General features: G+C 38.0%; 4 protein-coding genes across 4 annotated transcripts; all 4 read left to right on the forward strand.

The window, feature by feature from the left end:
- Positions 1 to 29,295: 29,295 nt before the first annotated feature.
- Positions 29,296 to 32,953, forward strand: LOC104248454 (small ribosomal subunit protein bS21c-like). The gene is made up of 2 exons (XM_009804708.2): positions 29,296 to 29,820; positions 32,447 to 32,953. The coding sequence occupies exons 1-2, from the start codon at positions 29,378 to 29,380 to the stop codon at positions 32,559 to 32,561; spliced, it is 558 nt and encodes a 185-aa protein (XP_009803010.1). The 5' UTR covers positions 29,296 to 29,377; the 3' UTR covers positions 32,562 to 32,953.
- A 5,982-nt stretch (positions 32,954 to 38,935) lies between these two features.
- Positions 38,936 to 39,792, forward strand: LOC138888320 (uncharacterized). The gene is made up of 2 exons (XM_070170171.1): positions 38,936 to 39,269; positions 39,398 to 39,792. The coding sequence occupies exons 1-2, from the start codon at positions 38,936 to 38,938 to the stop codon at positions 39,790 to 39,792; spliced, it is 729 nt and encodes a 242-aa protein (XP_070026272.1).
- Positions 39,793 to 42,342: 2,550 nt separating this feature from the next.
- On the forward strand, positions 42,343 to 57,974 carry LOC104248455 (uncharacterized). The gene is made up of 11 exons (XM_070171155.1): positions 42,343 to 42,728; positions 42,837 to 42,965; positions 43,495 to 43,689; positions 43,975 to 44,022; positions 44,084 to 44,212; positions 45,319 to 45,443; positions 46,860 to 46,970; positions 47,193 to 47,301; positions 47,411 to 47,529; positions 56,973 to 57,117; positions 57,682 to 57,974. The coding sequence occupies exons 1-10, from the start codon at positions 42,612 to 42,614 to the stop codon at positions 57,019 to 57,021; spliced, it is 1,131 nt and encodes a 376-aa protein (XP_070027256.1). The 5' UTR covers positions 42,343 to 42,611; the 3' UTR covers positions 57,022 to 57,117; positions 57,682 to 57,974.
- A 5,027-nt stretch (positions 57,975 to 63,001) lies between these two features.
- LOC104220275 (GRAS family protein RAD1-like) lies at positions 63,002 to 64,594 on the forward strand. Its single transcript, XM_009771109.1, has one exon. It carries the CDS (start codon positions 63,002 to 63,004, stop codon positions 64,592 to 64,594), a length of 1,593 nt encoding a protein of 530 aa, XP_009769411.1.
- The last annotated feature ends 7,495 nt before the right edge of the window (positions 64,595 to 72,089 follow it).

Here is a 72,089-nt window from a genome sequence, read left to right on the forward strand (position 1 = left end):
AACCTTACCAAAATCATTCAGGAATGACTTCAAATTTTGCACACAAGTCACATTCGACATTACGGACTTGCCCCAACTTTCGGAATCGCATTCCGACCCCGATATCAAAATTTCCACTTCCGGTCGAATTTTCTCAAAAACCTTCAAATTTCTATATTTAGCCAAACGGCTCCAAAATGACCTACGGACCTCCGAATTCACTTTCGATCGCGCTTCGAAATCCAGAATCACCATACGGAGCTACTCCCGGTCTCGAAATTCCAAACGGACATCAATAACACTGAAATGCATTTTAAGCCAAACTGATGCAATTTCTTCTAAAATGTTATCTTCCACAATAGGCGCCAAAACGCTCCCGGGTTATCCAAAATCCGATCCGGGCATACGCCCAAGTCCAAAATCATCATACGAACTTGCTGGAACCTTCAGATCCCAATTCTGAGGTCGTTTACTCAAAATTGCAATCCTAGTTCATTTCTTCAATTTTAAGCTTTCAAAATGAGAATTTCCATTTAGATTTGACTCCAAACTTCCTGAATTTTAATTCTGACCATACACACAAGTCAATATACCTGAGATGAAGCTGCTCATGGCCTCAAACTACTGAATGATGCGCCGGAGCTCAAAACGACCGATCGGGTCGTTACAATCTCCCCCACTTAAACATACGTTCGTCCTCGAACGTGCTGAGAACTACACTGAAATAGTCTGAAATCACTTGTTTAACACCTCATGCACCTTCCCGTGCTACCACCACTCAGTTGAGCACATTATCTTGATAACTCTGTAGATATACTCCCTTATTCAAGCAAATAAGCCATTAGGTCCAATTCCAACATCCTGAATTTCCTACCAAACATATTTCCATCATACGACCACCATATCAATCTCCACACGTTGTACCCAAACATGGCTGCATAACTTTGCTGAATTCACACTTTGCATCACTTTACTCATAGGACCACAATAACATTCTTTAAATATAATAGTCAAAATTCCACAAATCTGATGCTCCCATTGCATCTCATGACCTACATAGGTCTTGCTCTAGTTTTTACAACACCGATACGACTGAAGAGATGTGCCGAAATTCATAATCAACTGTTGAATCAACAATTCATTGGATCTATACTCCTGACAAGTTCCATTACCTTGTCTCAAACCAAAGAATGATCTTTGCTCTATAATATACTTCATATAATCAGTTTGCACTGACCCCAAATCTAGTAACCTCGTCTCACCCAGTACGAACTGCTCAGGCAATAAGTCACCTCGGACATAATCAAAAATCCCACAAGACGCCACAATGTGCCTGTGGGCTACCAATTCGAACGCGATACAAAAGGAAGGTGAACTCTGGGAGGAACTACTCAACTTGCACACTAACATGGACTTCCTTAGAAAACAGGGAAACAAAACACATAAAAGCACATATGGGCACTGAACTGAACATCACACTGTTGCGGCGCGCAACCCGATCCAAACAACATACCCATGGCGGCGTGCCACCCGATCCACATATAGAACTCACATAAGGAGATACACGTCGAGCTGAATAGCTCACCACATCCAAATACCGAATATCGGTCATAAACACACTAAGGTGCATAATACCATTCCCAAGGAAACATATAGCATTATAGGCTACAACTCAAGCACAACTGAGGTGTGATACATGATCTAAGTCTCAAGAGCCATCCTGCTCATATAACATCACCGCTGAGCGGAACCTCAACACATAAGGAATTTACCAAGCCGTCTCACAACTCATACATCGCAATATATCTTTACATGAATTATCTAACCACGAAATAAGACCGCGACTATCCTTCCATAAAGAGCGCATTGCTGAATAAAACACAATTGGCCTGACGTAAGACTCACTTCCACATTTAAATCTATCCCCCGACCTCAAGTCGATCCTGATCGTGCCAAGCTAGGCCAATAATATTTCACAGGTCTATAACCCAATAAGCAGAGTGCCCTCCAGGCATAAATTCTCAAATGGATGATATTACCAAAATCCTCATACTTGGTTTAAATTTCTAATTAATCAAGTGACTACATGTCACACTTATACAATCTTCCTGTGGGACAAGCTCTCACCATCTTCCGAAATAATTAACAGGTTCGCACATTCAAACCACCGGCTGCACTAACGCTGAAAAGTGACCAAGAATCCCTAACCAGGATGCAAAGCCTTTCTCACAGAACACCGGTCTCAGTTGATACTGACATCAATACCCATCTTACTCAAAACACTGGAACTCCTTTCCTGCTCATCCGAGCTTGTGACATCACAATCATTGACCAAACTGCGACCTTGGTCCTTACTTCAAATTCCATACCACTCACTGCACCTCACATGCCGATATACGATAGACATGATTTCCATCACAACTCTGGAACCGCCGATAGGCTAATATTTCATCACATAAAACTTTCCATTTAACTTACTTCAGGAGAACTATAGCAACATACAGGCGAATTCTCATAACCGTCGAATATGCCAATATCTAAGTAGTGGTCCAAGCCACCATAACCCTTCCGGGATTTGCCTCCACATAACAAGTCATAACAGAAGAATGCTTCTGAACAAAATCAATTACGGTGGCCGATAAGCCTCACACGTACCGCCACAAATCACTTGCATAACTTGCTCACGCTGAAGGAACTGATCATTGACACCAATATGCCAATTCAACTATGGCTAATCAACCTACCTCCTTCCAATTTCCCCTTAATTGCCTTGGAAATAATACTTCTCCATTCAACACATAACATACTCCATCTGCACACCTCCGGAGTGACCTTGAATCACGAGACCATGTTGTCTCAAATCCCACGAACCATTTCATATCTCCCAAATGCTACACCGCAAGTCAAAATATTATAGAACATTTTGGGCACCTTCTCATAAGCTGCTACAAAGCTTGATTCTTATCTGTATCTATAATGTCGACATCATTAGGCACCACACTTTGCCCTTTGAATTCATGAGGACCGTTACTGAGAGCCACCCGCTCCGACTTGGCCCCGAATGCAACCACTCCACTGAATTTTATAACATATGAATACCCTCTCTATGAAGCACCCAGCGGGATCACTTCCCTCGAAGCCTGCACCTATACGAGGCATAAATCATGAATCTTCCCTCAAGTCTGAACATGAGCCAATAAGCTAACCATAACATGCATTCAACAATTCATTTACTTAAATTACCACTCATGGTCCTTTTCCGTAGCCGCAATAACCCATCAATACGCTAATAACCAGAATTCACGCAGGGAATTAACCATGCAACCCAATCGTAAGCGGTGGGACTCTCCCACTTAGCTCAAAGCCACTATTACACGACTTTCGAACACATTAGAACCATTCTCTCAAGTCATTTACTCTTATCCAAAATGCAATTCACCTGATCCAAGGAATATAACCACACGTGCCTCATTAGCACTCTGACACCGCAGGGTATGACCTCATTCCAGTACAACCAAACATCTTTCTACTCCATGCACCGAGCATTCTTTACCAACGACAGCTTAAGACATACTGTGATTCTCACACATCTATAAAGCACCATGTAGCCTTTGTCCAAGTTTTCCCTCACTCGTGCCATCTTCGGACCAATTTCCGTAACCAGAGCTGATTCGCTAGCATGCCTCGAACCAGAACCAACATAGCACATGACCGCACAATTATCTAATCAATAGCAAACTCCCCAACTTGGCTCGAAGCCATAGATCACAACACATATACATTATTTCTGTCGTAATACCATGGTGAGATTAAACTCACTCCTTCATTCACTCACACAACAGTTAATCCCACTATTAGGCGACAATTTTTTATTTATTTTTTACTAAGTCCCAAATTTTTCAAAAATTTCGGCAGAGTTTCCTTTGTAATTGGGCCTATCCACTTGTCAAAGTAACACCAAAACAACTCCTAAAAGCATGTCCACAACCCAACAAGTACCACAAGTATATCAATAACACTAATCTCCGCATTACAAGCTCGACATTATCACAATGATATCTTGACATGAAACGCATCATTTGTATGATCATAACCACATTTCTGGTCTTAATAGTTGTTCATAAATAACTCCATCATTATCAATAAATCTCATATTAACCACCACCTCATTTCAAATTTTTACAATACTGACAACAGAATGTGAGGCATGAAGACCTCATTATTACTTACTCGGATTAATGAGTCACATTTAACGCCACCTGGGAACTCATCTCATAAGCTAAAACTCAATGTTTACAGTACGAAAATGGCTGAATATGAACATAAAATATACAAGAATTATCAATTCAACCTAACTGGCATGACTCCCTTTTAATATTATCGTACGAATTAAACTTTACAAAGGAAAACTTTAAACTCATAATTATTTACCACAAGGACCTCATCCTTACATAACCTCCATCGCGGCTTGTAGCCCGGTTTAAATATTTCACATTGTGCCAACTGCAGTTTTCAATTTCCTTTCTTTCTTCTTCTCAATAAATTTCGTAAACATTTTTTTTTCATAGCACATAACGAACCCTCATACCGATAGGGCATATAATTCATAAAAAAGTTGGAACCAATTATTCTAAAACACATTAAATCCATTGTAGTGAATAATAAACATTACTTTAACCTTACCCCAAATCCTTGGAGCCCAATTTCTAGCATCCAGAATCCTTTTCAAGACCCGAATCTCACATACACACAATGTATAAGTTCGAACAAACTGTGTCAAGCCATAACAATAACCCTAGATATAATCGCATAACATACTACACAACTCGTATACTCGCAACACCATTCTCGATCACCATAACCACTTAAACCAACCAAGTACCAGTAGGAAACCCTACATTAAACAGAACCTCGCTCCAAAACCTTCGTACCCCATCAATAATGAAGAAATATACAGGAACTCACAATACACAACACGTTCCCCATACCTGTAGAAAGTATCTATTTTAAACCATGGTAGAAACCATCAAGAACACTTGGAAATCCATTTTCTCCTAATCAAGCTATCAGAACTAAATTCCTCTAATTCAACCAGGCCACGCAGGTCATCAAACTCAGAAATATTGCCATATTACTACAGCTAGTTCAACAAAAATTCTTCACAAGCTTAGGTAACACAGACCGTAAAATACCTCAATTCCACTACTAAGATCACCTTCATTCTCGTGACAATCAACTCAAATTTCTCAATTAGAGTCAAATTCAAATCTCAACACATACACCCTATTAGTAGAAAAGAAACTCTCTACTCAACAGTATAAGGAACACACCTACTTTGCTTCCAATTAACATTTTTGTATACCTTCCACCGTCATACACATTACACAATCACTTAGTCTTCCTAGGTCTAAACTCATACTGTAACATGAAATTTACTTCACTCCAAACAGGAGACTTGAAAAGATTCTTCACGCCCATAACTCGGAGCTACACCTCTAATCACAATGGAAATCATACACTTAATAGTTCACCTATCATCCAGCATATCTTCCTCGACACTTCCAAGTCATATAGAAACATCTCGCAGTACTAACATACCCATCACATTGCTACCCAGCCGTCATTCCCACTAATAGGGGCAATACCGGACATATAAGTTCAAAACACTTGCTCACCCAATCAGCACCTCGGTGCTCAAGCCGTAGGAAAAGATCCGGCCTCAAGTCCTTCAGACTGGACCAACATCAACTCATAGAGATCACGTCTCGCCCCTCAATCAGGGAATCACAAACCATCAAGGCACATATGATACTGAGCGCTCATGCGCGCTTACGAATGCGTGGAAGGAATTTCAAAGGTTTCCTTTCAAGATGAATCAAGGACGCACGATAAGAATTCAAGAATCTGAAGTTTTCCTAAAGGTTCTGCAGCCTCTCGAGGATAAATACAGATGTCTCCGTACCGATCCGCGAGACTCTACTAAACCAGCTCATGACTCGCGAGACCTAGTAACCTAGGCTCTGATACCAACTTGTCACGACCCAAAATCCCAACCCGGTCGGGATGATGCCTCTCGTGAGGATAAGGCCAGCCAATCAACAAAACAGTACATCTCTTTATAATTACTTAGCAGGAATAAGTCTAAATCATGGGCAATATAATCTTAAATGCGAAATAAACATGATAGAACAAGGAAAACCCTCTCAACTCAGCCCGAAATTTGGGTGTCACAAGTCATGAGCTACTACAGAGTTTACTAATATTTTACAAAGTCTGGAATTATCATAAATAACAAAGATAAGGGAGAAAACGGGGTTGCGTACGTCAACAGCTACCTCGTTACTCCTAGTCACCGCCTGGTCTGGAAAGAATCAGCGCTCATGAGCGAACTCAGCTCTGCCTATATCTGCACACATAGTGCAGAGAGTAATGTGAGTACTCCGACCTAGTGAGTAATAAAAATAAATAACGACTGGAAACATGAAATCTCATAACGGCACAATATAGCGCTATCCCAAGTAGTAAAATCAGTTATACAGTAAAACAGTGAGTATCAGATAATTCTTCTTTTAAAATAGTAAAGACAAATAATTTCCACAGTAAGAATAAATCAAAAGCTTGCCCCTCGGGCTCAATATGTAAATCTCAGTATAGTATCAGCCCCTCGGGCTCACTCCCAACTCACCAGCACACAACATCAGCCCCTCGGGCTCACTCCTAACTCACCACACACAAGCAACGGCCTCTCGAGCCCACTCCCAACTCACCTGGGTACCCTGCGCTCACTGGGGGGTGTACAGACTCCGGAGGGGCTCTACATCCCAAGCGCAATATCAATAGGCCTGAAAGCCTTCACACATCACACACGAGGCCTGAAAGTCTCCTCATATAACACTCGAGGCCTGAAAGCCTCCTCACATCACTCAACATATCCTCACGTATGGCCCTCGGCCTCAATCAGTCCAGAAAATAATCATAAGCCTCTTGGGCATCAGTAAAACAATAGTGCTCAGCTCAACAGCATTATAAATATCATTAAATCTCGAGTTGAGTATAAATGTAGCTGAGTTCACAAAATAATATAATTCAATTGGACTGAGTTCAAATAATATTTCAATTCGTGAGGAAAATAGTGATGTAAATTCACAAAAGATTTCAGATAATTGGCACGAAGCCCAAATATGGCAATAAGCCCAATCATAGTGAAAAACAATAAATCTTTATCAATTACGCGGTAAAAATATCAACTGGGATGGACCAAGTCACAATCCCCAATAGTAAATGACCCCGCGCTCATCATACAACGCGTGTCTCATCTCAACATAGCAGTATGTTGTGCAATCCGGGGTTTCAAACCCTCAGTGCATCATTTAAATCATTACTCACCTCGAACCGGTGAAATCTATAGCTTGCGACGCCTTTGCCCATCAAATCAGCCTCCACGCGCGTCGAATCTAATCAAAATCAGAGCGAATACATCACAATATGCTAAGGGAATAATACCCAATCGAAAATACTCGAAAAACGCTAAAAATCACGAAGTTGGCAAAACCTGAGCCCCGGGCTCACTTCTCGAAAAATTACAAAAGTTACATCACCGAATTTCTCGTCTCGCCACGAGTCCGTACATATAAAATTTACCAAAATCGGAGTTCAAATGACCCCTCAAATCTTCAAATCTTATTTTCAAATCCCTAGGTCCAAAATCCCCAATTTACACCTCAAAAACATGTAATCTAGTCGGATTATTCGATGATAATTCAATATTATGGAGTAGAAATAATCACAAGTGACTTACCTCAAGATTTCCCAAAATTTCTTGCTAAAAATCGCCCAAAATCCGAGCTTGGAAGTCAAAAAAAATGACCAAACTCGGACTGCTGGACATTAAATCTGTCCAAAAAATTTCGGTACTGTTCACGCGCGGGTACTGTTCACTACTGCAGAAAATACAGCAGCTTTTAAGAAATTTGCAGCACAACCATTTTTTACTAAAATGGCTCTAACTCCATCATACGAACTCAGAATTAGACGATTCTTATTCCTATGAGTCACAAATAATAATACAAACACAACCCTTCAATCGAAACTCAATTCGGAGCTCGTTTGCCTAGTTCAATACCCATTTCGCTCGTTAAATAATTAACTCACATTTCACGTCAAAAACTCAATCGCCACTTGATGAAATTAAACCAAAATTTCCAGATCAGTCCTATAATTCATGATTTAAATTCTAGAAGTCTCGAAATCAAATTTGGATCTCTAGAACTAAAAATGAACCTTTAGATCATTACATGTTTATGCTCAAAACGGTAAAAATCTTTCAAAAACTCTTCCAAAACTTATCCAAGCCTCATGGGATCCCAACAAAGTATATAAAAAGTCCCATAATATGACACAAATTTAGTTGTTCCTTCGAATCACCAAAAACAACGCAAAAATACTAAATTCACCTCGGATTCAAGCCTATGAACTTTGAAACTTCTAACTTTCACATCCGATGTCGAAACACGTCAAAACTAGTCCGAATGATCTCAAATTTTGCAGACAAGTCCAAAATGACATAACAAAGCTATAGCAACTCTCGGAATTCCATTCCGAACCTCGGATCAAAATCTTACTTATCAACCGGAATTCGCCAAAATACTAACTTTGCCTATTCAAGCTTAATTCTACACCGGTCATCACAAAAATATTCCGGACACACTCCTAAGTCCCAAATCACCTAACAAAGCTAATCCAAACCATAAAATTCACATTTCGAGCGCTCTAACACATAAGTCAATATCCGGTTGACTTTTCCAACTTAAGCTTCCTTAAAAGAGACTAAGTGTCTCAAACCTTACCAAAATCATTCGGGAGTGGCTTTAAATTTTGCACACAAGTCACATTCGACATTACGGACTTGCCCCAACTTTCGGAATCGCATTCCGACCCTGATATCAAAATTTCCACTTCCGGTCGAATTTTCTCGGAAACCTTCAAATTTCTATATTTAGCCAAACGGCTCCAAAATGACCTACGAACCTCCGAATTCACTTCCGATCGCGCTTCTAAATCCAGAATTACCATACGGAGCTACTCCCAGTCTCGGAATTCCAAACGGACATCAATAACACTGAAATGCATCTTAAGCCAAACTGATGCAATTTCTTCTAAAATGATATCTTCCACAATAGGCGCCAAAACGCTCCCGGGTTATCCAAAACCTGATCCGGGCATACGCCCAAGTCCGAAATCATCATACGAACTTGCTGGAACCTTCGGATCCCAATTCCGAGGTCGTTTACTCAAAATTCCAATCCTAGTTCATTTCTTCAATTTTAAGCTTTCAAAATGAGAATTTCCATTTAGATTTGACTCCAAACTTCCTGAATTTTAATTCTGACCATATATACAAGTCAATATACCTGAGATGAAGCTGCTCATGGCCTCAAACTACTGAATGACACGCCGGAGCTCAAAACGACTGATCGGGTCGTTACACTACCACGCTACCATGAAAGACTACAAAAACCAGCCGACGAGGCATACCAAACTGTACATGAGTCGACACTTGTCTATGAGACTCTAAATGAACATAAGTGCTGCAACATAGCCGGAACAGGGCCCCGACATACCCATAATGTCTATAACAAAAATGGATACCAAGACCACGGCAAGTCCGGAGAAGGGATCTCGCTAATCACTGCTGAACTGGACAACCTACTGTGGTGGGGGAGCTGCTGCACCTGCCTGTCTATTAGGGCCTGCAGCATGACATGCAGCGTCCACAAACAAAAGGACATCAGTACGAATAAAGTACCGTGTATGTAAGGCAGGGAACCATAAATATGAACAGTAATGTAAGCAGGGATAGAGAATATACAACCTGGAACATCTTAGTACCTCTGAGGGCTACTGACATGAAATGCATGATACATATGTATGTATACATAAACTTTTAAAACATACGCCTCTGTAGGCATCATCATCATCATATCGTACCCAGCCATAATAGACTTGGTAAAAACGTACCCGACCGTCATAAGGCTCGGTAGAATCGTAACCGGCCACGTGGAGCTCGGTAAAACCCAACTGATCAGTGGTTGCACAATATGTGCCGTACTCGGACAACTATAGCGCGGCTCGGTAGAGTAAAATAGATACATATATATAATGCATGTTCGACTCATGGAATCACATTTTAAACCTTTCGGAGTGACGTAAGGTCGGTATCCTCTGTACACGTTATTAGGACCAACTCTTCATTACGAACCTTATAAGAATCAGGAAGTACTAACAACATTGATAACATAAGAATAAGAGAAGCAACATTAACATCAATCGTTCCATAAGAGGGAAAGCAATGTAAGTACTGTTAGCTTCTAAGAGTAGAGTATCTTTGGAAGCTCGTTCATTACATTATGTAAAATCGGAGTCGTCAAAAGAAGAAAAGGGATAGCCTCACATACCTCGTATATACTGCCCCAATCACAAGCTATGCCATTGTCACAACTCCTTAGTCTACAATAAGAGAAACGATACTATCATTAGCATTTAAGCGTCATAACTATTATGTATCGACCACAACCTATTTTGCGTTGAAACGGACAACACCTCCCCTATATATATGACTTCACACCATACCAAACAATCACCAAAAATCCCAAACAACATCAATAATAAACATATTGAGACTCCCAAAACAGTCCACGAACAACCTAATTACATCATACATACGACGACCACCGTAGTCGTGTCAAACGACCTAGAAACATTACGAATCACTATCAGCCCACAACCCTACATATATATGGTGTTCCTCCACACCCTTCCACCTCCAAAACTCCACAAAATAGTAGTAAAACACGCAGCCCAATAGCAACACAAAACAGTCTGCTACAAGTGAATAACTCGAACTCACAGCTTCCGATCACCGTCCCGTGAGTTCTTACATGTATAGAACGAATTACCATGAATTCAAAGCAGAGAAAAATGTATCAAAGATGGAAGTAACTTAAATTACTTGTTGGATAACTCATTCCTTCCCTTAGTTCTTCAAACTCTAGGTTTTACCTTCAAATAGAACTTGAAAGAGAGGGAAAATCGATTAGGGTTTGTGTGGGATTTTTGGGGAGGTGTTGCAGGGGTTAACTTTGGTTTTGAGGTCTGAAATATGGATGAAATAACTGAGTTAATAACCCCTTAAAATTCCTCTCTTGTCCGACTTAGGTCTTTTAATTTTGTCCTATCATTTTGGCAAGTAGGTGATGCATCTACTTGTCATCTACCAATCTGCGCAGGCTTGCAAAAATATGAATATCTCTATACTTCGAGATCGTATTGACAAATGGTTTAATGAGTTGGAAACTAGACTCGTAGATCTTTAATTTGTTGGGTAGATCACCCCGTAATTCCTTGTAAATTAGGAGAAAAGCTTAGAAACATTTAACCTAATGTTTAAGTAAAATTATGAACCTAAGTTGCGACAACGTTTGTCGACTTTTGTTTCATAACTCGTTTGACTTCAAGACTTATGATACGGATATTATATGATTCAAACACTTTAATACATGACCTTGAGTGTATTAAGAACCTCTAGGTTTACCTGAAAATATGAGTTACAACATCCTTGATTCGTTTAACTTCTAATACTTGTTAATCACCCTTATACACCCTTGTATCACTTAAGACCAATATGATTTACTTCTTATCATCTCAAAGGTAATTCCTTCTTGAATTTATGTTAACTAATATATGGCATGAACTAACGCGTGTGGATATGGGTTGTAACAATAGGTCTCTCAAATGGTGTCTGATATGGTAATATGAGCAATTGGCAAATCATCCCACTGTCATAATTTACTTTGATTTTGTTTTTTCATAAGAATCGTCTTATTCATTCAATTGCTCAACTGCTCTTTGAATCATCTATAAAGAAAGCGAGAATATCAATAGTAGTTGTTAAGCTTTTTTATGAATTTTTCAGCACACTTGTAGGGAAGAAACTTTGTGTTATAGTTTTATTGTACAAATATAAACTATTAGAATAAAAATGTTTATCTTACATTGATATTCACATGCTCATAAATAGTCCTAATAAAATTTGAATTTTTAGAAAAGTTATGCATTGTTCTTTTAAATTGCAAAAATTTCCTAAAATCAACTTATCTCCTCTTTAAAAACTGAAGCAATCGGAGTATCGATATCTCTACCAAAAACAGAAATATCATAAAGTGAAACAAAAATAGAACCAAGAAAATGCTTCTCTAAGGGTTGCCCTACGATCACAAGCAAAAATCTGGATAATAATAGAAAAATTATAATGTTCATATGTTGTTAACATTGTTTAGACAAATACATCACACATACACCACTTGCAAAAAATTTTAACCATTATTAAAACATATCATTATGTTATTTCCTATGAGTACTCTAGCTAATAGTTCATACCATTTTCTGCAGAAAGTTAGCATAAATTATGCAGTGTTGCAGTAATTTAGCATATTTCAAGTGCCTGAGAAATGAGAAGTAATGATATAAAGGTGTGACAAATAGCAAAGCTTCTTCAGGAACAATTCAACTGCATAAGAAATAAGAAGTAATATCAATGTAATTTGCACTCGCACAAATTGATGTACAACTATAACTATTGAGGAATAGGAGAAGATTGTACCATAAAAGTAGAAGCGAGCTTTGCCAAATGATGGAGGAGATAAAGTCTGTCTTCTGCCACCATATGTAATGGTTAAAATAGCACGGAGATATTATTGACTGTTTCCATAGATCGGCACAAGTAAACAGAAATAAATGTTCAAACACAATCAAATTGTAGCTACAAAGTAATAGTATTTTAATTTATTAGTTATCTATAATAGAACATATATATCACATGCTATTAAGTCTTTGAAAACGTACATTGATATGGAAATCTTAACTTCATTAACATATTTCTTTAATTTGTTAGCAGTCTATGAATCTATGTCACATTGTTATTATATTATTTCTTAAGTCGATTCCCCCATCAACTAACAATTCCATCAATCAAGCAAGTAAAGCTACAAAGGTCAGCACCAATCATTAAGTATTGCAATAATATTTTCAAAACTTACTAAAAATAATTTTATTAAAAAACTAAATTTTCACATTATTGCAGTAATCTTTTTATGTCAAGATAAAAAAAATTACTTTATAAGATCTGAAAATATGTTATAATCTTAGTACAAAATCAACAGTACCAAAATAGTTAATTTGAAGTTAATAAAAATTACTCAACGGATATGAATCTCATCGCGGTTTTATCGTGATTTCTTTCATCCATGAAACCTCTAAAAATGAAAAATGTTGGTATTCATAAATTAATTGCCTTCATGGGATTGATCTTCACTTTGGGGCTAGCAGACGTAACTATCTCATCATGAGTAGACGATTTGTACGCAAGAACCTTCATGTTAGTAGCCTTACTAAAGAAAATTTCGAGAACATTGAATGCCTCCTTTATTGATGTCACGATTCCGGTTCGCCCTCCGTGAACCATTGTGACGTCACCTAGTCTCTACGACTAGGTAAGCCTAAATTTGCGGAAGATAACCAAAATTTGCGGAAGTTAAACAATTTAGAAATAGAAATAAGCAATAACAGTGTTTAAATGTGCCACTCGGCATACACCATATATAAATCTCAAAACCAATATCTAAATTCAAGACCCGGAAACCCACGAATCACAAGCTAAGAAGTACTACATAGCTCTAATTTCGGAATGTCTAAATAGAACAAAAAGAACAATACAGAAGGGCTAAACACTAATAGCAGGAATGGAAAGGGACTCCTCGGTCTGCAGACACGGCAGATATACCTTGAAATCTCTATAGAAGCGCCTCGCCTCAAGGATGATAAGACTGAGCAAAAGTACCCGGATCTGCATATGAAAAAAACATGCGCAGAAGGGGCATGAGTACACCACAGCGGTACTCAGTAAGTGTCAAGCCTAACCTCGGTCGGGTAGTGACGAGGAAGGTCAGGGCCCTACTGAGGTTAAATAAAATATAAGGGTTAACAGTGTGAGATAAAACAGTATAAATAAGTGCAACAGTAATAATATAACATAGAATTGAAAGAACAACCACAATTAGGACAGAGACAAACAAACCACGGAAAGAAACGCAGCCCAACACAGAGATAACAACCGGGATACCTTCCAGGATACCGTCTTGTAGTCCCAATTGCAACTGTCCAGAGGATCTCCCGGGATACCGTCCCATAGTCCATCATATATATGTCTGAATGATATCCCGGGATCCCATCCCGTAGTCCAACTATCAATGCGCGGGGGATCTACCGGAAATCTCGATCCATAGTCCCCAAATATAAATACCCAGTACTGAGAGAATCTATCGGGTGCATTCCCGTAGTTCCATATAACTATGCAAGGGATCTATCGAGAATTAACCTGCAGTCCCAAAGTAAATGTGCAGGGGGATCTATTAGGAATCTAACCCGCAGTCCCAAAGTAAACAGACAAGGGGGAGCTACCGGAATCCCACATCCGTAGTCCCAATGTAAATACACAGCAGGAGCAAGAAACTATTCAGAGAAGGGAAATTTCATATTAAGGCAACAAAGAATTCTAGCCTAGCATGTTGCACAAAGTTCAGGTAAACAGATTGAACAATTAAAGCAATTAAATCACTTAGACATGCTTTCCTAAGCTAACAACAGGATTAACAGTGCAAGTAATAAAGGCAGGAAAAGAAACATGCTAATAATACTTTAAGAAAAAAATCGAATTTCCAACAATCTGCACAAGTACGCGCTCGTCACCTCATGCACAAGGTAATTTAGTTACCAAATATACCAATCCTAAGGGGAAGGTCCCCCACACAAGGTTAGACAAGCCACTTACCTTGAACAAGCTCAAATCAACCCGAAACCACGCTTTTGCCACGAGTATCCGACTTCAAATGGCCCAAATCTATTCAATTCAATTGCATATTGTAATTAACACCTCAAGTAATTGATTTCACAACTAAATTCTAAGCTAATACGTGAAATTAGGTAAAATGACCAAAATGCCCCTCCGACCCACATCTCGAAATCGGGTAAAATTGATATTTTCGGAATCCTCACACTCTCACGAGTTTATGCATAACAAGAACACTAAAATCGGAGTTCAATTGACCCCTCAAATTCTCATTTAAAATCTCTTAAATCCCAAGCCCTAATTCTTCAATTGTTGGTCTAGATTCCATGATTTACTAGGTAGATTTCACATTAGAAACGAGTTCTAAGACCAAGAATCCTACCTCCAAGCGGTTCCCCTCGAATCCTTCTTCTATCCCCTTCAAAGAGCTCCAAAAACAATTAGAAATGGTGGAAATAAACCTCCAAGTCGCGGAACCTCTTTTAAAATAATGCCCACCAGTTTCCGCATTTGCAGTCCCGCTTCTGCGGAACAAATGTCGCATCTGTGGTCCCGCTTCTGTGAAAAATATACTGTATCTACGGTCACACTTCTGCAAAAAATATACCGCATCTGCGGTTTCTGAAGAGATGGCCAAAATTCCGCTTCTGCGGCGCCACACCTGCGGAACTCAAACCGCAGGTGCGGTTATGACAGCACCAGCAGCTGAAACTGCAACTTAAACTCCAAAATTTCCTCCGTCAACCATCTGAATTCACCCCGAGGCCCCCGGGACCTCAACCAAAGGCACTAAAAAGTCACAAACCACTACCCAAACTTGTACCAATCCTTAAAACACCTAAAACAACATCGAAACCTCGAATTAACCATGGATTTAAGCCTAAGAACTCCAAAATCCTCAAAAATACGCTTTCGATCAAAAACCTAACCAAACCACCTCTGAATGACCTGAAATTTTGCACACACATCCCGAATGACATAACGGAACTATTGCAACTCTCGAAATTCCATTTTGACCCTCAGATCAGAATCTCACTATCAAACCGAAAACTTCAGAATTCAACCTTTCGGCATTTCAAGCCTAAATTGGCTACGGACCGCCAAAACACAATCCGACCACGCTCCTAAACCCGAAATCACCCAATGGAGCTAACGGAACCATCGAATTTTCATTCCGAGGCCGTCTTCACACTGTTCTGACTATAGTCAACTTTGTAACACTTAAGCTCTCATTTAGGGACTAAGTGTCCCAAAACTCTCCGAAACTTAAAACCGAACATCCCGGCAAACCAAAATAGCAGAAATAAACTCGGGGGAAGCAGTTAATAGGGGATCAGGGCGTTAATTCTTAAGACGACCGGCCGGGTCATCACAGTTGATCATTCTTAAAGGTGAAGCAAAGACTCAAGGGATTACCTCATTATAGGGAAACTACCAATCACTGAAAAATTAACTTTCAGTTGAATACTTTGGCATTGGATACTTTTTATCATCTGCAATTCCATGTTATGGATATGGAACTTGATATTTCAAGTAAACTCAAGCTGTAACTCTATAGAAGTGCGAGCGAAAGAAAACGGAAGCATTAAAATAAAAAATAATACGATATCAAAAAAAGACGATGCACCAGCAATATAATTTTTACTGTCAGAAAGCGAAAAGCTGTTAAAAGTACAATGATAGAAAATCAAAATTGAGTTAAAAAAATCTGTATGAATTTACAGAGAATCTTAACCATTTTGTATGTAATGTAGTTGAAGAAGTCCTCTCTCCAGCGGCATAAGTGGATCATGGTTTTGACGTGCCTGCAGCGAGATGTATTATTTTTTAGTCAAGATGCACAAAGCTTAATTTATAATGACAAAATTTCAAACTGAGATCAAAATATTATTTGTATAAATATTCAAAGATTGTGAACCTATTTTTTATATATATCATAGCTCCAGAAGTTCTAACTCCAACGGCACAAGCAAATCATAGTTTTGACGTGTATATAGAAAGATATGATTTTATTAGTGAGGACATGTAAAGATGTGAAAATCAGAATACCAATATTTCAAAAGTAAATTCAAAAGTATATCTTTATAAATATACAAAGAATGTAGATCTATTTTTTTGTATATGTTTTAGTTCTAGAAGTGTTCTTTTCAACGGCACAAGTGAATCATGGTTTTGAGGCGTCTACAGAGAAATATAACTTTTTTAGTCAAGACACACTGTTTCCAGAAAATTTCATCATTCATGAGTAGAATTTTTGATGCAGTTAAGTTGTTACCTTTTTTAAAAATGTGGTCAGAAAGTAACCACCGGGAAGCTAAAGGGGGGAGTTATAGACTGTAAAGCAATAGATTCAAAAACAAAGGCTTATCTTGCATGTCTGCATAAGGTTTCACTCTCCAACACAGCCCTCTCCTCCTGGATAGGCATCATCCAAAAAGAAACATGAGCAGAACATGAGAAAAGCTCATTCTTACTTCTAATCTTTTTTTTCGCTAGAATAAAAAATATAAATATTTCAACTTTCTGATGTGGTTTACCTGCCTCCTTGAGTTCTCTAGTTGTTGTATCAACAATTATTCCTAGAATGTAGAATATTATAGCTCAGATTTCAAGATTCAACAAAATAGATATATTCTGGAAAAAATTGACTTCATCTTGTGGCACTAATAACTGAATAATCAAAGCAATCGTCACACCTTCATATCCTTTATGGCTAATAGTCCTTCACTTAGTTGATGTTCAAGTAGTCGTAGTTCATTCAAACTCAAACCATTAAGGTCCTTGCCGAAAAATCGCCTGAAATAACAGTCAATCACATATGTAAATTTAAACCATGTTCGAGTACTAAATATCTTTAATTAATGATTTGCATAATTAACAGAGGCATACAGCTGTTTTATGTTGAGCCTTGAGAGTTCGTCTTTAAGACTGTCCACCTCTTTCTGTTCCTGCTTCTGCACGTGAGTCTGCAGTTGCGCCTGTGATTATGGCTGCTAGTTGTCCTTGTTCAAGAAAAAAACAAAATAGAACAAATTCAAAAACCTCTACTAATAGGACCATATCAATAGATAAAGGACAGTTTAAACACGATTAAGTATTCACACTATTACCACACCCAACCCTCCACCATAGTACAAAAAATAGAATTATCTATATATGAGCCAAGTTTCAGTATGGCCATTATAACAAATTGTGATGATCGAAAAGGTTATCACTTGTTTTTAAATTGAATTCTGTATTTTTTAGGCCTTGAAAACCTAATTTAGCATCACCTCGATTTGCGCGTGCAGTCCGGACGCGTAGCCGGAAAGCCTAAATATAAAAATCTATGAAATATGATAAATTTTGACTATAAAATGAGTTAATTTGATTTCAGTCAACGTTTTGGGCAAATGGACCCGGACCCGTGATTTGACGGTCCTGGAGGGTCTGTAGGAAAATATGGGACTTAGGCGTATGCCCAGAATCGAATTCCGAAGTCCCAAACCTGAGAAATAAATTTTTAAAGAAAATTATTTTCTGAAATTGTTTAAAGGATTTGGAAATGAATTTCTATTAGAACATGTTGGTATCGGGCCCGTATTTTGGTTCTGGCACCCGGTACAGGTCTTATATATAATTTAAGATAATTCTGTGAAGTTTGGTAAGAAGCGGAGTCTGTTTGACGTGAATCGGACCTTAAATGCAAAATTTGATGTTTAAAGAAGTTTTGAGAAATTTCATTGATTTTGAAGTTTAATTCGATGTTCGTGATATTATTTTGGTAATTTGATTACACGAATAAGTCCGTATAATGTTTTCGAGTTAGTATGCATGTTTGGTTTCGAGTCCCGAGGGCTCGGGTGAGTTTCAGATAGGTCTCGGGAGGTTTTGAACTTGGAAAAAAGTTGCAGGTTTTCAGTTTTCTAGTGTCTGATGTGTAGTACTATGCGATCGCATAGGTTCATTCGCGATCGCATAGCACAGCGTAGGGGACGGGTCAGTGGCACTATGCGATCGCATAGGTATAGTTGCGACCGCATAGAAGAATAAGAAAGCTGGAGGGGGCTGGGTAGCTTAGCCTGTGTGATCGCATTTGCTCCTTCACGATCGCGGAGCGTGAAGTTCAGTGAACTATGCGATCGCATTTCCTCTCTCACGATCGCATAGGTATAATTTACCCAGTTATTTTTAAAGTCCAAAAACAGAACCCATACGAGATTTTCACCAAAATTTCATAATTTCTTCTTCTCCACACCTCTTGGGGCGATTTTTGAAGAACTTCTTCACCATAACTTCATAGGTATGTAATCCTAAGCTTGTTTTCTTCCATTTTTATCATCGCCCATTAGATTTCTAGGGATAAAACAAGAGATTAAGGGTAGAAAATTAGGGATTTGGGTAGAGTTATGGTTTTTTGATTATTTGGAAATTTGACTTCGTCTTGGGGTCGGATTTCAAAACAAATTAAATATTCAGGCTCGTGGGTGAATGGGTGATCGGGTTTTGGTCCAAACCTCGTGTTTTGACCAAGCGGGCCCGGGATCAATTTTTGACTTTTTGGGAAGAATGATGGGAAAGCTATAATTAAGCATTGGAATTAAATTGTTTAGCATTTATCGATGTTATTAAGTCAATTATGTCTTGATACAATTGATTTGGGCCAAATTCAAAAGGGAAAGCGGTGTTTGAGGCTTGAGTTGACCGTGGAAATTCGAGGTAAGTGTTTGGTCTAACCTTAGCTTGAGGGATTAGGAGTTGTGTTCTATTTGCTATTTGTTTCTTGTTGAGTACGATGTATAGGCATGGTGACGAGTATCTATACGTTGGTGTCGAGCATGACCGTGAGTCTTATATTGTGATTTTCATAACTTCGTTGTATTATTCATGCCTTGGTGAGGATTTCTATTTGTTGTGTGAAGTTGTGGAAATAATTGTGACCTATGAACATTGAGGAGCGTTGACTCCAGTTGTAGGACGAATTGTGAAAGTATAAGGGATAATTGAACCTCTAGAGCATTGGCTCGAGTTGTGAAGTGACAGTGAGAAAGAGAAGAGATCATTATGTTGCCCCCTTGTCGGGCTATTGTTGAGTTGTGGTTTCCTTGCATTTTGTTCTTAATTGATATTTCGGGTGCTTAGGTTGATGATTATTTGTGTTTGGTAAGGATTTTGGTTATTCTCGGGGAACTAGTTTGGTTATAGCTGAGGTAGTTAGATGTTGGAACAAGTTTGGTTATAGCTGAGGTAGTTAGATGTTGTAACAAGTTTGGTTATAGCTGAGATAGCTAGATGTTGTAACAAGTTTGGTTATAGTTGTTTCTCCCTTGCCGGGACGTATTTACTTATGATGTCGAATCCCTTGCCGGGATAGTGTAGACCTTATTGATCCCTTGTCGGGACTCTTGTTATGATTATTGTTGATATTATATGTGGATCAGGTTGCACGCCGCAACAATATTATATGTGGATCGGGTTGCACGCCGCAACAATGATATATGTGGATCGGGTTGCACGCCGCAATAATATTATATGTGGATTGGGTTGCACGCCGCAACAATGATATATGTGGATCGGGTTGCACTCCGCAACAATATTATATGTGTATCGGGTTGCACGCCGCAACAATGATATATGTGGATCGAGTTGCACGTCGCAACAATAATAAATGATATGGATCGGGTTGCACGCCGCAACAGTGTTGTTATATATTGGGATCGTGTTGCGCGCCGCAACAATTATTGATACACGTGTGTTTATTTTGGATATTAGTTTCTTTTGTTTGCTGTGAATTCTAAGCTGCCCTTAGACTGTTACTCTAGATTTACTGTTATTACTGGCATACCCCCGCAACATGCTTCCCCCTCCCATCTTTACTTGCTTATTCCTGCTTTACTTTCCGCTATATATTATATAACTGCACATGTTTATTTGATAGTCTGGTCCTAGCCTCGTCACTACTTCGCTGAGGTTAGGCTTGGCACTTACCAGCACATGGGGTCAGTTGTGCTGATACTACACTCTGAACTCTTTTGTGCAGACCCTAGTGTTGTAGACTTTGGATCGCAGTGAGATTGCTGACTCTTGTACATCAGGCAACCCGAGGTAGCCCTGCAAGTGTCCTAGGACTTGGTGTCTCTTTTCTATCTACTTCCCTGTTTCTTACATGTATTTCCAAAGACATTGTTGTATTAAATTCTTTCAGACCTTTATTTGTAGTATTCTTAAACCGTCTGTAAAACTGTGACACTAGTTCTGGGTAGTCGAGACTCAAATAGTTGTAATAGATATTCTTGTTCAGATGGCTTATTGTTTTCTTCCTCTTATGTTAAATTCTGTTGTTTAAATGTTATTTCTTCGTAATTGTTAAAGAGAATAAAATTGGTAAAAAGGTAGGTGGTTTACTAATTGACTTGCCTAGCTCACATTAGTAGGTGCCATCACGACTCCCGAGGGTGGGAAATCCGAGTCGTGACAAGTCGGTATCAGAGCTCTAGGTTACATGGGTCTCACAGTTCACGGACAAGCTTAGTAGAGTCTGAGGGATCGGTACGGAGAAGTCTGTACTTATCCCCGAGAGGCTACAGAGTTAGGAAAAACTTCACATTTATTCTTTCTTGTCGTGCGGTTTGGTTTCTAAATGATAATTGAACCTCTACTCTTGTCCTTTCGCATATGGCGAGGTCACATACCGCTTCTTCAACCGAACAGCAGCACAGACCGGTGATAGATCAGCTACGTCTTCGGAGGCTTTGTGGAGGTTGGATAAGTTTCACCAAGCTCTTCACTACTACTTTCAGCGGCGCATCTTCTGAGGATCCCTAGGATCATCTTGAACACTGTCATGAGGTTCTCAGGAACATGGGGATAGTTGAGACCAATGAGGTCGATTTTGCTACTTTTCGCTTGTCTGGATCCGCCAAGACTTGGTGGAAAGATTATTGTTTGGCTAGACCAGCCGAATCGTTAGCATTGACTTGGGAGCAGTTCACATAGCTATTTCTAGAGAAGTTTCTCCCCATCACTTAGAGAGAGGCCTATCAGAGGTAGTTTGAGCGTCTCCAGCAGGGTTCTATAATTGTTACCCAGTAGGAGACCAGATTCATCGACTTGGCTCGTCATGCTCTTGTCATACTTCCCACCGAGAGAGAGGGTGAGGAGGTTCATTGAGGGACTCGTCCAGCCCGCTCAGTTAGCTAGAGATGAAGGTAGAGGTATTAGAGGTGGAGGTAGAAATGCTAGAGGTGGAGGTGCAAGTACTATTCTGGTTTATTGTAGAGAAGTTTCGGTTTTATTTTATGTCGTATCTGGTCATGCCTAGTGATTCTTTGAGTGCCCCTATTTATGTGTCTATGCCGTTGGGTGATTCTATTATGGTGGATCGCGTCCATTGTTCATGTATAGTAGTGATTGGAGGTCTGGAGACTCGTGTAGATTTGCTTGTTCTGGACATGGATGATTTTGATGTTATATTGGGGATGGACTGGTTATCACCTTACCACGCTATCTTGGACTGTCATTCCAAGACTGTGACCTTAGCTTTTCCGGGCTTACCTCCTTTAGAGTGGAGAAGGACTCCTGGTCATTCTACCCATAGTGTTATCTCTTATATGAAGGCTCGGAACATGGTCGAGAAGGGGTGTTTGGCCTATTTGGCCTATGTTCGTGATTCTAGTGCTGAGGTTCCTTCCATTGATTTTGTGCCCGTTGTTCGTGAGTTTCCTGAGGTATTCCCTTCAGACCTACCGGGTATGCCCCCCGACAGGGATATTGACTTTTGCATTGATTTGGCTTCGGTCACTCAGCCCATTTCTATCTCGCCGTATCGAATGGCCCCGCCTGAGTTGAAAGAGTTGAAGGAGCAATTTCAAGACTTGCTTGAGAAGGGTTTCATTAGACCAGTGTTTCGCCTTGGGGTGCGCCGGTGTTATTTGTTAAGAAGAAGGATGGGTCGATGAGAATATGTATTGATTATCGTCGGTTGAACAAGGTTACAATCAAGAATAAGTATCCATTGCCGAGGATTGATGATTTGTTTGATCAGCTTTAGGGTGCCAAGGTATTTTTGAAGATTGACTTGAGATCTGGCTACCATCAGTTGAGGGTTAGAGCATACAATGTCCCTAAGACAGCTTTCCGCACTCGGTACGGGCATTATGAGTCCTTGGTGATGTCATTCGGGTTGACAAATGCCCCAGCAGCTTTTATGGATTTGATAAACCGAGTGTTCAGGCCTTATTTGGATTCGTTCGTGATAGTCTTCATTGATGATATTTTGATCTATTCCCATAGCCGGGAAGAGCACGAGCAGTATCTTGGAGTGGTTCTTCAGACTTTGAGGGATAGTCAGTTGTATGCTAAATTTTAGAAGTGTGAGTTCTAGTTGAGTTTTATTGCATTTCTGAGTCATGTTGTATTAGCAGAGGGTATTCAGGTTGATCTGAAGGAGATTGAGGCAGTCAAGAACTGGCCTAGACTAGCATCAGCTACAGAGATTTGGAGTTTCTTAGGGTTGGCAGGCTACTATCGTCGGTTCGTGTAGGGGCTTTCATCTATCGCAACCCCGATGACCAGGTTGACCCAGAAGGGTGCCCATCACAGATGGTCGGACGAGTGTAAGGCGAGCTTTCAGAAGCTCAAGACAGCTTTGACTACGGTACCAGTGTTGGTTTTGCCCACAGGTTCAGGGCCTTATACAGTTTATTGTGATGCATCTTATATCGGGCTTGGTGCAGGGTTGATACAGGATGGCAAGGTCATTGCTTATGCTTCGCGGCAGTTGAAGATTCATGAGAAGAATTACCCGGTTCATAATTTGGAGTTGGCAGCCATTGTCCACGCGTTGAAGATTTGGAGGCACTATTTGTATGGCGTGGCATGTGAGGTATTCACGGATCACAAGAGTCTTCAGTATTTGTCAAGCAAAAGGAGTTAAATTTGGGGTAGAGGAGGTGGTTGGAGTTGTTGAAAGGTTATGATATCACCATTTTATATCATCCGAGAAAGGCTAATATGGTGGCCGATGCTTTGAGTAGGAAGTCAGCTAGTATGAGCAGTCTTGCTTGTATTCCGGACGATGAGAGACCGCTTGCTTTGGATGTTCAGGCTTTGGCCAATCAGTTCATGAGGTTGGATATTTCTGAGCCCAGCCGTGTGTTAGCTTGCACAGTCGCTCGTTCTTCGTTGTTAGATCGTATCCGAGATCGACAGTATGATGATCCTCATTTGTGTGTCCTTAGAGACACGGTGCAGCACGGAGGTGCCAAGCAGATTACCTTGGTTGATGATGGAGTTTTGAGATTGCAGGGTCGAGTTTGCGTGCCTAATGTGGATCAAATCCGAGAGTTGATTTTATAAGGATTTGCGGCAGCATTATTGATGGAGGAGAATGAAGAAGGATATCATTGCATATGTGGCTCGGTGTTTGAATTGTCAGCAGGTTAAGTACAAGCATCAGAGGCCCGGTGGTTCATTTCAGAGGATTGAGCTTCCCGAGTGGAAGTGGGAGCGAATCACTATAGATTTAGTTGTTGGACTCCCGCAGACTCGGAGGAAGTTCGATGTAGTATGGGTCATTGTTGATAGGCTGACCAAGTCAGCGCATTTCATTCCTGTGGCAGTCTCTGATTCTTCTGAGAGGTTAGCTGAGATCTATATTCGGGAGATTGTTCGCCTTTATGGTGTGCCCGTGTCTATCATTTCGGACCGAGGTACGCAGTTTACCTCACGTTTCTGGAGAGCAGTTCAGTGAGAGTTGGGCACACGGGTTAAGTTGAGCACAACGTTTCATCCCCAGAAGGACAGGCAGTCTGAGCGGACTATTCAAATTTTAGAGGATATGCTTCGAGCTTGTGTTATTGACTTTGGAGGCTCGTGGGATCAGTTTTTGCCTTTAGCAGAGTTTGCCTACAACAACAACTACCAGTCGAGTATCCAGATGGCTCCTTATGAGGCTTTATATGGTAGGCGGTGTCGATCTTTGGTTGGATGGTTTGAGCCGGGAGAGGCTCGGTTGTTGGGTACGGATCTGGTTTAGGATGCATTGGACAAGGTCAGGATCATTTAGGATAGGCTTCGTACAGCTCAGTCCAGGCAAAAGAGTTATGTCGACCGCAAGGTTCGAGATTTGGCTTTCATGGTCAGTGAGTGGGTATTGCTTCGAGTGTCGCCTATGAAGGGCGTGATGAGATTTGGGAAGAGGGGCAAGCTTAGACCTAGGTTCATTGGTCCGTTTGAGATTCTTGATCGAGTGGGAGAGGTGGCTTATAGACTTGCATTGTCGCCGAGCTTATCAATAATACCCGCTTGCCCCTCAGGTACTTATCACTGAGACTTGCACGCAAATCGACTCAGGTACTTCCTTCGAGTTAGTATGCATGTTTGGTTTGGATCCCCGCGGGCTCGGGTGAGTTTCAGATAGGTCTCGGGAGGTTTTGAACTTGGAAAAAAGTGGCAGGTTTTCAGTTTTCTGGTGTCTGATGTGTAGTACTATGCGATCGCATAGGTTCATTCGCGATCGCATAGCACAACGTAGGGGAAGGGTCTGTGGCACTATGTGATCGCATAGGTATAGTTGCGACCGCATAGAAGAATAGGAAAGCAGGAGAGAGCTGGGTAGCTTAGACTGTGCGATCGCATTTGCTCCTTCCCGATCGTGGAGCGTGAAGTTCAGTGAACTATGCAATCATATTCCTCTCTCGTGATCGCATAGGTATAATTTGCCCAGTTATTTTTAAAGTCCAAAAACAGAACCCATACGGGATTTTCACCAAAATTTCATAATTTCTTCTTCTCCACACCTCTTAGGGCGATTTTTGAAGAACTTCTTCACCATAACTTCATAGGTATGTAATCCTAAGCTTGTTTTCTTCCATTTTTATCATCGCCCATTAGATTTCTAAGCTTAAAACATGAGATTAAGGGTAGAAAATTAGGGATTTGGGTAGAGTTAGGTCTTTTTGATTATTTGGGAATTTGATCTCGTTTTGGGGTTGGATTTCAAAACAGATTATATATTCGGGCTCGCGGGTGAATGGGTGATCGGGTTTTGGTCCGAACCTCATGTTTTGACCAAGCGGGCCCGGAGTCGATTTTCGACTTTTTAGGAAGAATGATGGGAAAGCTATAATTAAGCATTGGAATTGAATTGTTTAGCATTTATTGATGTTATTAAGTCAATTATGTCTAGATACAATTGATTTGGAGCCAAATTCAAAAGGGAAAGCGGTGTTTGAGGCTTGAGTTGACCGTGGAAGTTCGAGGTAAGTGTTTGGTCTAACCTTAGCTTGAGGGATTAGGAGTTGTGTTCTATTTGCTATTTGTTTCTTGTTGAGTACGATGTATAGGCATGATGATGAGTATCTATACGTTGGTGTCGAGCATGGCCGTGAGTCTTATATTGTGATTTTCATGACTTCGTTGTATTATTCATGCCTTGGTGAGGATTTGTATTTGTTGTGTGAAGTTGTGGAAATAATTGTGACCTATGAACATTGAGGAGCGTTGGCTCTAGTTGTAGGATGAATTGTGAAAGTATAACGGATAATTGAACCTCTAGAGCAATGGCTCGAGTTGTGAAGTGAAAGTGAGAAAGAGAAGAGGTCATTATGTTGCCCCCTTGTCGGGCTATTGTTGAGTTGTAGTTTCCTTGCATTTTGTTCTTAATTGATATTTCAGATGCTTAGGTTGATGATTCTTTGTGTTGGGTAAGGATTTTGGTTATTCTCGGGGAACTAGTTTGGTTATAGCTGAGGTAGTTAGATGTTGGAACAAGTTTGATTATAGCTGAGATAGTTAGATGTTGTAACAAGTTTGGTTATAGCTGAGATAGCTAGATGTTGTAACAAGTTTGGTTATAGCTATTTCTCCCTTGCCGGGACGTATTTACTTATGATGTCGAATCCCTTGTACGGGATAGTGTAGACCTTATTGATCCCTTGTCGGGACTCTTGTTATGATTGTTGTTGATATTATATGTGGACCGGTTTGCACGCCGCAACAATATTATATGTGGATCGGGTTGCATGCCGCAACAATGATATATGTGGATCAGGTTGCACGCCGCAACAATGTTATATGTGGATCGGGTTGCACGCCGCAACAATGATATATGTGGATCGGGTTGCATGCCGCAATAATATTATATGTGGATCGGGTTGCACGCCGCAACAATGATATAGGTGGATCGGGTTGCACGCCGCAACAATATTATATATGGATCGGGTTGCACGCCGCAACAATGATATATGTGGATCGAGTTGCACACCGTAACAATGATAAATGATACGGATCGGGTTGCACGCCGCAACAGTGTTGTTATATATTGGGATCGGGTTGCGCACCGCAACTATTATTGATACAAGTGTGTTTATTTTGGATATTAGTTTCTTTTATTTGTTGTGAATTCTAAGCTACCCTTAGACTGTTACTCTGGATTTACTATTATTACTGGCATAACCCCGCAGCATGTTTCCCCCTCCCATCTTTACTTGCTTATTCATGCTTTACTTTCCGTTGTATATTATATAACTGCACAGGTTTATTTGATAGTCTGGTCCTAGCCTCGTCACTACTTCGTCGAGGTTAGGCTAGGTACTTACCAGCACATGTGATCGTTTGTGCTGATACTACACTCTGCACTCTTTTGTGAAGACCCCAGTATTGTAGACTTCGGACTGTAGTGAGATTGCTGACTCTTGTATATCAGGCGACCCGAGGTAGCCCTGCAAGCGTCCGTAGGCCTTGGCGTCTCCTTTCTATCTACTTCCCTGTTTCTTACATGTATTTCCAAAGACAGTGTTGTATTAAATTCTTTCAGACCTTTATTTGTAGTATTCTTAGACCGTCTGTGAAACTGTGACACCAGTTCTGGGTAGTCGAGACTCAAACAGTTGTAATAGATATTCTTGTTCAGATGGCTTATTATTTTCTTCCGCTTATGTTAAATTTTGTTGTTTAAATGTTATTTCTTCGTAATTGTTAAAGAGAATAAAATTGGTAAAAAGGTAGGTGGTTCACTAATTGGCTTGCCTAGCTCACATTAGTAGGCGCCATCACGACTCCCGAGGGTGGAAAATCTGGGTCGTGACACAAACTTAATAACAAACTTGCCGATAATAGTTTAACCGAGGCGAGCATAGCTGATATCCGACAGAGATTTATTTTGAACACAATAGAAGTTAAACCGTACAAAGATTCAGTATAGATGAAGTATAATAAAATTTACAGTGAGCTCCATATCAATTAAAGAATATTTTATACATAATTTAAATTACTAGCGTTTTTCTTATACAATTGAGAAACACAATTGTGAATACAACTTTAATAAACAGATAGAGAAATAATCATACTACACATAATCGTTTCATATATAAGCAAAATTTCTGTATGTTCGTCCTAAAGAAAGTAATAACAAATTTTTCGATGATAAACTTTCAGAAACAGAAACAGAATACTGGTATTACACATAATCGTTTAATTAGTACAGTTTATTGTGAAAAATTTATCATAAAAGTAGAAAAGAAACCAATTTGGAACTATGTAAAGTTGACTATGTTACCTTTGCATCTTGTAAAATCAACTCAATGGCATATGGTATTTCAGGCTTCAAACAATCTGGGATTCCCACATTCGAACGACTCTAACTTTGAGATTCAATTTCATCAAGTTGCTTGAAATTTGACTGATTTCATGAAGTGTTGTAGCCATATTTGCAAAGTTCTGTTTTTTAGCAGAGAAAAAAAGGAATGTAAAAGAAAAGAAAAGAAGTAGCAGACCGTTTGAGACATTATTATCGTAGAAGACAGTTTCTAAGTTATGGAGTTAGGTTTTGATGCTCACGTTTGGGAAGAGCATCGTGGAGTGTTTTTCTTTTTCCTTTCTTCCTATTTCTATGTAAAATTATTTGTAAATAATTTTTGTAGTCGAATATTTAGGTTTGTAGTCGAATATTTAGGTTTATAATAAAATAAATATAAATTAATGAAAAAATATGGGAGTCCATCTTTTTAATTAACGATCGTGGTGTATTTTTATGTAAAATTCTCTTTAAAAAAATGTCGTGAGTAATTATATTTTTTTAGTTTTCAGGTTAAAAAAGATATGCCCAAAAAACCGGGGCATGGTGTGAATAGATCTTCCCAAACGTGGGATGTGAATAACTGGCCAAATTAATGGCTTAAAATTTTGTAAGTTTTTTTCTATTTTCAATTTTTTTGAATCTCCAAATTTATTGGAGTTTTGTCTTAAAATATGACTTGTGTTAGATATTTCGTCTTGACACTTGGCATAAAATCATGGACTTGCCTCTCCTTTTCTATATTAAATAGATAGATTAGTTAATTTTCACTTTTATTGCCCCTAACAAAAATTCATTTGAGAAGACAATTATTGAAACTTAATAGGTCGTTTCATCATTTGTTTGAATTTTGAAAATACAGGCATACTGTCATTTAATCGGGAGGGTTTGATCAATGGCAATGTAAAACCCCAAAGCTTAAGTCTTAAACACACAAATCAATGGCCCTTTTTCCGTCACCGTCTTCCTTAAACCCTTCGCTTTCTTCTCCCAGCAACCAACATCGTACTACATACTCCCTTCCCAAACCTGCGCAACTCATTACTGGTCCTGTTGTCCCTTCCTATCTTCCATCTCTCTCGACTATATCGTCACCTACAACCCCTATAACCCCAATACTAAAACTAGACAAAGATCGTCAGTCTTCTTCCGACCATCTGTTCCCTTCACTTTCTTTTTCCAATATTCTCTTCTTTAAATCAGCGTATAATGTTCAGGTTATAGCTGGGGAAAACGAGCCCGAAGAGAAGCTCATCGGTCGCTTTCGTAGAGAAGTTCTCAGGGCTGGGGTTATCCAAGAGAGTAAGCGCCGAAGATTCTTTGAATCTACTCAGGAAAAGAAGAAAAGGAAATCTCGTGAAGCTGCTAAACGAAACCGCAAAAGGTTTGCCTCGATTGTTGCATTTTTATTATCGTTGTTCTTTAAATCTTCGTTGGATGTTAATCTTTTATCTATTCAATTTTATGCTGTTCAGAAAGAATGGTATGAAATTTGTTATGTGTTGCAGTAAATAAATAGATAAATATACGTATTCCACCACAAACATTTGATTATCTATATATCCACTCTTCATTTTTCGATGGTTCTGTTCTGTTTGGTCTCTTTGTTGAAGTTCTAAAGTTGCCTGAGTTAGTCAATTTCTTCGTGGTGGAGTCCCATGTATCACAGCAAAAGTATAAAGCACTTTAATGGGAGCTAAATGCATTTTGAGGTTAGAACAGAGAAGTATCAGATAGTGTAGTTGAGCCCCTTAAAATTTGGTCAGGTGAGGCTTTGCCCCTTCAAACTAATTTTGTGGCAATGTTGAGATTATGCTTTTACATGATATCGTAAGGCCCTTAACTGTAGAAAGGTAGGTAGGCTACCACTATTCTCCCTGACATTTTCATAATCCTTTGAGAATTAGAAAAAATAAAATTAACATTTGTTTCTGCCCCAAATCAGTTTATGCACATCCTTTTTTTGACTGCCCCAAAAATAATGTTCATGTCCTGGAAACTGAAAATTTTAAACTTTGGTTGCACTTTTACTATTCTAAAAATAGCTTTCTCTGTAGTCCATTTTAGAAATAAAAAACTAATCAATCAGATTTGCATCAATCACGAACTAGTTGCGATCCGTTATATGAATCATGTGCATCCATTTTACTCTATCAGATCCTTCAGTATTAAGAGAGTTCACTCATCATAGTTAGACTATTCTATACCGACCATGAACTTATAGTAACCCTTCTGCCATTTTTATTATAGCCATCAACATACCACAATCTATCCGACCATTGTTCTTATCCGTGTTTCGGGATCGATTAAACTTTGCGAAACTCACCTATGTTGGGTTCCCATTTTAAAAAATGGAAAGGAAATGGGGAAAATACTTGCCTTGGTCCAAAAGTTTGAGGGATTTGATTGCCTAACCAAGATATTATGGAGGTCTATAACAAAAGTGAAATAAATTTCTTCAAAATATAATGTATCCGGCTTGCATAAGCAGCGTTTCTTCTCTTATTGCTTGTTGTAGAGTAGGTCATTCACATTATGAGCACATGCCTCTGACTTTAGTTCTGCGCAACTAATTTGGTGCTAGAAATTTGTATTTATCAGTTAAAACCATCTCGATTTCAGCATTTTCTTTAGTGAAATCTGCTAATATTAATTCAATGTTTGTTTCCATACCTCTAAAAGATATGGGGCCAATTACCAATATCTCCTACATTTTTCTTCCATTCCTAGTGAATATGTGTTGTTTCTGTCTCATAGCTTCTTTTAATCCTTTGGTGAAAACATATTGGACATGTCTTTCTCTGAAAGCTCATACAGTTCAGTTATGGTCATGCCTAGTTTCTGCTAAATGCAGCATGCTGAAAAGGTACTGACTCCAACTAGCTGAGCCCAAGTGTAAGTAATTGCTGGTATTGTCATACTGTATGACAAATCAACTGGTGGATGCTCGCTTTTCCTGTTCGCTCTCTGTTGCTCTTCTGAAAGTTTTGGTCGGGTGTTAGCAGTTAAAAACCATCATAGGTCCTTCAAATAGAAAATAAGATGCCTTTCCATTGTTGATTTTTTCCAGATAGATAAGGTGAAGCTGGAATCTTTTAAAGAAGAAGCATTTGGTTATTATCTTTTCCAGGGATTTACAATTGAATCCATCAATTTGTTAATATAAATGCATTGAGATGATAACTCTTTGCAATGCCTGACCTCTTCTAGTCCCTAGCCATTTCTCAACAATGGGTGATTTGAATTCTTCAGTTTTTTGGGATGCTTATGGCAAACCAGCATTTACTGATTTCTGAAACTTCTTTGAAATCCTTGAGGTGTCATTTGACTCGGTAATTTCCATCTCTGGAGAGTGTCTTTTGGATCTCTTCTATTGGATTGGCATTGCCATTGACATCAGGAAAGAAATGAGATATGACGAACGGAGTCCTGTGAAAACTCCCGAAATGATGATGCACACTTTAATCTGATGGTGCTTACTTGAGGATATAATTGAATTGCATTTGCAGTTGTTCACTGACTTTGGTGCTGAATTCTATCTGGTCTTATTTGATTCTCTTTTCTTTACTTTGAGCTGTTGGATCACAAGACTCTATGGTTCTCGGGTAAGTTTAGGCTTGTTGTGACTGTGTTGACTCCCTTTACATAACTACTGGTATATTTTGCTCTAGTCCCTGAAATGATGGATAATTTTGCTGAATTTGAGGTCAGCAAAAGATAGATTACCTTTTATCATATTAATCTTGAGATTTAAAAGATGGAGCGTAAATAGACCGATTGGAGTGAGGTGATGAGCAAGATATCAAATGGAATCTCTCGGGAATGGAAACCTACATTTTAATTCATTGTCATATTTGTCAGATCTTGACGACTTGAGTTCTCGTGCTTGTCCTTGCTAAGTTTTGCCTTCAAATTTGATAGCTTAGTTTAAGCATTGTTAACTCTTATCGCATGGACTGGATTAACAATTGCTAATGATGGCTAACCAAGCTTTTCCTCCATATTTACAGAAGGCCTCAACCGAAAGCTCTCCCATGGGATACACAGGAAACTTTGAAGGATGAGGGGTATAAGTCCGATGAAGACAGCTGGGACCTCATTGATGTGGAAGTACCCTATACTTGACCTTAATGAGCACGGTGAAAAGGAGGTGGTTTGGGAACAAAGGTATCATATAGTAACAAATTTGATTGAAGCGCAAAGAGCTTCTACATAGCTCTCACTGGTTTTGCTATAGAACCTGGCTATGTCTGCAGTTTGATATTTTGTAAGCCAATAGGAATATATAGTCACTAGTTTCAGCATTATGGTTGCCCTGACGGCTGATGCTTTTACGAGTTTATATTGGAGATTAATGAAAGGTTGTATATCTTGATATTTGGATTTTAGTGCAGATTTTGCAAAATGTGGTGATTTTCCTGTGGTGATTCAATAGTTAGTATGCAATCAAAGCAAAGAGAATTATGTTCTAAACTGATGCTATTTAATCCAAGCAGTATTACTTTTTGGAGTTGCAATTTTGCAAATAGATACAACCCTATAGCTCTCCCTGCCTTTAATAATCAATAGAGTAAGGCCTTGCAGTGAATTGGACTGGATAACGAGTTGGTTAATATTGTAAGGTTTAAAGATATCTAGCTTCAATTTCCGCCATTCATTTCTTGTTGCATAGTAGCCTAATAGCATGTTTGGCTAAACTTTAAAAATTAGCGGTTTTTTTCAAAAGTGTTTTTCTCAAAAGTACTTTTGGTGAGAAGCAGTTTGTGTTTGGTTAATTAATTTGAATTTTTTTTGCTTCTCCAAAACTGTTTCTGCTTTTACTCAAAAGTACTTTTTTTCTTCTAAAAGTTTGGCCAAATATTTTAACTGCGGAGAAACTTGTAGGTGCTTGAGACTAGAGAAGTGGGTCTGCAGGAAGGGAAAAACACATGTTTTTCATGTGGGTGTTGGACCCCTCTTCAGAAATGAGGGAGAATCAGTCAACTGAAACGAGAACATAATCTCCTATGACCAATTGCAATTTGATTACAAAAATGATCTTACAAAGATCTAATCTGTTTTATATTGCTGATTATTGTGAAAAAGGACCTTATTAAATGAAACAGAAGTAAGAGGATGGGTTAAATGTAATGTTGGGAAGCAAACACTGATAAATTCCTATTTACCACTCAAAACGTAACAAGAGGCTCAGCAGACAAAGGGAGATAGTCTTGTTTTTTTCACTTAAAAATTAAAGTCTTGGCAAGCAAAAATGATGGGACTTTGATAGGCCAATACGGTTGTTTTAATCCTTGGGAAAGCTATCACCCGATATAATAGCCTGTTTGGCGAAACTTTTTTTTGGCCAAAATTTTTTTTTTTTTTTGTCAAAAGTACTATTGACAAAAAATTGAGGTGTTTGGCCAAGCTTTTGGAAGGAAAAAAAGTGTTTTTGAGGAGAAACAAAAACAGTTTTGGAAAAGCAGAAAAAAGTAGTTTCTTTCCAAAATCACTTTTTTGAGAAGCACTTTTGAGAAAAATACACTTAGAAGTAGTTTTTTAAAGCTTGGCCAAACACTAATTGCTGCTCAGAAATACTTTTCAAACTAATTAGCCAAACACAAACTGCTTCTCACCAAAAGTATTCTTGAGAAAAGCACTTTAAAAAAAAATACTTCTCAAAATAAGCTGATTTTTGTAGCTTGGCCAAACGAGCTATAAGGCATAGAGGTTGCGTAATTTAGTTTTGTGAAAACGACTAGTTAATTAAACCAATAAACTCAGTCACTTCTCAAGATTGTGCAACCCTATTAGATAGTACATTGCAGCAATTTGTTACAAACTCAGAGTGTCGTTTAGATTGGGGTCTTTGTGCACCTGAGATCTATTGCTAGGAATTTCATATACACGTTGAGTTTTTTTTTCCCTAGATTCTCAACATATTCTTCCATTTTTTTGTAGCAACCCCTTTGGGAGGGTACTACTTAGGAAACAAATCTAATTTCCTACTTACAAAATATTAAAAGAGATATTAATAAAAATATTCAAAATAATTTTAGTAGCGGAAGTAGGCCCATGCGAAAAGGTTCAAAGTGCAATATTTTTTTTTTAAAATACACCATAATTTTATTTTAAATGAAATACAATGTCCAAAATGTTAACATATGGTGATATAACCCTTCTTGATTAATCAACAGATTAAAGAAACTTCCTAACAGATTTATACAATCTTTCAAAATCACTACAAGTTTGTATTGTACATAAATTTTAAACTATCGGGTAAAAAAAGAAACTAGTTTTCTCCTTTTCTACATATTTACAAGACAAAGTGTAAATTCAGTATATTACAAGACTTGAGTTATTAAAACACCCTAATACAATAAAATAGGCTACAAATTCAAGTTACAAGATTTTGGTCTTTAAAATCCAACAAACCTCCAAATAACATAAGTGTGACATATATATATATATATATATATATATATATATGTATTATATCTTGTATATCATGTACACAAAATACAATAAATTAAATTAAACAAGTATGCAAAACTTTATAAACTCCAAGTCTTTTTCAAGAAAGGAAATAACAACAAATACTAGGTACTATCACAACAAAACAAATCCTAGAATCACAAATCGTGGCTCTGATACCAAAAAGATATGTAGAAAATTCTAGTAGGTGTCTAGTATAAAAACGAGTTTAGAAACTTACCAATAGGAGCAACTTGATCTTCACTAAAAACGAAATTTGTTTGTTAATTTAGTAGAAATCCATGATTTTTTTCATGAAACTTCAGATTTTCAAGTTTCTACGGAGGAGAGAGATAGAGAGAAGGAGGGATAGATAGAAAGAGAGAGATGGATAGCTACTCTTCTTTGTCTTGAAGAGTAGAAATAAAATGGTTACCCAACTACTAAATATTCTTAGATAAATACAAAAGGTTGGAAACCAAAACTTAATTATATATTATATTTAATAATAACTAGTCAAAATAATATTAAATGTTACATATAACAATATCATGAAACTTCATTGTCAATATTAACACAACCTAAAGTAAGAAATTTTCATATATTGACCATTTCACATTTAGGAAGTGCAAAGTAAAATATTTCCTCGTTATAAAAATGTCCAATCAAGAATGCAAATATTATAAAATATTTTTGGGGTGTCTCGAAATTTACCTTGTACTAGTCCCGAAACAAATGTGGATATTGAACTCGCATATCCTCTTCTCGCTCCCAGGTAGCTTCTTCGCCTGAATGATTTCTCCAAAGAACCTTCACTAATGGGATTCTCTTATTTCTAAGCTCTTTTATCTCACGCGCTAAGATTTGGATTGGTTCTTCTTCATATGTCAAATCAGGATTAACCTCAATAGACTCAATAGGAAGAACATGAGATGGATCTGAGCGGTATTTTCGAAGCATAGAAACATGAAAGACGTTGTGGATCTTACCTAATTCAGGTGGCAAAGCTAGCTTATATGCAACCAGACCAATTCTCTCAAGTATTTCATAAGGTCCAATGAATCGAGGGCTAAGTTTACCTTTTTGGCCAAATCTCATAATCTTCTTCCATGGAGAAACCTTTAAAAATACCTTATCGTCCACCTGATGCTCAATTTCACGCCTTTTAAGATCAGCATAGGACTTTTGTCTGTCTGAAGAAATTTTCAAACGATCCTTGATGATTTTTACCTTATCTTCAGTTTGTTGCACAATCTCAGGACCCACAAATTTTCTTTCACCAACCTCATTCCAACAAAGAGGTGTTCTACATTTTCTCCCATATAAAGCTTCATAAGGAGGCATGCCTATACTTGATTGGTAGCTATTATTGTAAGCAAATTCTATTAGGGCTAAGTGTTTGTCCCAACTACCTTTAAACTCAATAATGCAGGCTCGAAGCATATCCTCCAAGATTTGTATTACCCTTTCAGACTGACCGTCCGTTTGTGGATGGAAAACAGTACTAAAATTCAACCTGGAACCCAAAGCTTCTTGCAAGCTAGACCAAAATCTAGATGTAAACCTCGGATCTCTATCAGACACAATAGAAACAGGGATTCCATGCAGCTTCACAATCTCATTAATGTACAATTCTGCTAAATGTTCAAGTGAGTAGTCCATTCTGATTGCCAAGAAGTGAGCACTCTTAGTTATTCTATCTACAATGACCCAAATTGCATCATGATTTCTTTGAGTGCGTGGATGTCCATAAACAAAGTCCAGCGTTATCCTTTCCCATTTCCATTCAGGTATTGACAAAGGTTGCAGGAGACCAGCTGGGACTTGATGTTCAGCCTTTATTTGTTGACATACCAAGCATTTAGAAATGAACTCTGCAATGTCTTTCTTCATACCACTCCACCAATAGTGCTCCTTAATGGTCTGATACATTTTAGTACCTCCAGGATGCATTGCATAAGGTGAACTATGTGCTTCAATCAAGATTGCTTTCTCAATTCATCATCATTAGAAACACACAACCTATTTTTATAAAATAAGGTACCATCTTTCCTTAATGAAAAATTTGATTCTCTTCCATTTTGGACTTCTTCAACCCGTTTCACAAGCTTCTCATCTAACTTTTGTGCTTCTTGGACTTGCTCAAGTAAGACTGGCTTGACTTGCAAATTAGCAATGATAGAACCATTAGAATTAAATGAAAGACAAACATTCATGACTCTTAATTCAAGAAGCAAAGGCAAAGGACTTAGAGTTAAACTTGCAAGGGAATTGCGACTCAACGCATCTGCAACCACATTGGCTTTACCAGGATGATAATCAATCATGCAATCATAATCTTTGATGAGTTCAAGCCATCTACGTTGTCGCAAGTTTAACTCTTTTTGTGTACCCAAGTATTTCAAACTCTTGTGATCAGTAAATATGTGACACTTCTCTCCGTATAAGTAATGCCTCCAAATTTTTAAGGCAAAAACGATGGCAGCAAGTTCAAGATCGTGAGTGGGATAATTCAACTCATGCGATTTCAACTTTCGAGAGGCATAAGCAATTACTTTCCCTTCTTGCATCAAAACACAACCCAAGCCACAATGAGATGCATCACTATATACCACATAATCTTTTCCTTTAGCTGACAAAGAAAGTATTGGAGCTTGTGTCATCAAGGATTTGAGCTTTTCAAAGCTCTCTTGACACTTGTCATCCCATACAAATTTGGCGTCTTTCCCTAAAAGTTTGGTCAAGGGAGAAGCTATAATAGAGAAGCCCTTCACAAACCTTCTGTAGTATCCTGCTAAACCCAAGAAACTTCTTATCTCAGTTGGAGTTTTAGGGAGTTTCCAATCAACAATAGCTTGAATCTTACTAGGATCAACCTTCACACCTTCAGATGATACAATGTGCCCTAAAAAAGCCACTTCATTCAGCCAGAATTCACATTTGGAAAGCTTCGTGTAGAGTTGTCTCTCTTTCAGAATTTGCATGACAATTCGGATATGCTTATCATGATCTTCTCTATTCTTGGAATAGATTAAAATGTCATCAATAAACACCACCACAAATTGATCGAGATAAGGCTTGAATAAACGGTTCATTAGATCCATAAATGCAGTAGGAGCATTTGTCAAACCAAATGGCATTACCAAAAATTCATAATGGCCATACCTGGTCCTAAAAGCAGTTTTAGGAACATCTTGCTCCCTCACATGCAACTGATAATATCCAGAACTCAAGTCAACTTTTGAGAATAAGCTGGCACCCTTCAGTTGGTCAAACAAGTCATCGATTCTAGGCAATGGGTATTTGTTCTTGATTGTTACCTTGTTCAGCTGTCGGTAATCAATACAAAGCCTAAGAGTGCCATCTTTCTTTTTCACAAATAAAACAGGAGTTCCCCAAGGTGAAATACTGGGACGGATAAAACCTTTCTCAAGAAGTTTTTGCAATTGAGCCTTCAACTCTTTTAATTCAGCTGGAGCCATTCTATAGGGAGCGATAGAAATAGGAGTAGTTCCAGGGACAAGATCTATAGGAAATTCAATCTCCCTTTCTGGAGGCAACCCAGGAAGATCATCAGGAAATACATCAGGAAAGTCGCACACAGTTGGTATGTCCTTAAGACTTGGACTCCCCAATCGTGTATCGACTATATGAGCAAGATAGGCATCGCAACCTTGACAAATCATCTTCCTTGCCAAGACCTCAGAAATAATATTAGATGACAATGATCTTTCTCTTTAAACTACCATGTGTGCATATGCATCATGTACATGTCCCTAATGCAGTGTGATCTTATCTTTTATAGAACTTTTAATATGGCCTCTTCTTCGAATAGAGCTGTTGAATCCGTTGATGAAAGTCAGGCCCAGTATAATGCCATGCCTCACCTTTAGGGAGGAAATGAGGAACCCTTGCCTGACCTAAATCATCCTCGTGTTAGTGGAAATGAAATAGGCAGTAATCCAAGAGCAATGAGTCATAATACTCTATTTATGACTCCCCCATTCCAGCAGATGGTTGAATTCTTTCGTCACTTAGCTGGGACAATGTCAGAACCTAGTGAAATGAATTTTGAGAAGATGAGAAAAATGAGCGGAGTTGAATTTGAAGGCACTACAGATCCCACGGTAGCTGAACAATGGCTCGAGCGCATGGAGAGGGTATTTGATCAACTGGAGTGTACTAATGCTGATAAATTTAAGTATGTTATCTCCCTTTTACAAAAAGATACCTATGATTGGTGGGTAGGTGTGCCAAATGCAAAAGCAAAACCTCCGGTGCTGACTTGGGATGACTTTGTGAAATCATTTCGTGCAAAATATGTTCCCCCTGTCTATTGTGATGCTAAAAAGAAAGAGTTTCTGAATTTAAGACAGGGGAGTATGTCTATTGCAGAGTATCAACAAAATTTCTCAGGCTTTCTAGCTATGCTAAAGGTATTATTGATGGTGAAAGAGACAAGTGCAGAAGATTTGAAGAAGGTTTGAATGGTTATATTTGAAAATCAGTGGCAATCTTACAACTTGAGGATTTTTCCAAGTTGATTTCAGCTGCACTTACTTGGGAAAGAATTGACAAGGAAGAAGCTAGTAGGAGAGAAAACAGGTTTAGGAAGGGTAATTCAGATTATGGCGGTCCATCCAAAAAGGGAAAGTTTGATTATTCCAAGATTGAGAGTACACATAAATCATTACATCATAAGCAGAATAAGTCAAATTTTTCTACTGCCAGTACTCCAAGTTATGGCCAAGGCAAAACTCATACACCTACTTGTGTACAGTGCGGGAAGAATCATTATGGTGCATGTAGACGAGCTTCTGGTGCTTGTTTTAATTGTGGAAGCATGGATCATAAAGTGAAGGATTGTCCTAATCCTAATCCTCTTTCTTATACACATACATAAGGATCAGTTCAAAAGCCTATCACTACTCATTCTTAAGCTAATAGTAGTGCTAGACCTCGAAATATGCAAGCAGCGGGCTCGAGTGTAGCTAATCAGGCTGGTGGGTCGAGAGTTGCTGCACGAGTTTATGCTATGAGACAGAAGAATGACCAGGATGGTCCGGACGTGGTTGCTGGTAAATTTCACTTATTTGGCATATCTATTGTTACATTATTTGATCCTGGATCTTCGCACTCTTATGTTTGTTCATCACTTGCATTTCCCAATACTGTTAAATCTGTGAGACTTGACTTTGATGTGCTGGTCACGAGTCCATTAGGTCATCAGGCTGTTGTTAACAGGATTTACCGAGATTGTCCATTCATGATTCAAAATCTGGTCTTCCCTGTCGACTTGTTTGAAATGCCATTCCGAGACTATGATGTTATTGTTGGCATGGATTAACTTGTAGCAACCCCTTTGGGAGGGTACTACTTAGGAAACAAATCTAATTTCCTACTTACAAAATATTAAAAGAGATATTAATAAAAATATTCAGAATAATTTTAGTAGCGGAAGTAGGCCCATGCGAAAAGGTTCAAAGTGCAATATTTTTTTTTTTGAAAATACACTATAATTTTATTTTAAATGAAATACAATGTCCAAAATGTTAACATATGGTGATATAACCTTTCTTGATTAATCAACAGATTAAAGAAACTTCCTAACAGATTTATACAATCATTCAAAATCACTACAAGTTTGTATTGTACATAAATTTCAAACTATCGGGTAAAAAAAAGAAACTAGTTTTCTCCTTTTCTACATATTTACAAGACAAAGTGTAAATTCAGCATATTACAAGACTTGAGTTATTAAAACACCTTAATACAATAAAATAGGCTACAAATTCAAGTTACAAGATTTTGGTCTTTAAAATCCAACAAGCCTCCAAATAACATAAGTGTGACATATATATATATATATATATATATATATATATATATATATATATCCTGTATATCATGTATATCATGTACACAGAATACAATAAATTAAATTAAACAAGTATGCAAAACTTTATAAACTCCAAGTCTTTTTCAAAAAAGAAAATAACAACAAATATTAGGTACTATCACAACAAAACAAATCCTAGTATCACAAACCGTGGCTCTGATACCAAAAAGATATGTAAAAAATTCTAGTAGGTGTCTAGTATAAAAACGAGTTTAGAAACTTACCAAGAGGAGCAACTTGATCTTCACCAAAAACGAAATTTGCTTGTTGATTTAGTAGAAACCCATGGTTTTTTTCATGAAACTTCAGATTTTCAAGTTTCTACGGAGGAGAGAGATAGAGAGAATGAGGGATAGATAGAAAGAGAGAGATGGATAGCTACTCTTCTTTGTCTTGAAGAGTAGAAACAAAATGGTTACCCAACTACTAAATATTCTTAGATAAATACAAAAGGTTGGAAACCAAAACTTAATTATATATTATATTTAATAACAACTAGTCAAAATAATATTAAGTGTTACATATATCAATATCATGAAACTTCATTGCCAATATTAACACAACCTAAAGTAAGAAATTTTTATATATTGACCATTTCACATTTAGGAGGTGCAAAGTAAAATATTTCCTCGTTATAAAAATGTCCAATCAAGAATGCAAATATTATAAAATATTTTTGGGGTGTTACATTTTTCTTATTCCTTTTTCCTTTACAACCTTTCTTTTTTAATCATTAAAAAACTGAACAAGCTCGAGATTACAAATAAAAATTTATCTCTTTCTTGGAGAATTAAAATCTTTATTTTTTGTCAATTTTTCCAAAGTCATCTATGTGTCAATCATGCGACGCCTAAAGAACTAATCTAAGTTGTGAGTCCTACACTTTTACCGTCGTTTCTCTGCTTAAAATACTTTTTTTAGTTAACTTAAGTGATATATCTATACATCTTCTGATGTTTGGGGCTAGAATTTAACTTCGATTCCTAACCATGCAGAGTCTTTGTAGATTACATAAAATAAAACTATACTTAATTTTTTAATAAAAGTAAACTAATAATCTGCACGTTCAATAATTTATAGGATAAGACATATTATATGGAAACAATTGGAGTATTTAAAACAATGCTATGAGTTAAATTCTCGGAACAGATGGAGGCCCTCCTTTTACTTTCTAACTCTAGGCATTTCTTTGCTTTAATGATAAAAAGATTAAGCTCCAATTTGCTATAGATTTTGACTACTTTTATTTTTAATTTTTTTTTTTTGAAAATATTGTTAACAATTAATTTTCAATATATTTCTTTTTAAGGTTTAATTAAATCTATGTCAAAAGTGCTAGCTAAGAGCCTGTTTGGATGAGCTTGTTGTAAGTAATTTTTAAGCCAAAAACTATAAATTAGGAACTCTAATTTTTAGTTTTTGGTTTAAAAATACTTAAATAAGCTAATCCAAATTAAAGAGGAATAAAGGGAAGAAAAAAAAATAATGTACGGATTTTGTCTTGACCCGAAAGATGGAGCCAATGTACAATATGTGTGGCTTGCGTAGACCCATTCTCGAATTCTGCGGCGTTAACACTCTCTTTACAAATTCTTTCCAATTTCACCAGTCGTCTCCAGTCTACATATTACTGCTCGCTTTTCTTATCAATCCTATTTTTCAAACTATCCATTTCGATTAATGTTAAACTCCAAGCGAAGCCATGCAAGTAATTGAGACCTCTTGAGCTGAACAAAAGAATGCCCAAAAATTCCTCATTTCAAACACCCATTTGCAATTACTAATCAGTGATCAAAGATTAATCTTTTTGTTCCACAATCGCCATGCTTTTCCATTTTGATCTAAAAGAATTTCAAGAAAAGGTGTCCACTCAACTCCGGCCTTTGCAACGGTCTTTCCAGTTCTGGGTTCGGGCTGCTGATATTTATACTGGTTATAAAGTAACCCCCTTTTGTCTCTTTCACTCTGTGTTGGTGTATGCATAGCTCTTTTGTTCCTAGATAGTAGTTCAATTATATATATTTAAGGTCTTTTTTTGGGTTGCGTAGGTATTTCAGGTAAGAGCAAGTTTAGAGAAGGATGTGCAGAAACAGGAAGTAATGTGGGAGAAGCAGCACGCGGTTGCTGCTGACAAGATATACAACATGTGTTCTGACCTTGGTGGGTTTTTCCTCAAGGTACTTCTTCTATTAATACAAGGATTTAAGTTATACAACAACAGTGCGGTGAATTTTTACACTATCAATTTAATGTAACCTGTTATAACATGTTATTTACCATTCGTTTTAGGTTACTAATTAATGCTTATTGAATAAAGTTATTTGCTGTTACCTTTTAAGTGACCTGATCATGTAGATATTTTTTATGCTGGTAGTGCATAGAATTTAAACTATTAAACGAAAAATCCAATTTCTTTATCTATAAGGGGTTTGGCTTCATTGTTATTTGCTTCAATTTTCTAATCTTGAACAGGCACCATGTGATCTAAATTTGATTTCTCCTCTTTTTCATCAAACTGTTAGTAAAATCTTTATGATTGAAACGTATTAATCTCGGGCCGCTCCCCACCCTGTTGAGGAAATTGCGTGATTGTCATTGGTTATGCTTGCGTTGTTTTTAATTGTTTGTTTCAGTTATTTTTAATATTTATGCTGTATTGTAATAATCCTGTTAAATATTCAGTCTTTTGATGCTTAATGATGTCAGGTTGCCCAAATAGTTGGGAAGCCAGATTTGGCACCAGCTGCATGGGTCAAAAGGCTTGTTACTCTATGTGATCAAGCACCAGCTACACCATACAATGTGGTTAGGGCAGTGCTCGAGAAGGAGTTGGGTCAAAGTATTGATGAATTGTTCGAATATTTTGACAAGGATCCTCTAGGCTCTGCCTCTATTGCGCAGGTATCTACTTTTCTGCTCTCTTTCTCGTTCTTGCTAAATTATAGAATGCTCAAAAACACATTTCTTTGCTAGAAAAATTGGAATCACGGGATGAAAGATAGGAAAGCTGATTAAGTGTTTAAGCGATACATTTGAGTAGTCTTTATTTCTTTAAGCTCAAACCAACAGTAAGGAAGTTTATAGATTTAATCATAGAGTTTAATTCATGTTTAAATCTAAAACATTATCTTGTCGTTTCTTGGTTTAAGACATGCTGCAAAAGTTAACTTTATGTATGATTTTCAGGTTCATCGAGCAAGACTCAAAGGTGACAAGAATGATGTTGTCGTCAAGGTAAGAATTTGAATGTCATCTTTCATATTATTGTGAGGTTCTAATTGTCATACAACTGTAGGTCCAACATCCCGGGGTTCAGGAATTGATGATGACTGATATTTGCAACTTGCAAGCCTTTGCGTTATATATTCAGAAGACAGATGTCAAGTTTGATCTGTTCTCTGTTACCAAGGAAATGGAGAAACAGGTGCAAAACGTTCACGAATTTGCAATGTGTCTTGTACTATTAGACTTTTCGTTTTCTTTTCTTCTCCTATCATTGTCCATGATATTTTCTTGCTTTAATTTTTTCTATATGCTGAGGTTCTCCTAGTGGAGGGCCTAATTGTAATTGATCCAGTTCATGAAAAGGAAGGAATATGAAACTGGGATTAATTCTAGATCCTTCCTATGATTATAGGACCTTACAAGTCTGTTGCTGTGTTATGGGTGATACTCTGTACTGCTATAACGAAAGTTCTTCCAGAGGATGTTATGCCATGTCTCAACTGCTTAAAGCAAAAGATTTAGAAAGCCTGTTCATCTAATTTGATTATCATCTGTTGAGCAATACCCATAGTCGGTCCATCATAAGTCCCTCCCTACAAGAGCAATATGTTCATGCTCACCAGGAAAATGTTTATTAGTGCAACTTATAAGAAAATGTTCATTATCGGATTCAATTTATGTCAATGCTCAGTAGGTTATCATTGCTGACGAATCAAAACATAGAAGTTGTACTACATAAGACTAGTTGTTTTTCCTCCATAAGCTAAATTAGCTAATGTTTAATGTTATTAAATATGAATTTTGAACTAGACTATATATATTGAGTGATTTCCAAACCCAAACCCACCTTTTTTTTTTGTGTGTAAGGAATTCCTAAACCCTTGTTGTTTCTTTTGTTCACCTACACACTTTGCATTTCTCTTGGTAGCAGTTTCTAATTTATAGTAGGGCTGCCATTGTTGTTTCCCTCCCCCATGAAATACCGTTCTTGTGTTTTACTCTATGCAAAAATGGTATTAATTAGGAGATTGTCGGGTACAATCTTTTATGTATTGGTTTTTGCTTTCTGTGTGGTACTTGACCTCTCTAATGTTTGATGTGACACTGTTGTTTGTCTACAAGACTCTAAATACTTAAAAATCAGTGAATATGCACCAACTGATATGTTGGTATTTGCATGAAGCTAGTTGACTTTCTCTCACCTGAATGCTATTACTTGGTTAAGTGAATCTAGTAGATTATTCCCCCCCCCCCCCCCTACTTTTGCGTCTTTGAAGTGATCTGGTTTCAACTTGTTCATTCAAGATTAGCTATGAATTCAACTTTGTGAGGGAGGCTGAAGCTATGGCAAGAATTCGTCATTTCCTTTGCCAGAATAACAAAAGGTCCCCTGTTCGGGTACCTCGTGTGATACGAGACATGGTCAGCAGGTATGCTCAGGTGAAGAAAATTTGTTTTGTCTGCGTTGCATTGTGAAACATAAGATGAGACTATTTACTTTAGCTCCGCTATTGGTTAGTAATTACATTGTGTTTCTATTAATGTGTTTAACTTTGTCAAGACTTTTTTTTTAAACCTATAAGTGTTATACTTTGTTATGACTTGACTAAGTATTGAACAAAAGTCGACTAGTTTCTCCACTGTGGTGCTAGTCCATAGTACGTGGATGTCTGATCCTTAATATAAGGCTTTTCTTCAAGCGCACTGTTATTTGCAAGGCATAGTCGATGATACACGTGGATCACTTTGTAATTTGCAGTTTGTTTCATACTCACTTTATTATAAGCTTTATAGTCTCCTTGATACTGTAATTGCAAGACAATCAAATATCTGTTTGCATGTACTGAGGATTGAATATTTTCTGTCGTCCTGGTTCTTCCTGAAAGAAATATTACTTTTGACCACCTACTCATGGAATTAACCGTCATACACTGGGTGACACATGTGTAGTCTACTAACGCCCACATGCTATGGGACTTGAATGTGAGATTGGTTCAACATCGCTGTTTCAAGATTTTTCTAGTGGGATCATTTCATTTGAATAATATCTTGTCAAGTATATTTGGTCTTGCCTTAGTCATTCTATGTTTTTTTTTTATATTATATATTCTTCAGATAAGTTGCTTCAGGGTAGTTTTAACCAAATATGAGGAGTTTTAAAGTGGTCTGGTGTTTTTCTTTGAGAAAGAATATTTGATGTATTGATTTGATATTGTGGGCAGTGCTATTTGTATTTTAGTAGCTCTCTCATATATAAAGATAGTGATCACAAAGGTCAATTAAATAACTCCTACATAGAAAGAGATGGGTGGGTGGGAGGTATTTGCATCAGATTACATGGGAGTGGATGCTGGGTGTTTGCACTCTACTAGTTCTACCAAAAAGGTAATTGTTAGCAAATAGTAAAGGATAGGTGGAGTGAAAGGAGGAAATACTTTTGAAAGAACCAAAAAAATAAAAGGAAAAAGAAAACCTTATGCTTGTTGTCTGGTGCTGGATTAGATCCTGTAGCAGGGCACATTGAAACACATAAAGTTATGTGATCCACCACTTAAGGGTAGCTTTTGTTTTGTATGTTTAGTTCAAGAACTCTACTTCTACCCCCTTATATCTACTTCTGAAGATGTCAAAGGTGCTTTTCCATGTGCTTATGCAGCTCCACAAGTTCCACTTATTCTATCTTATATTTCTCTTCTCTGCATTAGTTTGATTTTTTGAGCTAATTTTAATTAGTTGATTGACAATGATGGGAATAACTATTTCTCGCGTGAATTTTGGTTTATTTCTGTTGATATTCTACCTATGTGTATCCACCTGAGCAATCACTTTCTTTATACTGCTACTAGGAGGGTTTTAGTGATGGAATACATTGATGGCATACCCATTTTGAAGCTAGGAGATGAAATGGCAAAGAGAGGCATACATCCTGATGGCAAGTTAGCGGCAGCTGCAAAACAGTAAATCCCTGAATTATCCTAAAACTTGTTCTGAACCTACCTGCTTGTTCATTCACCGACACGTTTCCTTGATGTATACATAGTCTTCTGCCTTTGTTCCCCTCTAAAGTGGTCATTTTTCATGTCCGTGTATATTTGAATGTCCATGTGGAACTCCTCTATGTTGCTCTTTTCTTAAAATGTTTATAGTGAAGCTCCCCCTTTTTCATTCTTAAAATGCAGGAATATCCTTAAAAATTTGTCACTTGCTTATGGACAAATGATACTCAAGAGTGGTTTCTTCCATGCAGATCCTCATCCGGGAAACATTCTGATCTGCAAAGGTTCTGAGGCAAGTGCACATTGGAATACCTAAAACTTATCCCTGAACGAAGCATTTACAGCCATCCTTCTCGCAATTAATGTACATCAAAGATTGTTATTTACATTATTCCTTTCAGGTTGCATTGCTTGATTATGGACAAGTGAAGGATCTTCCTGATGAACTGAGGCTTGGATATGCTAAGTTGGTTCTTGCGATTGCCGATAATGACCCTTTAAGAGCATCAGACAGCTATAGGTGCTATAATTTGCCCTGAAAATTTTTTGTTGTAAATTTATATTTTCCCTTTTTCTGCTTTCACAGCAAAAGAGAATTAGCTCGTGTCTGTTACTCTCCAATTACTCTAGAATTGGAGAAATCAGTTACTGTCCTTTGTGTGGTACAGGTATTTCAATTCTCGGTTATGTGGATTCTGACTATGCAGGAGATCTTGACAGAAGAAGGTCCACAACTGGATACATCTTTACCCTCGTTGGCAGTGCCGTCAGTTGGAAGTCGACTTTGCAGTCGATTGTCGCTTTGTCTACGACAGAAGCAGAATACATGGCAGCAGCGGAGGCGGTAAAGGAAGCTATCTGGTTGAAAAGTTTAGTAGCGGAATTGAGTTTGGTTCAGCTGGAATCAACTCTTAGATGTGATAGTCAGAGTGCTATTCATCTAATGAAAAATCAGAGATTTCATGAGCGCACTAAACACATTGATGTCAGATTTCATTTTATTCGAGATGTTATTGATGAGGGAACTATCAAGGTCGTGAAGGTTATCACAGACGATAATGCTGCAGACATGTTGACCAAGATAGTCCCGCTCGCTAAGTTTGCACACTGCAAGGACTTGGCGGGGGTGTGCATCAACTGATGCAACTCCGAAGAGAACAGTTGCTAGGTGGAGGTGGTATGTTCAACAATGGTTTGATTCTTCTTGTTTCTTACAACGGGGTTGCCCAGTAAGCTTAGAAGTTTTGGCCAGAGTTGTTCACACGCTCGAAACGCAAACCAAGGTGGAGATTGAAAATGTTGGTTTATGTTTAGTTAACAATGGCATGCTGAAAATGTTGGTTTATGTTTAGTCAACAATGGCATGCCAATTGGAAGAGTTGGTGGAAAGAGTTGGTGTGGATGCTAGGAGGAAGCTTCCTCCTTTGATGTCACCCATGACATCAAGAGGAGGTAGTTTGATGTCACCAATGACATCAAGAGGAGGTCTTTACCTCTATAAATAGATGCACTCCTTCACTTGTAGAAATCATCCCAAAATAATACAATACATTGTAGTGAGTAGAGAGTTAAGAGAGAAATTCTCTTAAGTGTAATTGGGAAATCTCCCCTTCCTTTGTTAATATTAAAAGGGCAATTGTTCTCTGGTGGACGTAGGATTATTTTGATCCGAACCACGTTAAATCTTGTGTTCTTTCTTTTACGTTTCCGCTAACAATTGGTATCAGAGCGACAAGATTCTTTAACGATCCAAGGAGGAAGAACAAGCAAATATGAGTTCCATGAAGTTTGAAATTGATAGATTCAATGGACGCAACAACTTCAATATCTGGAAGATCCAGATGATGGCGTTACTGCGGAGGGAAGGTTCAATCCATGCTATTGACGGAAAGTATCCTACGGATATATCAGCTCCCGACAAGGAGAAGATTGAAGGGGATGCATTGAGTGCAATCCAACTATCCCTTGCACCTAACGTGCTTTGTGAAGTGAGTACGGGTACCGAAGAGACGGCCAAACAGTTGTGGGAAAAGCTAGAAGGGCTATACCAAGACCGATCAGTGACAACAAGAATGTTGTTACAACGACGTCTTCACACATTTAAGATGGGGTCAGGTACTTCGTTACAAGATCATTTAGATGCGTTTAATAAACTTGTCATGGACTTACAGATTGCAGGAATTAAAAGGGAGGAGGAGACGCTTGCATGTGCTTTGCTATTTTCATTGACTTCAGGATATCGTGATATTGAGAATTCAATGATGTATAGCAAGGAGCCTATCAAGCTTGAGCAAGTGCGGCAGGCACTTAACTCTAGTGATGTGCGGAGGCACATTGAAGGAGATAGAGATGACCAGGCAAGTGGCCTCTTTGTAAGAGGCCGGACTAGCCAACAGGGAAAGACCAAATCAAAGCACAGATCAAAGTCTCGTGTGAACAAGAAGAATACAGAGTGTTGGGGTTGTGGCAAGAAGGGGCACTTTGAACGAGATTGCCCAATGTCAAAGTCCAAGGAAAAGGCGAGTGCATCTACAGTTGAACAGGTACATAATTTTGATAATGATTATGTACTAACAACATCGTGTAATAATAATAGTAGTTATGAAAACAAATGGGTGTTAGACTCTGCTTGTACTCTGCATATGACGTTCCGAAAAGACTGGTTTAGCAGCTACGAGAAAAGTGGAGGAACCGTAGTAATGGGCAATAATGCAACTTGTGCAATAGTTGGCATTGGCTCAGTTCGGGTTCGCTGCCATGATGGAATCGTGAGGACTATTACACAAGTCCGTCATGTTCCTGATCTGAAGAAGAATTTGATCTCCTTGGGTACTCTGGATGAACAAGGCTACAGGTACATGAGCGAAGCAGGAACTATGAAGGTGACTAAAGGTTCTTTAGTCATGCTGAAAGGCAAGCTGGAGAACGGCCTTTACACATTGGCCGGAAGCACCATTGTTGGCTCTGCAAATGCATCTACAGTGCAGTTATCTAATGATGACAAGGCAAGACTATGGCACATGAGACTGGGTCATATGAGCGCACGTGGACTGGAGATGTTGAGCAATCGTAAACTTTTGGAAGGTGAGAAGATCAGCACGCTTGACTTCTGTGAGCACTGCGTTCTAGGGAAGCAGAAGAAGGTCAGCTTCAGCACTGGCAAACACAAGACAAGAGGAGTGCTAGACTACATCCATTCAGATTTATGGGGTCCTTCTAAACTTCCATCGAAGGGCGGAAAGAGGTATCTTCTCATTTTTATTGATGATTTCTCACGAAAGGTTTGGGTGTATTTTTTGAAGGCAAAAAGTGATGCTTTTGAAGCATTTAAAGAGTGGAAGATTTTGGTTGAAAATCAAATGGAGCGGAAAATCAAGTATCTTCGCACAGACAATGGCTTGGAGTTTTGCAATGAAGAGTTTAATGAATTCTGCAAGGTTCATGGGATCTCAAGACATAGGACTGTCAGGCATACCCCACAGCAGAATGGAGTTGCCGAGAGAATGAACAGAACTCTTCTTGAAAAGGCTCGTTGTATGCTCCTACAAGCCAAAATGTCCAAAGTATTTTGGGCTGAAGCAGTTCACACTGCTGCTCATATTGTCAATCGATCTCCAGCATCGGCAATTGACTTTAAGACTCCGAATGAGGTATGGTCAGGTGAACCCTCTAACTATTCATACTTACGAGTATTTGGGTGTCCAGCTTATTATCACGTTAATGAAGGAAAGCTTGAACCAAGGGCTAAGAAGGCCATATTCGTAGGGTATGTGGATGGAGTAAAAGGGTACAAACTTTGGTGTTTGTCTTTACTCAAATTTATAGTTAGTAGAGATGTCACCTTCGATGAATCCTCTATACTTGATCCCCGTAAAGTTTCCGTGGAGTTTTCAGGAAACAAGAACAACGAGCAGGTGGAGCTTCCGGTGGAGCTTGCCAAGGAAAAGGATCAAGAGACTCAGGTTAAAGACGAGTCAGAAGATGTAGGCCTTGAAGAACTTGCTGTCAATGAACCATACACAATTGCGAAGGGGAGGGAGAAGAGGCAGACACGAGAACCGGAACGCCTTATAAATCAAGCAAACTTGATTGCATATGCGTTCGTAGCTGCACAAGAAGAGATTAAAGATCTGGAGCCCTCCTCGTATATTGAAGCAACTTCTTGCAAGGATGCCGCACAATGGCGGTTAGCCATGACTGAAGAGATGGAGTCTCTTCACAAGAATCAGACATGGGTCTTAGTGAAAAGACAAAAGGGGAAGAGGACAGTTGGATGCAAGTGGGTCTACCGAAAGAAAGAGGGAATTCCTGAAGTGGAAGATGCTAGGTTCAAGGCGAGATTGGTTGCAAAAGGTTTCAGCCAAAAGGAGGGAATTGACTACAATGAGATTTTCTCTCCGGTCGTGAAGCATAGCTCAATTCGCGTGCTACTAGCATTGGTTGCACAATTTGACTTGGAGCTTCAACAGCTTGATGTCAAAACTGCTTTCTTACACGGTGATCTAGAAGAGACAATCTATATGGATCAACCTGAAGGTTTCCTAGCTGAGGGAAAAGAAGATCACGTATGCCAACTAAAGAAGTCTTTGTATGGTTTGAAGCAATCCCCTAGACAGTGGTACAAGAGGTTTGATGCATTCATGACTACACATGAATTCTCAAGGAGTGCATTTGATAGTTGTGTGTATCACAAGAAGATGTCTGGTAACTCAATGATTTATTTACTGTTGTATGTTGATGATATGCTTATTGCTGCTAACAACATTACAGAGATAAATGCTTTGAAGAAACTGTTGAGTAAGGAATTTGACATGAAGGATTTAGGAGCTGCAAAGAAAATCCTTGGTATGGAGATTTCAAGAGAAGACGATGTTGTACATCTTTCTCAGAAGAGGTATATTGAAAGGGTTCTCGAGAGATTCAATATGCAAACGTGCAAGCCTGTAAGTACACCATTAGCTCCTCATTTTAAACTTTCAGAGTCACAAATGCCTCAGTCCGAGGATGTCCAACCCAGGAAAGAGGCATTGGGAAGCTGTCAAGTGGATATTGAGATATCTCAAAGGAGCTTCTGGTGTTGGTCTTACCTTTCGAAAAAGTGGTACAGGTATTTCAATTCTCGGTTATGTGGATTCTGACTATGCAGGAGATCTTGACAGAAGAAGGTCCACAACTGGATACATCTTTACCCTCGTTGGCAGTGCCGTCAGTTGGAAGTCGACTTTGCAGTCGATTGTCGCTTTGTCTACGACAGAAGCAGAATACATGGCAGCAGCGGAGGCGGTAAAGGAAGCTATCTGGTTGAAAAGTTTAGTAGCGGAATTGAGTTTGGTTCAGCTGGAATCAACTCTTAGATGTGATAGTCAGAGTGCTATTCATCTAATGAAAAATCAGAGATTTCATGAGCGCACTAAACACATTGATGTCAGATTTCATTTTATTCGAGATGTTATTGATGAGGGAACTATCAAGGTCGTGAAGGTTATCACAGACGATAATGCTGCAGACATGTTGACCAAGATAGTCCCGCTCGCTAAGTTTGCACACTGCAAGGACTTGGCGGGGGTGTGCATCAACTGATGCAACTCCGAAGAGAACAGTTGCTAGGTGGAGGTGGTATGTTCAACAATGGTTTGATTCTTCTTGTTTCTTACAACGGGGTTGCCCAGTAAGCTTAGAAGTTTTGGCCAGAGTTGTTCACACGCTCGAAACGCAAACCAAGGTGGAGATTGAAAATGTTGGTTTATGTTTAGTCAACAATGGCATGCCAATTGGAAGAGTTGGTGGAAAGAGTTGGTGTGGATGCTAGGAGGAAGCTTCCTCCTTTGATGTCACCCATGACATCAAGAGGAGGTAGTTTGATGTCACCAATGACATCAAGAGGAGGTCTTTACCTCTATAAATAGATGCACTCCTTCACTTGTAGAAATCATCCCAAAATAATACAATACATTGTAGTGAGTAGAGAGTTAAGAGAGAAATTATCTTAAGTGTAATTGGGAAATCTCCCATTCCTTTGTTAATATTAAAAGGGCAATTGTTCTCTGGTGGACGTAGGATTATTTTGATCCGAACCACGTTAAAATCTTGTGTTCTTTTTTTTACGTTTCCGCTAACACCATGCAAAGCAAAACCTAGTATTTAACTAGAGAAGGGTAGAGGGGCAGACCCATTATCCACCGAGTTTCGGCTACGGTTGGTCCAAAGGATCTGCCCCAGAAGAATTTCTCGGTCATCAAAAAAAATAAATTGAATGGATGCCTTCTTATGGCGCAAGTTACTTTTAAAACCTTCTCTAATTGTACATAAGGTTTCTGTCCTTTCTTTTTGTGTTGCTCCTCTGTTTCTTTGGTGGGAGGAGGTGGTGGGGATTACATTTTTGTTGCATTTAGAAATTTGGAGTTGTATCTGGAGGAGAATTCCAATGCAAGGATCTAGAATATACATGTTTATAGATTGTGTGTGCAGCAAAAAGGATTTATGATTCGAAAGTTCATTTTCAAATTACAGCAAGTTGTTTTGGAATTGAAAGTGGATTTTAGAATAACCCCGAAGGTGTTATTCAAGGCATTTTACAGTATAAACCTTTACTAGACTTGCTTAATATTCAACAACAACAAACCTAGTGAGCTCTTATAAGTGGGTATGGGAGGGTAATGTGTATGCAGACCTTACCCCTACCCTGGAAGGCAGATATGCTGTTTCCGATAGACCCTCGGCTGGAGAGTAGATGAAAAGAAGCATAGGCCACAAGTAGTAACAACAACGGGAAATTAAGAAAACTAAAGCGAAAGATATCAATCAAATAGTAGGTAAAGATAGCAATCTATGAGTAAAAGTGATACCATACTAATACTAATGCTACCTGTTTGAGAAAGAAAAATCAAAACACTCGACTACCTGCTAGCCTTCTAACCTAATTCTCGACCGCCACACCCTCTTATCAAGGCCCGTCCTCAGTAAGCTCTAGCTGCGCCATGTTCTGCCTAATCATCTCTCCCCGATAATTCTTAGGCCTACCTCTACCCTTCCTCATACCCCTTGTAGCCAACCTCTCACACCTTCTAACCGGGGCATCAATGTTTCTACTCTTCGCATGCCCGAACCATTTCAGTCTCGCCTCTCGCATCTTGTCCTCCACGAGGGCCACTCCTACCTTTTCCCGAATAACTTCGTTTATAATCTTATCAAATCTGGTATGCCCGCACATCCATCTCAACATCTTCATTTCAGCTACTTTTATTTTCTGGACATGAGAGCTCTTGACAATACTCTGCCAGATACAACATAGTCGGTCGAACCACCACTTTATAGAACTTACTTTTAAGTTTAAGTAACACATTCTTATCACATAAGATATCGGAAGCGAGCCTCCATTTCATCCACCTTGCTCCGATACGATGTGTGACATCCTCATCAATCTCCCCATTTCTTGTATTACCGACCCAAGGTACCTGAAACTTCCTCTCTTGGGAATTACTTGTGTATCGAGCCTCACCTCCACATCCTCTTTCTGAGTTACGTCGCTGAACTTGCACTTCAAGTATTCCGTCTTGGTCCTGCTCAACTTGAAACCTTTAGACTCTAAGGTCCACCTCCAAACCTCCAGCCTCTCATGAACACCACCCAGCTTCTTGGAAATCAGAACTATGTCATCCGCAAATAACATACACCATTGTCCCTCCCCTTGAATGTGTTGAGTCAGTGCGTCCATCACTAAGGAAAATAAAAAGGGGCTAAGAGTTGATCCCTGGTGCAACCCCATCTCCACCGGAAAGTGCTCCGAGTCTCCTCCCACTGTCCTCACTCTGGTCTTAGCACCATCATACATGTCCTTAATCACCCTAATATAGGCTACTGGGACCCCTTTAGCCTCCAAGCATCTCCATAGAACCTCTCTCGGGACATTGTCATATGTTTTTTCTAGGTCAGTGAACACCATATGCAGTTCCTTCTTTATTCCCTTGTACTGCTCCGCCAATCTCCTTACAAGATGAATGGCTTCCATAGTCGATCGACCTAACATGAAACAGAACTGGTTCTAGAAATAGACACACTCCTCTGCACCCTCATTTCTACCACGCTCTCCCACACTTTCATCGTATGGCTTAGCAGCTTGATATCTCTATAATTATTGCATTATTGCAATTTTGGATATCAACCTTGTTCTTGTACAACGAAATCATCGTACTCCACCTCCATTCCCTGTCCTAAAAATGATGTTAAACAACCTAGTGAGCCACTCCAAACCTGCCCAACCTACATTCTTCCAAAATTCCACAAGGATTTCGTCTGGCCCGGTCGCTCTACCCTTGTGCATCTTACGTATAGCCTCCTTGACTTCTTCTACTCTAATGCGCCTACTTCTTCTACTCCAAAACTTGCTTAATATTCATTGGAAAAAATTATAGGAACTTCTCCAAATCAAAGGACTAAATTTGATGTCTACCCGATCCAAAATCTTTAAACCGATGGAATGATGGATCCTTTTCCTACGTGAGCACTTAGGGGTCATTTGATAGAGTGTATAAGAATAATGCAGAATTGGGTGTATTAATAATGCTTGCATTAGTTATGTTGACATATTTCTTATCGTTTGGTTTAATTTATTAAAGCATTGCACAATTTCTAAAAGAATTGTTTGTTTACAAAAATACCCTCATAACTAGTACATCACTTTATCTTTTTAAAAGAAACATATGTTGATGAATGTTTTTATATGAAAAAGGTTTTAAAAAATTATTTGATTTGTCTGTCTATATTGTAGTATAGAACTTAATATTTAATAAAAAAAATATGCTAAGTATTTATTTATTTACTAGGGATATAATGTTATTTCTCACTTTCTTGGATTATTTCAAACTTGCATTAGTATAATAGCATATTTTAATCGAGCGTAAATTTTGAAGGACAATTTTGTCTTTAACTAAGTTAATGCATGCATTAAAACCATTGCATTGTTAATACCATGGTTTCTTATGCGTTAGTTATACATAGGATAATACTAAATAGAGTGTATAATTAATGCTTGCATATATAATGTATAGGTTCAAAAAGTGTACCAAACAAAGTATTATTAATACACAAAGCTAATGCATGCATTATTTTACCTAATGCATTCTACCAAACGACCCCTTATTGCTGAAAATAGAACATTGGAAGTAAATAATTTAGAGATGAAGGTTGATATTTGCATGTAGCATCAAATATGGTAAGTGCATCACCCATGTATTCATCATGTGGCCAATTCATCCTTAATATTTCGCGAAACATAGTATGAGAGTGATAAAATGGTAATCCCTTTTCTGATACAGATTTCTGCCAAATTTCGTAGGGCTTCAATCTTGTTCATTTTTTCCCATTTTCCAATCAATTCATGAGAAACTTGCGTGAAGAGTGAATCCTAAAGCTCATTCTCCAGTGTTACTTCTTAAATTGCTTTAAATGATATTATGTTGTCTGAATATCCCTTAAGCATAAATGTATTAGTGGTGTACAATTGGATTATAACTGCAATTATTTTCCCCTTATAGTTTCCTTTCTTCTTATGTATAGACATGAAAGAGAATGAGAGTGGTGTATATGACATCTAATTTTAGGTTAAAACAGTGCATCATTTATTTGAGATAAAGGGAGTTGTTATTCTTTGCTTGATAAATGTTGTAACAAGTTTGTTTTTCAAATTTTCAGTCTATAATTTTACTTGTAAGATATTCCAAAACCAGACATGATGTCTTTCACCAAGTTACACTTTATTAGATTTCCTACTGTTTACCATAAACCCCGCCTTTGGAAACGATAGCATATTTGCAGCTAATCATTGGTTTCCCTTCATTCATGTGGTGATAACAGTTGCACTGGCCAGCACCCTGCATCGTGAAGAATTTTTCAGTTGAACTAATTGGCAAATCAAATATGAATATACTTTATAACAATTCTGAAAATTGTTTGTTCTGATGACAGGCTTTTCCAGAGGAACTGTTTTCTGTGCTCCGTACAGTGCATCTCCTGAGAGGACTTAGTGTTGGTCTAGGAATTAATTTTTCATGTGTCGAGCAGTGGAGACCCATTGCTGAAGAAGTTCTGTATGTTGCTGGAAGACTTACAGGTATCTTCAGTTACAGCAATATCTCTTTCAATGCAACTGTTCCATGGGTAAAGGGCATTTCCCAGTTTTGGACATTTGATTTTATGAGCCAAAGAAGTGATTTAATCCCCTGCTAATTTGTAAAGAAAAAAGGGAAGCCTGTTACGAAGAATCCCACGTTCACTCAGGGTCCGGGGAAGGGTTGTACCCTTAGTGAGTGTGATGTAGACAGCCTACCTACCTTAATGCAAGCTTCAGTGGTTGATCCCACGGCTCGAACCCGTGACCTATAGGTCACAAGGAACAACTTTACCAATGCTCCGAGGCTCCACTTCAATCCGCTGCTAATTTTGTGATCCATGAAAATGATTCGTTTCTATTTATTTTTAGATATTTTTGTTCCCTGGCCGAGATGCTCTGTTGCATACATCAATTTTACATATGCATATTTTTCCTTGTCCAAGTAGACCGTTTTTCTTTAATCTGATAGGATGATTTCCTGTTGGTAATTAGTTCCTATAACACAAGCTACCAATTTTTCTTATATGGTTTGCGAGTACCTCTCTGATATTTGCTTATTTACAGCTAAAGATCTGAAGCAAGTGCATAGACGTGGAGCTTCTAGAGGAAGATTTTGGAGATAATTATTTAATGTATGGAAATTATCAATATGGGCCTACCTGGAATATGGTATTTATTGTAATTTATCCTAGTCATGTTGATGCCTTAGCTGCATCCTTGTCATGGAAAATTCAATTACAGATTTTTCCTTTTTAGTTGTATTGGATTAGAAGTATTGTCAATAACATTGACTACCAACAGTAGTCTTTCAGGAATATTTGTTAGTTTCTGTCTTGATTTTGTTTTGGTTCCTTAAAGTTGGATGGCAAATGTGACTCTGCGCTTTAGGGTGGGGGTGGGGGGTGGGGGGTGGGGGACTTGGCCAGCAGGCGAGCAATAGGAGAGTTTTGTGTTGCTCCATATTTTCTACTAGTGTGGACAAACAGCTGTTAGCATTTCTTGCTCATGCAGCTTTGAGTCTGTAACTAGGAATGTACTCGGGATTTCTTCGTTGCATCTGTAGATGCTAGTGTTTGAGTCTTGAAGTGGTGTCAACTAGCATTTTTAGGTTTAGGCCTTGAAAATGGTTTTGCTTGTACTTGACTGGAATTGGAAGTTAAGGTGAATTCAAATGTTTGCAGATGTTCTTGTGATTTCTTGTGTTTTCTTGTGTTTTTGACTTCTGCATTTACTTTTTTCCTTTTTAATGCTTTCTTTTCCTTGACAGATACTTATATCTGGTGCCTTGTTCCTTGTACATTGTAGTATGAACACTTCTTATTCTGAATATCCTGGTCTTAGAATAGTCCTGCAATCTTTCTGGTCTTTGTGGGGTCGTTTGGTACGTGGGATAAGGTAATATAAGGTGCAGGATTAAATATATACCATGTTTGGTTGACGGTATCCCAGTCTTAATACAAATATCCCATCTTATTCCATCAAACTTGGGATTATATTATCCCACCTCCTAGGTGGGGATAAATTAGTCCAAGATTATAATCCTGGGATAATTTAGTTCGCGTATCAAGCGACCCCTTATGTATAAAAATTAGCAGCCAAGCCTTATGAAGTTAAAGAAACCCTCTATGATATGGTTAAACATTCATCTACATCTATATCTAGATGTTAATCCATCTATATACTATGTATATTTGTTCCTTCTTTTGTCATCTTTAATTTGTTTCAACCAAAAGAAAGGGTGATTTGGACTATTCCGTTAATTGGTGGAAGGTTAGGAGAATTAGTTCTATCAGTCCTATTCAATTAGAATAAAAGGTGATATGGCAAGAGGGCAGACCGGTGCACTAAATTCCCGCTATGTGCGGATCCAAAGAAGGGCTGAACCACAAGGGTTTATTATATGCAACCTTATCCTGGATTTTTGGGCCGAATCATAAGTGTTTATTGTACGCAGCCTTACCCTGCATTTCTGCAAGAGGTTGTTTCCACAACTTGAACCCATAATCTTCTTGTTACATGGCAGCAATTTTATCGGTTTCGCCAAAGCTCTCCTTCAACTTGTCTCAAATATCTTATGAAATAAATATTCTATACAACCGTACAAATTTGAAAGCGTTACCAAAGCCTGATTCCTAGCCGTGCGCCCTTAGTTAAAACAAAGAAGTTGCAACATTGACTTTAGAATTTAAAAAATATATTAGTTCCCCTCAATTGATACGAGTTAAGTTTCTCCTCTTTCTAAGCATGACGCTAAGTATGAACTGACGTTAACTCAGGTTAATTATGATTAAGTCAAAATCAAGGACCGCTTTAGCCAAAAATTCCCCAGAAACAGAACCGCTAAAAAATAGTAAAGTGCTGAAAGTGCCAATTATTAATAGTAAAATAATCCAAGCTTTGTCAGCAAAAATGCAAGTGTCTAGATTGGCCAATGTTCGTTGTGCACTGCTTAAATTAGTGAGTACAAGGAACTGTGGAAGCTTCTATTATTATATTATATTATTTTTGAAAGTATAAAAAAGGGAATTAAAGTGTGCAAAATATATTTCTTGTTGGCTTTACGCACAGGCTAAGAATATTCCCGCCGATGAATCTTGTCATATTGATAATAAATCCATTTATGTAAAGTCACAAACTGCTAAATATGCCTTTTTTCTTATTAACTTCACCTCCGCCGCCGTCGCCGTCTCATTCTTTATGTGCTTTTTGCAAATCAAGTGTGTACTTAATTTTCCCCATATTAGCCGGCTGAATCTGATGTTACCCTCTAATAAATGTAAATTCCTAATTAATTGTCAAAGGTAATATATTTGATTCCACTGACCTTGAGATTCTCTCTTCAACGTCAGTTATGGATATTGAGATGATTAACAACTGATGTTAGCTATATAGTATTTTTTTTTTTTTTTTTTTTTTTTTTTTTACGAAACACACCCTATATATTTGTTCGCAACAAGCTTTGGTTCTTGAACCTTATTTTTTTGAGTTATTCTGTCCAAGAGAATCAAAAACTAGTTTTCTTCTTATCTTGGTAACCTTGAAATGCCCCAATAAGTTGGAATACATTTCATGAAATACTCTAGCCGAATTGAAGTGGACAACCAAAAATTCTAGTTTTTGTTTGATATCCTTGTAAATTTAAAGTAACGTCAATACGTCATGAACCCAACAGTTCATAGACTAGAAAGGGTGCTTTAAAAATTAATTAAAGATGAACTTTTTCTCTCTCCTAAATTAGAAAAAAGTGATGTTTTGCCCCACGGCTTTGGTTCAGTAATAAATTTGTAGTGGCTAGTGACGTAGTAGAAATTTTAACAAGAAAATTCAGAAAAAATACAAAAACATTACACTTGGGGTTTGAATTTGTATTTCTCTTTATCTAAAGGGGATTCAAAATATTATATATATAAACAAATATATGTTTGTATGCTATTACCGCGGTATAACTTTCCGAGGAAGTTCATTGCATATGATTTCGTCGCTAGTAGCGCCAGATGTGTAAATTAGACGAACGTCACGAATTCGAAAGTTACCACCGACACGAACCTAGTAATAGATTTATTAGGCTCAAATCTATTATTCATACTTGATGAATTATTTAACACATGGGTATGAACCAAATTAAAGTTATTAGGTTCGAATAAAGTCATAACTTGTACACTAAATCTGCCACTATGGGGCGAGCCTATACTCCCCCTAGTTTCAAACCTATGAGCCAACTAGAGTTAAGTCAGCTAACTCACCTGGGAATTTCTTGCATGTTTAAGGTTTGTGTCCATGGACGGAGCTAGGGTGGAGAAAGAGGCCCATCCGAACCTCCTTCGTCGAAAAATTACAAAAAATATTTTTATATATATATATATATATAGTAGATGTTGAATCCCCGTGGCTTTTTCTGGTTTCAATTCTTCGTATTTGAATACCCTTGGTGAAAACTCTGACTCCGCCAAATGAGAATGTATAGTCACCAATTAGGTGTTAGGACCGAAAAAACCTTGAACGACGATAAATCATACAACAAAGGAGAAATATACCAAAAGAGACACAAACATTTAACGTGGTTCGGTCAACTGACCTACGTCCACCGCGGAGATGAGCAATCCACTATATAAAAAGAGAGTTCAAAATATTGAGAGAACAACCTCACGAAGAGGCAAACACAAGTGACACACTAACACTTGTCCCGCAAAGTTCTCCCCCTAAACACTACTCCCAAGCCCCTATGGCTACATTGTGGATGCTACTGAATGAGAAGGACGGATCTTCAATTTATAGAACTCCAAACCTTTCCCTACAAGAAAATGGACTAGCCAAGTATAAGAGAATTATAATTTCCTTCTACAAAAAGGAAAACCCAATTAAGGTAATTATATTGTCATTTCCTTCAACAAATAGGAAAACCAAATATGGTAAGAAAATTATGGCAAACACCTAACAATTCTCCCCCTTGGCCTGAATTTTCTGACAAAATAAACTTGATCCACCTTCTTCACATAGCCTTCAACAGGTCGCATCTCCAAATCTCCACCACAAAGTTTGTCTCAACGTGCGTAGCACACCGGTCAAATTTCTCAGACAAAATCACGATTATCGTCAAATATGTTGCGGCTAGAACTGAACCCACCAAGATGAACCTGTCTTGAACCTCGCTCTGGTACCACTTGTTGGGACCGAAATAATCAGGTGTCATGCAGAAGCTAGTAACGCAAATCTTGAACGACGATAAGTCAGATAACAAAAGAGAAATCTACCAAAAGAGACATAAATATTTAACGTGGTTCGGTCAACTGACCTACGTCCACCGCCGAGATGAGCAATCCACTATATAAAAAAGAGTACAAAATAAACTCGATCCACCTTTTTCATATAGACTTCAACAGGTTGCATCTCCAAATCTCCACCACAAAGTTTGTCTCAACGTGCATAGCACACCGGTCAAATTTCTCAGACAAAAATCACGATTATCGCCAAATATGTTGCAGCTAGAACTGAACCCGCCAAGATGAACCTGTCTTGAACCTCGCTCTAATACCACTTGTTAGGACCGTAAAAATCAGGTGTCATACGGAAGCTAGCAAAGCAAACCTTGAACGACGATAAATCATACAACAAAAAGAAATATACCAAAAGAGACACAAACATTTAACGTGGTTCGGTCAACTGACCTACGTCCACCGCGGAGATGAGCAATCCACTATATAAAAAGAGAGTACAAAATATCGAGAGAACAACCTCACGAAGAGGCAAACACAAGTGACACACTAACACTTATCCCGTAAAGTTCTCCCCCTAAACACTACTCTCAAGCCCCTATGGCTACATTGTGGATGCTAGTGAATAAGAAGGACGTATCTTCAATTTATAGAACTTCAAACATTTTCCTACAAGAAAAAGGACTAGCCAAGTATAAGAGAATTATAATTTCCTTCTACAAAAAGGAAAACTCAATTAAGGTAATTATATTGCCCTTTCCTTCAACAAATAGGAAAATCAAATATGGTAAGAAAATTATGGCAAACACTTAACATTAGCCTGGAAGATGGCTAAGAACCAGATATAAAATTCCAAGACCACGGGAGGTCATCTAGTCCCTAGATTTCACATTGATTGCTCTATGTTTTAATTTTTATTTCACAGGCAAACTCTCGCTGTCAAGTCTCTCCGGTAGTTAAATTAGTTATATTAGAATCAATAGCATTAGGACAAAAATTATCGAAATTATCAATCCTCATAATTGAAAAACAACCATTTTGCTAGTATATAAACCCCTCTTCCCCTGTTGAGTGGTTCTTTCAAGCAGCTTTGTTCAATTTAATAAATCTCTTCGTTTTCGTTAACGACAGAAGAAAGCTACTACACATTATTGTAATTAAGAGAAGAAAAAATGACTTATGATATGGTCACTAGTTTCCTCTCCCTTGAGCCTTGTAATGATGATAAAATTGTTTATGACTCTTTGGAAAATGGCCTTTACCTTAGTCACAAAGAATTGGCTTATTCTCTTAATCCTTACACAGCTGTTTTTAAGAGAAATGCTGCTAGCATGTTTTCCAATTTGTCCAATGAAAGTGGGGATTTCAAAAGGCTAAGGAGGACGCCGAGTCTTGGCGAATCGCTTGGGAGCAATAGTATTAGCTTTTATAGTGATAGTAGCAGTAGCAGCAGCGGCGGTGGCAGCAGTATTCCAAGAAATGATAGTACTAACAGTGTGAATAGTTTGCAGTTGGCGCCAGGGCTTCATTTTCGCGATCATGTTTGGGCGTTAAACCAAAGGTACCTTGCTGCTGAGGCTATTGAAGAGGCAGCAGCTGATATAATTAGTCAAGAGGAAGAAAATGGGGAAGGCGTGAAATTAGTCCAACTTCTTATTACTTGTGCAGAAGCTGTGGCTTGTAGGGACAAGTCTCGTGCCTCGGTCCTGTTGTCTGAGCTACGTGCTAGTGCCTTAGTATTTGGGACTTCTTTCCAGCGTGTAGCGTCCTGTTTCGTGCAGGGGCTCGCTGATCGGTTGGCTCTGGTGCAGCCACTTGGCACTGTTGGTTATGTTGCTATCCCTCCTATGAATAAAACAGACATGGCCTTGGAGAAAAAAGAAGCTGCTTTAAGGCTGTTATATGAGATTTGTCCGCATATTCAGTTTGGTCATTTTGTGGCCAATTGTTCAATATTGGAAGCCTTTGAGGGAGAGAGTTTCATTCATGTGGTTGATTTGGGGATGAGCGTTGGGTTGCCACATGGTCACCAATGGCGTCGTCTTATTCAGAGTCTTGCTAATGGCACTGGTCAACCCCCACATCGCCTTAGGATCACTGCTGTTGGACAAAATATCGAGAAATTCCAAATAATTGGAGATGAGCTTGAGGCCTATGCAAGAAGCCTTGGTATCAATTTGGAGTTTTCAGCTGTGGAAAGCAATTTGGAAAACCTTACGCCAAAGGACATCAAAGTATATGATGGCGAAGTCCTCGTGGTTAACAGCATTCTTCAGCTCCATTGCGTGGTGAAGGAAAGTCGCGGTGCTCTCAACTCTGTTCTGCAGGTAGTTCATGAACTATCTCCCAAGATTCTAGTCCTTGTGGAGCAAGATTCGAGCCACAACGGACCCTTTTTTCTTGGGAGATTCATGGAAGCGTTGCATTATTACTCTGCTATTTTCGATTCCCTTGATGTCATGCTTCCAAAGTATGACACTAGGCGCGCGAAGATAGAGCAATTTTACTTCGCCGAGGAGATTAAGAACATCGTGAGTTGCGAGGGACCAGCACGAGTGGAAAGGCACGAGAGGGTGGACCAATGGCGTAGGAGGATGAGCCGAGCAGGTTTTCAGGCAGCACCTATTAAGATGGTATCACAAGCAAAGCAGTGGCTGGCCAAAGTGAATGCATATCAAGGATTCACTATCACAGAAGAGAAGGGTTGCTTGGTTCTTGGCTGGAAATCAAAGCCTATTGTGGCTGCCTCTTGCTGGAAATGCTGATCAACTCATTGCCTTACCGCAATTTCCATCTACGGTATCATGGAAATTGTGGTAACTCCTAATAAATGAGAGAATGTTAGTGTGCCTAGTTTCAGTTTTTGAGGACTCTTGAGTGTGGACTTTAACAATAAGAACATCTGATAAGTTTGAGTAACACATTTTCAGATGGAGAGTGATAAAATAAAGTTATAGTTGTTCGTGTATAGCTTGAAATTCCTTTCATTTTTTGAGTTCCTAAACACCAACTTAGTGTCCTTATTCCTAACCCTTCCTATGAAGAAGACAATATCGAGTTGTCTGTCAAAAAAAATGTACTAGTACTTGTTATTAGAACTTTACCAAATAGTAGAAACTTTCAGCTGGTTGTACATAAAGAAAAGACATCAGCTTGCTCCTTTGCATAAAGCATATAAATTTTGATGAAGTTTCAACCAATTTTTGTGGGTCGCGAAATAAAATAAAATAATTACGATGGTAACTAGGCTCGAGCTGAGTCCAGCTGACCTTACTCCAATAGTTTAATCGAGCTTTTTATATTATTGAGCTGATTCGAGACTCAGTCCGAACCTAGTCCAAGTCGGCTCTTCTCTATTTGTTTCCACATACCAGGGGACATGGAAATTGTGGCAATTCCTAATAAATGAGTGAATGATCATCTGCTACAACGTTGTCATGTTAGTGTTAGAGTTGTTTAGGACTCTCTTATATTCTTCTCCGAACATTAAGGGGTCTTTTGGTAGGATGCATTTGTCACACCTCCTTTTTCCGCCCCCGCGAGGGTACAAGAGAGTTTTTTCCAATTAAAGGACAATCGAAACGAGATTTGTTTATTTATTTCAGAGTCGACACTTGGGAGATTTAGGGTGTCCCAAGTCACCAATTTTAATACCGAATCGAGGAAAAGAATGACTCTGTATTACAGTCTGCGCACCAAAAATCCGGATAAGGAATTCTGTTAACCCGGGAGAAGGTGTTAGGCATTCCCGAGTTCCGTGGTTCTAGCACGGTCGCTCAACTGTCATATTTGGCTTAAATATCTGATTTTTATACAATTATGAGCTCATATGCAAATTTTATCTTTTTACCGCTTTTATCATTATTTTTTTTTAAAAAAAAATGTGAACATCGTTTAAAAACATGTCTTTTGGGATTTGGATTTGGGTCGCATGAAATGCACACCCGAATTTAAGAAAGTAAGCTTATTAAAATGCGCGCCTAAAGCAATTAGCGTGTTATTATTTATGGGTAAGACTGTGGAATTCACTAAACAGTCCATCCCGAATTCCAAATACTCAATTAAACATTTATTGAGGGTCCCGCAATTAGTGCATTTTATTGGGCGAGGCTCATCTCATTTTATTTTTAAAAGGACAGTCCTAAAATGCCTACATTTTTTATTGAAATTTGTCTCTACAAAATAAAGGAGAAATATCTTAATTTATTTACATGTTATTACCTAGTTACATTATACTAGGCATGTTCTCAGTTTGTCAAATTAAAAAAAAACATAGCAATTCTAATTTTAATCCTAGACCATTTACATGCTGAAATTAACCAATATTATTTAACTAAACAATATTTCTACCAACTTCCTACTAGATGGCCTATTCGTTTGATTTTTGACTCGACGGAATTACTACACCATTTATTTATTTTTAGGCAATAGATGTAGATAGTTCATTTGTTAAGCTATCGTCGAATGTTCCACTATATGTATTAAATATCTACATGATTCTGATTTTTTGCAAGCTACATAATTTATACATACAAATAAAATTCAGAATATAATTAAATATAATTCAGAATTTCAACTCTTCATTTTTTCGTATTCATGCTTCATATTTCGGATTACAATAACCAGCGTGTCAGTTGTGTACCTGATATTGGAAGCAAAAGAAAATGAAGATGAGAATCAGCAGCAGCAGTAAAATCAGTACAACACAGCAACAATAGCCCAACAACAGTAACAACCCAGTAACAGACCGGTGGAGTAGTAATCCCAAAAAAAACAAAAGCTTCAAGCTTTGATGAAACAACAATTAATTCTGATTTCAAACAATGAAAGAAAGCAGAAGATTTTTTTTAGTTTTTTTTTTTGAAAGTTTAAATATTTTTTCGGAATTTTCTCTCTCTTAAATGTTCAGCCCTTTTTTTCTCTCTCTCTTATTTTCTTTCTGTTCAGATTCGTTCTTTCTCTTCTGTATTCCCTCCTATCTCTGTTCTCTTTTTTCTCTCGTCTTTGTCTCCTTATTCTGATTTCAAGACTTCTTATATATAACTCATCCCATAAATCTTTCAATTAATTAAAATCAATACTTTTTCTCTACCCAACCCATTATCTTCCCACTCATCCCCATTACATTAAATAAACATATCACACCACCCCATTATATTTTGTCCCCCATGCCTAACATAAAATAATACAAGATTCCCCCCACTAAATTTTGTCTTGTCCCCCCTTTATATTAAATAACCATATCACAACCCATCCCATTTCATTTTGTCCCCAATGCTTCATATAAACAATTACAAAATGTACAATTCCTAAACTACCCCTCCGACCCTATTACAAATTACTATTTTACCCCCGAAAGTACTATAAATTACCAAACTACCCATCAGCTATAACACATCAATTAATCAAACTTAACCAAAATATAGACAATATGATTAATTTCTAACAATGTTCAAACAACAAATTTCATGAACATGATTTCTTCAACATTTCAACAACAAATCACATGAACATGATTTCTTCAACATTTCAACAACAAATCACATGAACACAAATTGAACAACAAAGAACAACTAAAATTTGATTGAACAATATTTTAGCAACAAACAATCCTATTTTCGGATTCAACAACAACAACAAACAAGTATATTTAGATTTCTAAATTCAATAATATTGAACTTAAAATCAACTACTCTAAAAACATTACAACAAACAATTCCTATATTAAACTTAAACAAGATTATGAGACAAATTCAAGAAATAATCATAAATGATAAACAAGAAATCAAACTATACAAAATTCGGATTCAAGATCATCCAAACAAAGTATGAACATGAATGAATCTATTTTAACACAACAAACATGACGGATTAAAACGATTAAATCAATATATTTCCTTTAACACAACTAAATTCTTTTTAGACAAATAACAAGATCGACGAATAAACAATTATGAACTTAAGCTTGAACTTAACAATATTAACAATTTCTAACAATACATAAACACATGAAACAAATTGAAGAAATAGTTAATTAAATTTCAATTTGAATCTAACAAACATCAAACTAACAAATATTCACTTAAACAATAATACAAACATGAAATGAATATGAAAACAACTAATTAAACTTCTATTTTGAAATCTGAAAATTAATTTAACAAAGCACATGAACATGAACAAACTAGAAAATTATTTCAACGATGAACAACGAACAAGACAAGAATTAAATCATTTAACGATTTTGGATCCGGAAAATATCAAACAAAAAATATGGACAAAAATAAAACTCAAAAACAACTAACCGGAGATGAATCAACGACGAAATCGACTAAACAACGACGAACTTGACTATGTAGGGACTGTTTTGACGAGCCTCGACCAAAGCTCGAACAAATGACGACGAAGACGAAGAGAAATGAGGCAACCCGCAGGTGGAACGATGAAGTGAAGCAGCGGCGCCGATTCAAAACAGCAACAATAATTTAAGCGAAACAGAAGCAATCGTTTGGTTGTTTGATCGGAGAAGATGAAGCAGCCACAACATCGTGGCCATGGCGGAAACGCGAGCAGCAGTGACGAGCAGCTCGACGTGAAGATGGAGGGGAAGAAGCAGCGTCGCGGCAGCTGGAAGGAGGAAGGGAAGCCGCAGCGATGGGGTTCCTCCTTCGTTGGTCGAGGGTTTTTCCGGCGTGACTGGGGTTGCCTCGGGTGGAAGACGAGGCTGGTTGTTCGATGAAGTGGATGAAAGGGACTATGAGGAAGCAGCCATGAATGAGCTTGAGCTTGGGGTCGTTCATGGTGCGACGAAGAAAGCTTGGGGTCGTTCATGGTGCGATGGTGGAGTTGTTGGTGTTTAAAAGAAGAAGAAGCAGCCATGGGATTGCTCGTTCATGGTGCGATGAAGAAAATGAGGACGAGGCAGCCATGGGAGCTTGAGGGGGAAGCCATGGATGAGCTTTGGAGAAACTTGGAGAAGAAGAAGATAGGGAAGGGGGGTGGCGGATTGTTTAGCAATTTTTTAGGGTTTTCTTCATTTTTTCTTTTTGTTTTGTGTTGTTTGTAAGATAATAGGGGTGTTGGGTTATGGACTGGGTCGACCCAGTTCGAAATGGACTGGGTCGTAGGGAAGATTGGGCCATTTTATTTGGGCTTGTGGCTTGAAATCGAAGAAGAGGCCCAATTCCGACTTTCCTTATATTTTTGCTCTCTTTTCTTCTTTTATTTTTCTAAAACTAAATTATAAAAAATACTTAAACTATTATTAAGAACTAAATTAAGTTATAAAAGCACAAATTAACTCCCAATAACAATTAACGCACAATTAAGTAATAATTAAGCATAAAATTGTATATTTGGACATTAAATGCTAAAAATGCAAATGATGCCTATTTTTGTAATTTTTATTTTTTTGTAAAACAAATTTAATTACTAACAATTGTAGAATTAAATCCTACATGCAAAATGCGACATATTTTTGTATTTTTATTAATTTAACAAATAAACATGCACAGACAAATACAAATAATTATTCAAAATATCACAAAATATCACAAAATTGCACACCAAAGAAAAATCATTTTATTTTTGGATTTTTTGGGAGTAATTCTCATATTGGACAAAAATCACGTGCTTACAGCATTTGATAAAATAATGCATGTATTAGCTTTACGTATTAATAATATCTTGTTTGGTATATATTTTGAACTTGTGTATTAGTTATGCCAGGATTAGTTATGCACCATATTTGGTATTATCCAATGCATAACTAATGTAATAAAATCATGTATAAACAATGCAATGGGGTTTAATGCATGCATTAACTTAGTTAAAGATAAAATTGTCCTTCAAAATTTTGCTTAATTAAAATATGCTATTATATTAATGCAATTTTAAAATAATCCAAATAGTAAGAAATAAAATTATATCCCTAGTAAATAAATAAATACATAGTGTATTTTCTTTTTTATAAGTAAATATTTAGTTCTATACTACAATATAGGTAGACAAATTAAATAATTTTTTTAAACCTTTTTCATATAAAAACACTTCTCAACGTATGTTTCTTTAAAAAAAATAGAGTGATGGACTGGTTTTGAGGTTATTTTTGTAAACAAAAAATTCTTTTAGAAATTGTGCAATGCTTTAATTGGCATTTGCATCTACACCCACTTTTTGGGTCACATTTTAACTTGTGCCCGCTTTGCAAAAAAAATTTGCAAGCGTACCCACTTTTTCGCATAACTTCATCATACGAGGCTGTAGTAGCAAAGGCAATCACGCAAAACTTTAGCATTCTAGTAGACGTGCCTGAAGTAGCAAAAATTGTTGAACCAAGTGTGTTGAAGTTTTTGTTTGTAATTGCCGAACTTTAGCATAATAGCTGAAGTTTTGTTCTCTATTTGCTGAAGTTTTTATTTATAATTGGACTAAATAAGCTGAAGTTTTTTTGTCCTGGATTCATTATTTTTGTCATTAAGCTTTTTCAAAAACTTCAGCAGAAGATACTGAAGTTATTTATGTCACGACCCAAACCGAAGGGCCGCGACGGGCACCCGGTGCCTTACTCAACCGAATACCAACATAACATATCTTTCTTATTATACTATCTTGAGTAAATGAGCCAGAAACCCGTCATGAGATAACAAGAATAAAATGTGAGGGAATACTCAACATATGATGGCCCAACATGATATACAAACTTATACATGTGACATACGGGCCTATAAGGCCGACATGACCATTTGTAAACTCAACACATAGGCCAACAAGGCCATACAAGTATCCATAAACCCGACATCTGTCTACAAGCCTCTAAGAGTACATAAAATCATAAAGGTCAGGACAGGGCCCGCCATACGAATCAATACATATCCAAAGCATGCTGACCAAATAGGCAACTCCGGAGCAAGTGGAGTGCACCAACACCTCCGCTGAGCTGATACCTACTAGGAAGACTGTTAACCTATCAATCGGGACCTACGGGCATGAAACGCAGCGTCCCCAGGAAAAAGGAACGTCAGTACAAATAAAGTACCGAGTATGTAAGGCAGAAAAGCATAAACAAGAACATTAATGTAAAGACAGATATAGGAGATACAACCTGTAACATCTGCGTGCCTCTAGGGGCTACTGACATGAAATGCGTAATACATATATATACATAAACTTTTAAAAACATACGCCTCTGTAGGCATCATCATCATATCGTACCCGGCCACGTGGAGCTCGGTAAATCCAACTAATCAGTGGTTGCACAATAGGTGTCGTACCCGGCCTACTATAGCGCGACACGATAGAGTAAAATAGATACTATATATAATGCATGCTAGACTCATGGAATCACGTTCTAAACCTTTTGGGGTGACTTAAGGTCATTGCATCTTAGATTAACATTATGGACATCATACCATCAATATGAGCTTCTATAGGATTCAAGGATCATGCATACTTACTTAAAATAACTTTATAAGGAAAGAACAACATGTGCAACCTTAGTTTCTAGGAGTAGATACGTTATGAAATAGCGTATTCATTTCACTTTAGATCATGCCAAAAGAAAGAGGAAAGTGCCTTAACATACCTTAACCATGGTGAGTCCTTAATACCTCCCAAGCTACTCTTCAAACAACTCAACTCAGTCTACCATTGCCTAAGGAGATTCAAAATCAGTGTTGAATAAAGGCCAAGTCTGCAACTTAAACTTGTAGCTCGTTTATATAAATTCGGGCAGTATCTCCCCTGCAACAAGTGCCTCCTCCAATATCATATACCAACAACAATTACCAGAGAAATCCAGCAATACATAATTATCAATAACAAGACACCATAAAACAACAACAAGTCATAATTATTTTACGACGAGCGACAAGCTCCAATTGGAATTCGTATACCCCATATCATCCCTTATAAACTTTTTACTTTAACTTAATAGTATCATTAACATGATAATGAAGTCATTAATCAATAATTCAAGCCTTATACTATATATCCTTAACAAAGAAAATGATCCACAACTCCAATTATTCTTAATTAGCAACTTTATACACTAGTCCATGTCTAGTTCATCCATTTAACTTAACCAATGCCAAGATAACTTTAAGCGCCTGTAGGAACACAATATAATTACCTCCTACAGTGGATTCAAGTCTAAATCCATGTTATATTTAGCTTACAACAGCCCAATATACCCCAATCAATTCATATCCAAAACGACGACTATAGTAGTGTCAAACATAATGACTAATCCATGATTTTGCC

The sequence above is a fragment of the Nicotiana sylvestris genome, chromosome 3 (genome assembly GCF_000393655.2).
Source record: "Nicotiana sylvestris chromosome 3, ASM39365v2, whole genome shotgun sequence".
NCBI classification, from domain to species: domain Eukaryota; kingdom Viridiplantae; phylum Streptophyta; class Magnoliopsida; order Solanales; family Solanaceae; genus Nicotiana; species Nicotiana sylvestris.

What these genes read in the sequence shown, in the direction of transcription:
- LOC104248454 (XM_009804708.2), top strand. Translation starts at nt 29,378, where the DNA reads ATGGCCCTTTTTCCGTCACCGTCTTCCTTAAACCCTTCGCTTTCTTCT. An exon ending in GCTAAACGAAACCGCAAAAG is followed by an intron (nt 29,821 to 32,446) that starts GTTTGCCTCGAT and finishes CCATATTTACAG; the next exon opens with AAGGCCTCAACCGAAAGCTC.
- LOC138888320 (XM_070170171.1), top strand. Translation starts at nt 38,936, where the DNA reads ATGTCAGAACCTAGTGAAATGAATTTTGAGAAGATGAGAAAAATGAGC. An exon ending in TCTGAATTTAAGACAGGGGA is followed by an intron (nt 39,270 to 39,397) that starts GTATGTCTATTG and finishes TTTGAAAATCAG; the next exon opens with TGGCAATCTTACAACTTGAG.
- LOC104220275 (XM_009771109.1), top strand. Translation starts at nt 63,002, where the DNA reads ATGACTTATGATATGGTCACTAGTTTCCTCTCCCTTGAGCCTTGTAAT.
- LOC104248455 (XM_070171155.1), top strand. Translation starts at nt 42,612, where the DNA reads ATGCTTTTCCATTTTGATCTAAAAGAATTTCAAGAAAAGGTGTCCACT. An exon ending in GCTCTGCCTCTATTGCGCAG is followed by an intron (nt 43,690 to 43,974) that starts GTATCTACTTTT and finishes TATGATTTTCAG; the next exon opens with GTTCATCGAGCAAGACTCAA. An exon ending in CCAAGGAAATGGAGAAACAG is followed by an intron (nt 44,213 to 45,318) that starts GTGCAAAACGTT and finishes TGTTCATTCAAG; the next exon opens with ATTAGCTATGAATTCAACTT.